Raw genomic sequence first — 71877 nt, forward strand, 5'->3', positions numbered from 1 at the left:
CGAACTTGGCAGTTGATGAGAGCGTGGCCGGGCCGTCTTCTCTGAGCGTTGCGCGGGAGGCTTTGAGCCGTCATCTCCAAGCGGCGTCTGATTACCCTGCGGATATCGCCCGGCGAGCAGCTCCACTGGAGAGGGTCCGGAATGCAACAGGCGTCGCACCGTCGACATTAGTGTAGCGACCGCGTTCGCACCCTGTCCGTTTGTGTGTCAACGCTGCGCATGTTCGCGGCGTCTCTTTGCATGTCTAGCACTTGCGCTTTACCTGTGGCACAACAGGCGTCGCACCATCGAACGATACGTGTCTACCGAAGCCTAATCACAGTCATGGCTAGCCACCGACCCAGGCACAGCCGTCATGCCTGGCTTAACGATGATTGTATACCTAAGGATAATAACTACAACTAAATCAAAGGTTAACCAAGTGAAACCAACTTAATCAGGCTAAACCAAGCTTTCGCTTTGCATATCCAGGGTTAGCTGAGCTAAACCGCCACCAGTGTGTTAATTTTTTGGTGTGATCTTTCTTTAGCGTCTTTCTTTAACCACTGTTCCAAAGTTATCGCTTGGCTCAAGACGCGCCTGCGTGCATTTCAAATATTCTGAATGTTGTTATCGATTCAATAGCGAAAGAGCGTTATCTAATCAGATTGCGCACGCGAATCGAATAATGGCGTGTACATTCTGGATCACATTTGAGCACCCGAGCTTGAGATGCAATGTAGTACGACCATTCAATTCTGATGAACCGATGCCTTGATCCGTAGATCACATTCAGAGGAAGCACTACATTGCGCGCAGCCATCGTTGTGCTTAGAGCGGTTTTCTTTTTTTTTCTTTTAAGCGAGTCAGATTCGTGACTCACTCTTTTGGAACTGCCTTGTTCTTCACATCACTACAACGTGACAGTATAGAGGTTGTGGGGATGCGCGACTCTCACGCGTCCCCTGATATGTTGTTTTCCCCGCACGGCTCGTGTGGCCTGGCGCCCGCGGCGGTCGGAGTGGTTGAGGCGCAATACGAGAGATGGCGCGAGTGTTGCGCTGCTAACGCCGCCGTCAGGCGGGGTTACTTGGGCGCCGACAGACAAGGCGCTTCCTCTTTGGTTCGAGATCGTCGAGCGGCGCGGACGTCCCGCGCGGGCGCCGATCCATGCTTCGGCAAGACTGTCTCGCGTGGCCGCCTTCGAACGCGCCACCGTTCGCGTGACCGTACGCGCGAACGACCAGGCGTTGGGATCCAGCATGGGGCGAACATATTCGCTCGCTATCCGGTCGCGGTGAGTCGGACTTCTAGATTTGTCGCGCGCCCATCGGCATGTTTTGTGGATAGCAACTCGGCTAGCAGGCATTGATCTATGAAAGGTGCAATAAATGCCCTTGTGATGGTTTGCTCTACTGTGTTGTCGTTCCTTTGTCCCAAGAATGGGTGTGAGAACACCACAAGGTGCTACATTTTTATTGAGTGAATACTGAGAAAGACTAGGACTTCTGTTACGTGTGCGTTTACACCTTTAACGCAATAATTTGTTACTCACTTTTTAATTTGGGAGGATGTAAAAGACAGCAACCTTATATTAACAGGTCTGAACAATAAAGAAAATTTAAATGCTTATTAGCCAGCTTTCACAACATGGCAGGGAAGGAAATTTCAATAAAGATGTCCTTATGATAATTGAAAGCCTAACCACTTCAAAACGTTTCATCTGAGTTCCCCCTTTCCAAGCTGATACCGGCTTGAAGGTGGTTCGTATCGTGGGCCCTAGACGTATATCCAACCGTTGAACAAAGCGTTATTCCAAATGTTTCATTTCGGGAAGGCATGTTACCCTCCTGCCCTTCACTCCGGTTCACAACCATGCATAAGATAAATGTGCTGCTTAAAGAGTGTCGTTAGCATGAAGTCGCAGGATCGAATCCCGGCCAAGGCGGCCGCATTCCGTTGGGGGCGAAGTGCGAAAACACCCGTGTACTTAGATTTAGATGCACATTAAAGAACCCCAGGTGGTCCAAATTTCCGGAGTCCGCCCCAACGGTGTGCCTAATAATCCGATTGTGGTCTGGCACGTACAGCCCCATCATTCCGCAAACACTTCTGCCGCGATGCGATGTGCCATGTTAGGCAATGACAATGCTGGAACTTCCCATAGGTTATAAACAATGGCGCACAACGCCTCAAGAAAATACATTTCCCTCATGTTCTATGTACTACGCAGACAAACAGCAGTGGTACACTCAAGGTAACATTTACCTATCAACTCCCTACTCTCGTATTGCACCAAACGCTGAAGAAATGAAACATTTGCAGTCCCCATCACGGCTAAATATCGTCAAAGTAAACAGTACAGAGAGCTTCATTTACATCATTTCCACAGTGCGTGGGATCCGCATAATTTTTTAGACTGTGAAGTTATATGCTCAAGGATCGCGCTTATTGATAGAATAGTTACATTCGAAGTGAGAAAAAGCGGCTGTCGTGTCCACAGTAAATTTGATGTAAGCGGCTTCAATGTAATGGCCGTTGCGTGATTGCCGACTTTCGTGGGAATCTAGTCATCCAAATGTACTACACTTGATAGTGAATTCAGGAAGTTGATGAACGGCAAGAAGGCCGAAGCTTGCAGACGGCCTCGGGAAAATAAGATGACTTTTTCAGGAGCATGGTCAGTGGATCGTGCTATGGTTTCAACGTCCATCAAAAATCTCCAAAAATATGAACAGAGGCCTACAAAAATGCGGCCACCTTAGGAAAAGTGAAATTGATGGAAATCTCAGGACAGCACTAAGTTAAATATAACGGATAACTTAAACGTAAAAAAAAAAGAAACGTAACGTTGACAGGGGGGCCAAATTTCGGGACGAATAAATTGGCCGTTGAAAGAGTTCAGCTGAAACCCGATGGTGCAAAATAAGGAGAGAATGCCGGCACGGTGTTGAAGAGAGGTCCAGTAAGTCCTGTGGCCGACACCAGCGGCCGCTGTCAGGCGAGCGCACGTATAAGCGAGATGCCTGGTTGTCAGTCGTTACAGGGCGAGTCGATCGGATCTGAAATTTGGGACGCGGACTCAATCACATTAATACAATGCACTCTCCGGCGTCATTCTTCGACGACTGGCACCGATTCTCGCGCAATGAGGACGCGAACGAATTGTCTCATGTGGCGACTGTCACCTTCCTCGAACTGGCAACATTCTTTAATGATGTCCTTGACAGTCACAAAACTCTTATAAGTGTGAAGAATTGTGAGCGAGGCCTTCGAGTACGTGGGCAGCCTTTTTGGCATTGGATACCTGCTAGTCTGCATTGCGGCTATATTTTAAGGCAGAACGGCAACATGGTAGACAATATGGAGGACAAATCCTGCATGTATTTCTGCACAATAATCTTAAATCGTGGTCACGTTTCACGCACGTGAATAACAGTCACAAGGCAGTGCTTTGACAACTAAATGCAAGTCCTGTATGTCATACCCAAGGGCGTACCTGGCCCGGTGACCAGTAAATGTGACGTGATATTGTAAGCAGCTTCGGCCATAGCATGCTAATGGACGACCACAAAGAAACAGTTCGCACAATTATTGTGTCATACCTTTTGCCCCAAGGTGGAAAACAACCTTGTTCATGCGTCCATCTTAATACCTAAGCACATCTTTTCTCGATTTGCAGCTACTACTAGCACATCAGTGCGGAAAGCAAAATTGCTAAGGAAATATCTGGGTGTACCTTAACGAAACTGATAGGTGAAAATCAAAAGCAGTCCACGACGGCGTCTCTCGTAGAAGCTGCGGGACGTTGAGAAAGCTTTAGCTCGGGCCTCCCATCTAAATGCATGGCAATTGATAAATCATTTTTCTCGGCAACCACAGCACCAAATTTGATGTTTGTTAATTTAAAAGAAACATTTAAAATATAGTTGCCCTTGGTTGCGAATTGATTTAGGTCATCAAGTTTTTTAAACAAAAACTTGCGAAAATCCCATATTTTCAGAAAACGAAACTATAACTCAGCAATCAAAAAGGATATCACAATTTCGTCAATTGCACCTAAAAGTACATCTAAAGCGGACGAAATTGACATTATAATGACTGAAAGATATTACTCATTTGTGAGAACTTTTGCAAAGCCCTTGTACACAATGTAACAAATTCACGCAAGATATAAATCGACGTATCAAATTTGTCCGCTTTGGATGCTCTCATGGATGCGGTTTGCATAACGGCGATATCTATTACAGGTGCAGAGCTGCGAATTTGTAAGTTTCGTGCTTCAATTTCTTTCAAGCTAACCAATTTTTGAAACTTTCTTTTGAAACATCCAGATAATTCAAAATTCCGCTTCCAACATTCCCTAGAATTTAAAAATTTTCAAATGCAACAAATTTCCTCTGAACCTCTGCACCCGGAATCAATCACCGCTGGGTTTGCCTCGTCGCGACTAAACGTTCTCAGGATGACAATTTCCAGTCGACGGGCAGCCAATCCTTATCAAAAACACCGATAGCGCCGGCGGGACAAGCTTTGTGGTGAAGTTCAATGCGCAAGGATAGCTTTTTTTTTCTCTCGTTTACGTCATCCCTACGTCACCGCGGGAAGTTTGAAAATGTTAAGGGTAATACGCCACGTGGTGGCACTCCCGTGAACTAAACCCAGATGTCCAGAAACGCTGGATACGTTCGTGTGGCGCTCCTTAAGAATATTTTTTATATTCCGCCGAATTAGTTAAACAAAATGAATTAAGCAAAACTTAATATGCACTTTAGGGCCAAGTGCGTTTCGTTGCGTAGTAGAAGGGATTCAGAAAAGGCCTATACATTTTTGTGGCAACGCACATGCTGCGTTATCTTTTTCAGTATTTAAAGGAAGCCCGCGAAATATGGAATGAAACCACGCGACTACAAGATGCTCCAGTTGCCGGTAGTGCCTGTAGCAGCCACCCAATGGCGGCACCATAAGCGGCCGCTGTGACCTGCAGGCGGCATTTCACGCGCTCGCATATCTATTTCATGCGTGTTAATTTTTCTGCTAGTTTCCGAATTATAAAAACCGCAAGCACTCCAATATGACCCAGACACACAATTTTAGGCGCTTCAGATGGAACTACATTTGTCAGAACTCAATTCTGGCTCTGCCACAAGTGCCACACCGAGCAAGAAAATCGACTGTGACCACCAAATGACAGCGGTGCAGCTAGTTCATTCACTCGTCGTAACCCATTGCTTGATTGGCCACGGTGCCTACAGCACCGATAATGTATACAGTACTCCCATCTAGGTGTGCTACACAGCATCTGCACTATGATGTAGCCAATGGGCCCTATGCAGCAAAGCAAAGCAAAGCAACAAGCCACATAGTCTCCAAGAGGGAAGTTGCAGCAGCTACACAAGTATTTGCACTCCTACAGATGATCATACCAAAAGTAGAACAGACTTTAAAGGAATACATTTTTAGTGAGCAAAGAGGCTTTCACGAGTTGTAAGCATGCAACAGTTTATTCAAGAGGTTAGTGTAATTGTATAAACCCAACAACCTTTAACGAGTGTATTGAATTAGCAATTCCTGAAAACAGCAGATACTTTAAGACAGTACAAACTGTTGTAAAAAGGAAAATGGACAATTGTTCTCTTCTGAATGTTCCTCTATCTTGATCTTGCTGCACCTGTCTCAAACGAGCAAGCTGAAAAAGAAACTTCAACCAAGCACAATACAGCTGAAACGCTGAACTAGTCCAGTCAGTTTCACAGAAATCGGTCCAGAATATGGCTTTGTAGCAAGACAAGTGAATAAAAACTAGCATAGAATGAAAGCCCTGCACCACCACTGTGACCCATTAATGCTTGCCATTAATTACATACAATTGTCCTGGCTGTAAAGGTAGCTTAGGCATATGCTTGTCTACACTTTGCAAATATTCAAATACATTGTACATTGTAGCTCTAAGTTTGCAAAGCCCTATGCGAAGTTGGGAGGTTAGGAGTTACACTGCAGGAGTTCCATTGCAATGTGAGCAGCCAAGTGCTTACAAGCAAGCTAAAAATGCTAAAGCAGCACCACATAATTGGAGTCATGCTTTATGTGATAAATAAAAAGCTAATCAAAATAAACTCATTATAAATGAAGAGAATTGACCAAAGACTAAAATGCTATGGCCAAACAAAAAGATTGTAACACAAAGTAGAAAGCACTGTGCTTTAGGGATCCTCTAAAGAAAGAAACAATTATCATTAGTGGTAGCTTGACAACCATTTCAGCGGCAACGTCCTGTAGACATGTTTGTCCACCCTTCCATCAAAAACAGCATATAGCTGTTTGTGTTAGCGTACTACCCAAGTTAGTGCAGCGTGCAATTACCACGAGTGACCTTATAATAGAACTGCTATTCGAACTTTTACGCGCATCACTTTCGCGAGTTCGAATATCACCTGCTATGTCAAGATTACACGTACAGAGCCTACATGCAAGCCGCCAGACAATCTGGTGCCTGTAGCAAACACAGACCTGCAATTAAAAGCAAAGTGCTAAAGCCTGAAGTAAGTGGTAAGTAGGGCTGTTCAGGCTGTATGTGCCATGTTCTTAAGCTGTGTAAATGTGCTGTGCAGGATTGCGAAATGTTTTTCGAGGCACCAGACAGCTGGTAGCAAATGGAATAAAAAGTCTACCAAACAAACAGGTTCCCAAAAGGAGTGAAGAAACAAGAACAGCAATAGAGCAGGTTACAGACTACAAGAATGCGAGAAAATAAATATATTACGGTCACTGACAGCATGCAAAACAGGAAAACATTAAGCACAACACAATGGAGCGCATGTACATCACTAAATGTTTTTAAGTACTATGCTAAAATAGAATTTTGCTATTACACAAAACACTCATGCCTTGCTTCAGTATCATGCTTTACTCACCACATTATGAAAGCAGCTAGGAGAACCTATCACCTTTCACTTTTTACAAAAATAATATGCCGCTGGTGTTTTGTTCATTGAAAAGTTTTGTTGAAAATTTTTATACAGGCTTTTTTGTAAAGGGCAGTGTAGGCAATAAACAGCCACAACAGCTTCTTCCTCACTGGTAAGTTCACAATGTGTAATTGACTTTGAAGGGAGCATACTGCAGTTTTTTATATATATATACATACATATATTTGCACAGCTCTAGTCAAAACTTCAACAATGGATAGTCATTAGCAAAAAAAAAAAACTAAAAGAAACTCTAAAAGTGCAAAGACAGGGTTAAGCTTAGATAATGCTCATGCATCGAAGAACTAGAGCAGCCACAAGCGTTTCACAAAACCTCTTGTGACAAAAGACAAACGTTCACCGGGGTTTCACATCATGCACCGGATGCTGAAGCTTGGCCACAGCACAACATGCCATTTGCGACATGAATTAAACTATAAAAGAGTAAACTCTGAATGCTCAACAGCAGAATAAAGGCTATTCCATAATAACAAAAAGACTACTGTATGCATAAAAAAGGGGGTAAAACAACAAGACTATTCACTTGAAGCTTCCTGTCAGATGGGATAACACATCTCAGACGTGTCAGACTGCCCGTGCCACTACAATCATGCGCCTCAGGCCCGGCATGCTTTGCGGATCTTGGGCCATGGTCCCATATGGCAGTATGCTAGCAGACTTCTTAAAACGTGCCACAAAACAATCTTGCACCAAGTTTGGCTGTCAACAGAGAGGCGCACAACTTTGGCTTTTTTTTTTCTTCTTTTTTTGCACTAACATTTTACAAAATATCTTGATATACTCTCATAAAATGAGCTTCGAGCCTGTAATTGCAGAGACCCTTAGGACTTCTTTCTTTTAGTGGTGTGTGTCATCTCCAAACCCAAACTAAGCACCACTGCAACACACTAACAATGAATAATGATGGCTCTCCACATACTTTTTGTTTAAAACATGTAACACATGGACACTCAGATCTCGTTATATACGATACAAGAGTGAATCATGATACAAAGAAAAACAATTTTGCAGCAATAAAATGCAGCATAAGCAGCACACTTTTACAACACTGAGAGTGATATAGGCTAGAGTTCCAACACCAATTGAGAATGCAAGCAGTGTGGAAAGACTGAAGACAGCCGAAGAGGAAAGGAAGTTGCTACATGGCGTTGTCGAGATGTCATAAGCGCACTCTCTCGAGAGGAGTGGCAGGACCCTTCGATGTCTAGTTCCCAGAGACAAGCGCAATCAGGACCTTTCGATAATCGCCAGAAGTGTCGCCCTGCATAAACACATACATGGAGAAGTGAGGGTGCGTACTTGGACATCTTCAAAGGCTGCTTGCCTGTGCACTATAAATGCATCACTAAGCTGACTTTTACCCAATGCCAAATGCGGTTTGCAAACAGTCATAAAGCTGAGTTGAAGACAGTGATGACGGGGTTTTGAGTTGCCACAACTAAAGGCTAACATGGTAATTTAAGTTTAGCTCCATTACAGCTCACGGTAATTCCACTAATGAAAAACAGAGGCCATAAAATGCAATGTCGCACGCTTATTGCACCAAATGGAGCACTTTAATACAGGCTTTTCGAATAGTCAAGCCTCTAAACAACACAGAAACGTGCATTCGGACAAAACAACGTGATCATGCACACCGAGTGTGCACATAAGCGAGATAACAAGACCCACAAATGGACTGAAGCCGAGTGTGACTCCGGGCCAGTTCGTATTCCATTGCTGAAGTGGCTAGAGCAAAAGTAGACACAGGGCACGAAAGGGCGACAAGGACAAGCTCAACCTTTCAACTGGTACTTATCACAAAAAGGTTATGAATATATACTCTCACGCACTTGATCGCGATCAGTTGCACACATGCAAGACAACATGGCTATCACAAGCAGACGAGTGAACCATGGAGGGGGGGGGGGGAGGGGGAGGCTTAAGGTGGTCTCCCACAGACAGTCCCCAGGAATGCGAATTGTTTAGCGATTAATGCTATGGATGGTTTGCTGTTGCAGTTGCCTTCTGCGATAGCTACTGACTCAATGATGAGTCTGGTGTTTTCCTGCCCCTGCCTTGCTACTATTTCTGTTTTTCCAAAGAGTGGCTGACATTTACATTGGGAGCAATGGATCCCAAGGAAACCTCTCCCTTTTTTGAACTTTCTGATTGTGCTCCTGTAGTCTCACATTTAAGCACCTTCCCATATGTCCCACGTAACGCTGTCCGCAGGAAAGAGGTATGCTGTACGCTACTCCTCTTGAGCATTTTACGAAACCCCCCTCTATGTACAATGTTGCATGATTTTGATTGTCTTCTGACAGGGCTGGTTTTTGCGCATAACTGGCATAACATGTGGGGCGTGGAATAAACGACCGAAATTCCCACCCCTTCGCTAATTTTCTTTAGTTAATGAGAGATGGCGTGGATGTATAGGATGACTGCCAGATTCCTGTGAACAGCATCACGTGGGCCGGGAGGAGCATCACAACATTGCAACTTCCCACGCAGCATATCTGAAACAGAAACAATGAGGCTGCTGGGATAGCCAACAGCCTTCAAATGAGCTACCTGCGAGTTGAAACTCTCTTGTACTGAGTACTTTCCGAGTGATCTGTTTCTGGGGCACTTAGAAAGATTGAAGCTCTTTTATCTGGTACACATATAGTAAAATGTTTTTGGTTTGCCGATGGTTACCCCATCCTGTTAGACTGCAATGACGCTGGTTTTGATTCATCCCTCCAACAGACACTGAAATTGTTCAGTGAATGCATATAACCTCTCACTCTCACGCACAAATGTCCTGAGAATGGTGCTTTAAGGTTTCTCTATTTGAAGCTGTCCTTTTTAGATGAGCATATCTGTTGGAAGTATGAGCCATGTGCTAAAAAACCCTTGCTGCCTTTTGCATCAGCCCATAGTAAATTGGTTAAATGCGGCATTGCTCAGACATGCTTGAAAAACGCCTTGTTAAAATCATGTTACCACTCAGTACAAGAGAGTTTCAACTCGCAGATAGCTCATTTGAAGGCTGTTGGCTATCCCAGCAGCCTCATTGTTTCTGTTTCAGACACGCTGTGTGGGAAGTTGCAATCTTGTGATGCCCCTTCTGGCCCACGTGATGCTGTTCACAGGAATCTAGCAGTCATCCCATACATCCACGCCATCTCTCATAAACTAAAGAAAATTGGCCAAGGGGTGGGAATTTCGGTCGTTTATTCCACGCCCCACATGTTATGCCAGTTATGCGCAAAAACCAGCCCTGTGAGAAGACAAAATCATGCAACATTGTACATAGAAAGGGTTTCGTAGAATGCTCAAGAGGAGTAGCGTACAGCATACTTCTTTCCTGCGGACAGCGTTACGTGGGACAAATAGGAAGGTGCTTAAACGTGAGACTACAGGAGCACAATCAGAAAGTTCCAAAAAGGGAGAGAAGGTTTCCTTGGGATCCATTGCTCCCAATGTGAATGTCAGCCACTCTTTGGAAAAACAGAAATAGTAGCAAGGCAAGGGCAGGAAAACACCAGACTCATCACTGAGTAAGCAGCTATCACAGAAGGCAACTGCGTCAGCAAACCATCATAGCATTAACCGCTAAAGAATTTGCATTCCTGGGGACTGTGTGGGAGACCACCTTAAGCCCTCCCCCCCACCATGGTGCGCTCATCTGCTTGTATTGTATTGTATTGGGTTTTATGGCGCATAAGCAACTCAGGCTATCATGCGCCAAACACATGGTATAATTTATTTTAAAATTGGGTATCCTCAGCGAAAGTCCTTGTCCGGACAAGGACAAATCAAATGGAGACCTCAGCCTTCTTCTCAGGACTGAGAAAATGGGTGAGGTGCATCATAAGATGCGTGAAAAAACTGGGTAAGAATTTTTAGAATTAGCAGTTCTGTGATATATTATATTTCGTTTAGGATGGCTGCATCTTTCAAAAAACTAAAAACAGATGAAGTTCCTACAAGTGGGTTATCTCCTAAAAGTAGACTGGGATGGAAGGGAATGCGTTCATTGTAAGATATAGTAAAATATTTTTTTCTTAGCAGAGTTTTTCTTGCTCTTTATATATATTTTTCTTGCTCGAGTTGTGTGCACGAGAAAATGTGATTTACAGTGAGTTCATCTCCACATTTCTCACATAAGGGTTTGTCTTGTTTTGTCAGTAGAAAGTTGTGTTAGGTGTGTGTGTCCGATGCACAGGCGGCATAAAATTACTTCTATAAAACGTTCCTGATGCCTGCATGATCTCCATTCTCCCAGAATAGGTTTTACTAAATGTAGTTCGTTATTTTCTTCGCTATTCCATGTACACTGCCATTTTTCTTTAAGCTTATTTTTCACTAACTTCATGCAATCTGCATAGGGTATATTTACAGTACTGACATCCTTATGGCAGGCTTGAGCAGTGCACACCCCTCTCGTTGCCTCTAATTCCATGATGGCTTGGTATCCAACAGAGCTTAATTTCGTGTCCTTGTGTTTGAGCAGTTATGTTATGGATTATATTTCCTATTAAAGGTTCCCTTAAGTTTCTGGCTTTCAATGCTGTGATTGCACTCAGCGAGTCCGTGTAGATAATGCTGTTTTGAATGTTCATCTCGACTATTTTTGATACAGCCACCAAAATGGCATAACATTCGGCTGAGAAAATTGACGTGCACTGAGGCAACCTGACTACCTTTTCCCATTTATCTTGCACTACAGCACTTCCGACGTGAAGTGATGTTTTAGAACCGTCAGTATAAAATGCTGTGTATTCTTTGTACTTTTCGTTTAGCGCTGAAAATTCTTGTATTATATGTTCACGTGGGGTTTGCTTTTTATGAAATTGTGTCAGTGTGTAGTCACCTACACTGGGAAAGGTGTGCCAAGGTGGCAGTGGTTCGGGTCTCTGGGCAACATCAGGCAGTGTGTCTAGAATACCTAATTCCTGGCAAATTTCTTCAAATCGGAGAATAAGGGGTCTCGTCGCATTCGGTTTGTTGTTAAAAAGCTGCTTAGATGGGCACTTCGTAACTATGGTGTAGCAGAGATGTTTTGGTAGTGAACGGGTTTTTAGGACATATGCACATGTGAGCATGGCTCTTCTATCTGCAAGGGCTGGTTCGTTACATTCGACATATGGACTGTTTATGGGTGATGTCCTGTATGCCCCACTTGCAAGGCGCAGACCTGAGTTATGTACTGGATCTAATTGCTTCAGGTAGGACGGTCGAGCTGAGTTGTATACTATGCACCCATAATCGAGGCAAGAGCGAACTATACTGCGGTAGATGTGTAAAAGGCAGGTCCTATCAGCCCCCCAGCGTTTATGTGAAAGCACCTTTAATATGTTTAATGATTGGGAAGTTTTCTTCTTCAGGTTCTTTATGTGTGGCAAGAAGGTCAGTTTTCTGTGAAAAGTTATGCCCAGAAATTTGTGTTCACTTTTTACCGGCAATTCCGCTTTGTTCAGGTGTAGTCTAGGATCTGTCTGTAGGCCACGTTTGAGTGAGAAAAGGATCGCCACTGTTTTCTGTGGGGAGAACCGGAAACCATTTCGGTCAGCCCACGTTGAAAGTTTATTTATTGTTAACTGCACTTGTCTGCTTGTGATGGCCATGTTGTCTTGCATGTGTGCAACTGATCATGATCAAGTGCTGGAGAGTATGTATTCATAAACTTTTTGGTAATAAACACCAGTTGAAAGTTCGCACTTGTCCTTGTCGCCCTTTTGTGCCCCGTGTCTACTTTTGCTCTAGCCAATTCAGTCCCACAAATGGTCTAGCCTTGAAGGATGTCGTCCTACCTGCTCAAAGGAGACTGCATTGGTTACCATGTGACTACAACCACAGACAAAAATGATGAAGTGTAACAAAGAGTGATATCAACCAATCAGCACTAGACAATTTTCTTGAAGAAACAAGAACAAAACGAAACATCACTTAATTGCTAACAGAATGACAAATACATATTTAAAACGCCATTTATTTAGTCTAATTATGTTGGTCGTCCTTATACATTAAATCTATGGGGCTAATGGAGGTGCCGTGGGCATGGAGTAAAATAAACAGGAGCGCTGACTCGCCTGATAAGGCATTCCAACTTGGGTCCCAGCGAGCCAACTGTTTTGCAGCACAAATTATAGATGTCACGGAAACTTATTACTAGCACCCAAAGCTGCGTCACCTGCAGTAGCCCAAATGCAGCGCGGCATATAGCAAGGCATAGTGCAAGTTTTGTTTGTTGATCAACTCGTTTGTTGTAAAGATATTCAGGCATTTCCACTGTTGCCAGTGCAGCATTGTGTATGCGCGTGCTACCGCTTGTCCCCTGCCGAAGTTCGCGGGATATTTCATTGCTTTTAAATGCACAAAAATTTTCTACTGTAAGAGCCAGTGCCATGGAAGTGACTGTTTGTCGTGAAGATTTTTTTTACGCTGGTATGCTTCCACTATTCCATTTTTTTAATAACAAATTAAAAGCTGCAAACTGCCTCATGTCTGTGTGCATTCAGTACATCAGTGAGACAAAATATGGTGTATAGCTTTGCTTACTTGAGCATACTTTATGTTATCTGCATTCATGGACTTCCAATTCCAGCATGTAACAGCGATGGGTAACTTTGGCAACAATACCTTTCCACTCTTGAAAATTGGCTGATCGTATCTTTACACATTGCAGTCGCAATAAAAAAAAAAAAAACATGCCAAAATAATACAGCGCAAGTGTGCCATCCAGCCACTTATTTGATAGCTGAAAGGGTTTCAACACATTCATTTGTCAACTTCACCGCCACATGGTGCAAATATTTGGCGCTGACAGCTCGGGAAGGAAGAAAGGAGGAGAGGACCTTCGAAAGACACAAAGAAGAAAGGAGGCGAGCGGAGGCAGAGAGTACGATGGAACACTGGGCATCTTATCGCTGGGACATTAGTTGGCCACTCCAAATGCATTGAACGATTGGTGAGCCAGCACTCCTGTATATTTTACTTCATAGCCACGGGCCTCTCCCAAAAATCAAGCATGCCAGAATTATTCGTATCCGAATAATCGGTCGCTGAATGTAGTCTACAAAAAAACAACACCTGGTATATTATCACACTGCAGTGGGAGAACAAGCAAAATGTGCACTAACAAGCTTGTCAGCTGCTGTTTTGCAATACAAATTTTCTTCTCTTAATAACAAAGAAATGATTTTTTTATTATTATTTGTACCAAAGGTTTGAAAATTGAACCAATTAGAGAATTCTCCAAACAGATTTTGAATATGCCATTAATTCTTGTCTAGCTGCTACATTTCATGAGTTAGGTTCTACACAACGGCAAAATACAGTGATCTTTGGCAGGCACTTTCTTGTGCATAAAATTTTAACAAAAAGCATTGTGCTATAGCCTTAGACCACGAAGTGCCCATATCTATCCAAACAGCATGTACAATTAGTAGAACTATGCAAAACAATATTAGTACACTTTAAATTTCTTTTTTCATAATTCAATGAGAATAACTATATGCACTTATAATTGTCCTATACTAACGAAATTTGGCACACATACATACTCAAGATATGTAGAGTGCCGATATCTACTTGAAATTGCTAAAAAATTTGCCAAGGCATCCTAATTTTTCTTGCATAGTTCCAGTATTTGTACATGCTGTTTGGATAGATATTGGCACTTTGCGGTCAACAAGCTAAATAAGCTACAGCACAACACTTTTTTGTGAAAATGTTATGCACAAAAAAGTGCCCACCAAGATCACTATACTTTGCCGTTGTGTAGGATATAACTAAAGAATGTAGCAACTACACAATAACTAATGACATATTTGAAATCTACATAAAAAGCTCTATGAATGGCAGGATTTTCAAATCTAGTACGAATAATAAAAAAGAAAGGAAGATACTCCTCGAAAAACAATTTTTTCTCCTTCAGATTCATATCAGTGTGAAATTATAGTAGGTATGACACGGTAAAGGCATAAGAAAAATTTTAAATTACGGAGTTTTATATGCCAGAACCACGATCCAATTATAAGGCACCCTATAGTGGGGACTCCAGAAATTTGGACCACCTGGGGTTCTCCACTGTGTACCTAAATCTAAGCACACAGGTATTTTCACATTTCGCCCCCATCGAAATGAGGCCGCTTGTGGCCGGGATTTGATCCCGTGACCTCATGCTTAGCAGCCGAACACCATAGCCACTGAGCAACCATGGCGGGTAAGGCATAACAAGTTAGCCCATTCTCCATTACCTCCTTTGAATGGACCACTCACTTTTACCACTGGCCAATGAAAAAAAAGAAAGATGGGAGAAATCACTACAAAACAAATAGGGGCCATATTATGCAAGGATTCTCCTCATTTTCCATTCTTTTTGTTCTCTGTCAGTGGGTGGCATGACGCCAGGTCTCTCTTATCAGTATCGGCCACTCACTGCAACAGGTCATGAAAAAATAAATAGAATCAAAGGAAAACAATACTTTCGTAATATGGCCCCAGGAGTAGCATGCCACTCCTATGGCCTTAAGAGCATGAAAAGCAAGAAGCAGGTGACAAAAGCAACCCCCATTCTTCAAAGCCCAAGAAAATATCTTTCTCCCATTTGAAGGTAATCAATCAGTTGAGACACATCTGCCCAAGCTGTATACTTCTGTTTTCAATCCTTGATGAGTTTTCTGCACTTATGACAATGTCAAGCACAAGCAGTGCTAAAATGCATTAGCACGGGTGAAAACCGCCTTAGCTCCACCGTCTCCTTTCCAGACAATCCAATTTGAAATCAGCTGCAGCACCTTACCTTGATAGCATCTTCAAGGCTCTTGCCATAAGCTCTCTGGTATTCCTGCTTGATGATAGCCAAGTCAGACTCACAGCGGCTTACAACAATGCGAATCAAGGTCTTGTCATCAGTTCCAGCTCCCTGCACGATTCGGTGAGAATTACAAATAAGAGTGAAGGAACTGTGAAGCTAACTTTAGCACAAAAGGCAAATGAAAAGCATACAAACCTTCATGGCTTCGTGGAGTTTCTCAGCAAAGTACAGCTCTGTGTTGTAGACGGATTTCACTAAAAAGAAAAAGTATTTATGAAGGCAAGACATAAGCAAGTCACAAGAAAAACACAAAGCACATCACTTTTCGCACTAAAGAGAAGTGCGACTGTGGCAATAAACTACAGATATAGGCGCCACTTATTATATATCTGTCTGCTTAGCGCCTTAAAGGGCGCCCTGAACCACTTTTTTATCGAAGTGGAGAAAGACATTTGAAATTAAGATAGGCTATTTCAGAACCACTTCGCCGCAAAAAGTACTTCGATGCGTTCACTAGAAGCGGAGTTATCAGCAATCAAACACGGCCTCAGCTGTACTCCCCTTCCTCCTCCAATGCCTTGCACTGCGAAGGCTACCGCGGAGACATCACCATGGCGCGCAGTTCAAATTTCCAATTTGGTGCCTATGCCACGCTAAACGTAAGCCAAACGTGGCTGTCCTCAGAGAGCCGCAGTGTGCTTAGCTACTGGACTAGTGGCGGCACCTCGCGGCGGCCGCGGTGTAGCCGAGCGCAGTGACCAATAGCAGCCGCGTATTGGAGTGTGCTTTATGACGAAATAGAGCACACAGACAAGAGCGAGGAGCATGGGGCTTCTGAAATGAGAGCGTCTGAGAAAAAGGTGACTTCGCACTCCGCTTGCGAGCTTCATGGACCGCGTACGACAGCAGAACTTGGCTGAGATGTTCCCAACAGTGTATGCTACCCGCGGACTAGGTTATTTCACCAAGCCCGAGGGGTACTTCAGGGCCCCTTTAACCCTTTTGCAAATACAGGGTGATCCTTTTTAAGTTTTATGGAATTTTTAAAAATATGCTGCTCTAGATAACATTATTCTAGTCCTTGAGCTGGATTATTCAGAGAGGCGGACATTACTTGCACAAGACATCAAAACACATACTTCACCAATTTTAAAAAATCCACTAATTATCTTTTTGATTAATTCACGGCACATATTGCAATTTACAAATTGTAGCCAGCGAGTTTGCAAGGTGTAACCACTTGGAATGAATTTAGAGAATGCCAGTTTGGAGATATGCGCCACCAAACTTGCTCTAAAAATTCACTGCTGTTCCATTTACTTTTTCAACAAAATGCTCTTTTATGCATTGAAGCACAAAAGTAACAGGAACACCCATGTATTCCATTCCACACTTCGGGAAATATTTTGAAACTGGTGCCCTTCTGTAAATTCATTTCAAGTGGACACGTCTTGCAAGCTCACCAGCTACATTTCACAAATTGTAATATGTGCTGTGAAGTAATCAAGAAGTTAATTAGTGAATATTTGTTCATTATTTGAACATGTGAATTTCTCGTGCTAGCAATGTCCGCCTCTTCGAATAATCCAGCTCAAGAACAAGAATTATGCTACTGCTACAAGCAATTTTTAAAAATTCAGAGGTAATATTTAAACATTTCATAAAACTTAAGAATGATCACCTTGATCACCTTGTAGCCCACGACAGGTTGCGGGGACGCTTCAGACCCCTTTCTCCAGTTCATGAGTGGACTTGGCTATTTCCTATTAGCTGCTGGTGGGGAGGTGCCATTTTGGTGCCCTATTTGGGCTATGCATGTACCCTGCAGATGCTGCACCTTGAGACATGTACTGCCCCTATGCATGGCTTACATTACACTGTGTGCCACATCTACAAATATACGGCTGAAAAAGTTGGTCCTGCCCACCATCTCCTCGCCGTCTCTCTCACTCACAATGTCAGACAAGATGAGGAGACTTACCTATAGCACTCCTGGCTAGCTAACACAAGGACCTTGTCCTGCACACCCACTCAGCAAAGTGAGCACCTTTACGGTAAGCCCAGACCACACGTGACTCAACAACTTTCTGGGACCTTGTCACCAGTGCATCACGACTTACACACTACTGATAAACATTCATTCTTAAAACTTAAATCTTAAATCTTAAAACAGAACACCCAACTTAGGATTCAAGAGACCATAGTGGTTCAATTACAGTCGAACCTCAATATAATGAACATGGATATAACAAATAGGATATGATGAATAAAATTTTGCTCAATAACAGTATCAGCATGTAACAAATATATGCTTATAATGAATATTGGATATAAGAAAGGCATCTAACAGGTATTTTCGTGCTGTATGTAACTTCGTTATAAAGAAGCTTGGCTGTATGTCTAACATTACTGTATTTACTTGCATAATGATCGCACTTGCGTAATGATCGCACCCCTGAATTTTGTCGTCATAATTTGATTTTTTTTCTTTCCCATGTAATGATCGCACCCTGAACTTGTTGCAGCGATATGTCGCGTGCCAAGTCTAGCTAATGATCGTGCTTACCATCCGTCGAATGCTATGCGAACGACTCTTGAAGACATACCAAGCGGTCTGCACGCACCCAACATTAATAAGCAGATGCCCCATTTCATTCCTTTTATCACTTTCCGCACTTCCATGAAAAAAAAAAGCTAGAACCAAACTTGCCTCGGCTTTATTATTTGTAGGCTTCATAATGGTTTTGGTCAACAACAACAACATTAAGGGTGCCTTTTGATTCTTCTCGTCTGCACTCGTGGGCACGCAACAAATCGAGAGCGGCAACAGTAGTGGCCACGTTTACACTGATACGTTAGAAGTGTACCCTATTCATACGCCGATGCTTGCAACGCAGCTAAGATATTCACCCACCCTTAGCGAAAACGTGCCGTATTAGGATAGCAGTGAAGACAAATGCCACAGTTTCCACAGCATGCCTGCCATGTGTTTCTATATCACTGGCAACTAAGCGCGCCCATCTCTGTTTCTCTCCCCTCAAAGTGGACATGGCTATGTTATTGTCGCAAACTTGCCAATATGAACGATATTATTCATTACCGATACGGAAGAAACTGCTTCAATGTGCATAACGTACTCACGAGAAGAAAAATAATCGCGTTCAGCGTGTTCGGCTTGCTCCGCCGGCCGCCATTTTTGTTTTGGTGTCCCGCACTGACAGCGGCAGCCACCTGCTTGTTATTCCGCAGCAAATGCGGGATGAAAAAAGAAAATGTTTATTTTCGTGGGAAATTTAACCCACGTAAAGATCGCACCCCTGAATTAGCCTCAATTTTTTTGACAAAAAAGTGCGATCATTATGTGAGTAAATACGGTAAGTGCACCGAGACTAAAATCTAAATAAAAAAAAGCTTCTTGCCTTTTTGGCAAGAAGTGAGCCTTTTAACCTTTTATACGTCAAACAACTATGAGCCCAAGTCTGGGGAGACCAAGCTACCTGCACTAATGGGAGATTAAGGGCATGGAGTTGTGCTTATGCTCATGCTATGATGAACAGTGAAACCATCCCTGATCCCTTCTCTGTAACTGGCAGACAAAAGAAAAAAAAAGAAAGCTTTGCTGGAAGGCCCCTTCCACCATCTTGAATGCCATTCTAGATGCAGATGCAATAAAGTGCCTGCCAGAAACAATATGTGAAAGAAAAAGACTCACCTATCGTAAGCAGGGCTTGCCTGAAGTTGCCAGACATCTCCTTCTTGATGGCCTCCATGACGTCATGGTTGGCAAAACGCACATACTCGCGGAACACCTGGCGTAGTTGGTCGTAGCTCTGGGAGGCCAGGATGGCATTGAAGGTTGACTCATCTGTGCCCCACTTGGCCACACCAGCCTGGTAGAGTTTCTGTCAGGGTGAAAGTCACTAAATGTAAGGGCTCCATTCTTGGACAGTCTAGTTTCAGTAATTATGCTGATACAATTCGTTTAACAATGTCTCCACATAATAAAATCTTTACAATGACTACATTTTCTACTGCGGTATAAGTTGCACATAGTACAGGTTTTCGAAGAAAAAGTACACTCGAACCTCGTTATATCCGTTACTTTGTTATATCCATTGTTGCCATTTACTGCAATATATGCCCAATGGGGTGCACAATTGTAAACATGTAAATAAGAAGACTGCCTTGTGGCCTACGCAGCCGCTAGTTACATGGCCACGCATACAATGAAATTCGAATAAAACAACAAAATAATCTTCGGCGTATCACGGGACTTCTTAGCACCTGACGCAACAGCCTTTAGATAGCTGCCTTCTGCTCTATTATGATGGTCTTTTGCATCTGCATTCCACTTGGCTTGTCATGGTCGAGCAGCACGTGGTACGCCGCACAGTGCTCCTCTGTGTGACCGAAGAGATAAGCGAATTTCACCGCGCCAACTTGTCTCGTGGCCTCCGAGATAGAACAGCCCAGCTGTCAAGCAGTACCGCGATGCAGGGAGAGAGGGAGAAGTGAACGCATGGCCTGGGTGTGACCCCTGAGATTCCACCGAGGCGGTCTCTGAGGCCAGCCCAGCAGCAGCTCCCTGAATGGCGCACCATAGTGAAATAGAGTAGTGAATGCACTAATAGAGAATTTTAGCACGTGCAGGCTGACTGGGAATTTTACCGGTGGGGTGCAGGCGTAAACCAGAGCGGCTGGAGTGATGCAGCCACCTGGTGGCGTATAGCTCAACTAGATAAGCACAGAGCTAATACTGCAGTAACCAAGTGAATTCTTTTTTCGCTGCTGGTCTAAATTTTCGCATATGCATAACTGTCGCGATTCGCCGCAGCTGAAAATTTACATAAGCAACGAAGGAGAATACACTTGCTTGATGCAATGTTAGCTCTGTTTTTGTCTCGTTGAGCTCTGCCCCATAAGGTGACGCCAACCTTCAAGCCGCTCACATTTACACCTCCCACCCATCCGATAAAATGCCCAGTTCACCTGCGTTTACTGGAACGTCGGACAAGCTAAAACTCTCTAATGTTTCGCACCACCGCGTGTAGCTGCACAGCATGGTGCGACTCGCGCAGGCTTGTACATGATCTGCGAAATTACACCGGGGAGATCTAGAAGGCCATGCCCAGCTACACGCTGGACGGAAGTGCATGCACTAATCTTTCGCACCGCCTCGCGCAGCCGCATAGCCAGGCACACACAAGAAAGAAAGGTCAGTGGAGAAGTACGATAGTGAGCTGCTGCTTGTGCGGAAGTGCACAGCGACGCGTGGCGGTGAGAAAGACCAGCGTGACTCGACAACGTATTCAATGCGGGGACGCGGGAGCTATGAACTGCCGTGATGAATGAGTGCCGAAACCCGCAGAAAGCGATGTACTTGGCGCACTACAGTCTGGTATTTTTTGGTTTCAAAGATGAATCTATTTCGTTACATCCATTGGTTGGACAATTTCGCTTTATTAAAATGAGGCTTTACCCTTTCAGGGTCAATGACGTAAATATACGGCGCCGCGAACAAGTCCAAAATGGTCAATGCCATATATTTACGTCACCGTCTGTATGTTTAAAGCACGCGCCAATTTGCTAATTTTTTTATTCTTGGCATGTGCTGCCACTATGTGGGAATACAGGGAATCTTTTTTATTGCATCTCTCTCTCTCTGTTTTCGTTCTATGGTTTGTTTTCGAGCTGTAGTAGTTTGCTCCGGCGCGTCTATATACTACCGCTTGAGCATTGGTGCGTGCGCGGGTGGGCGGAGGTTTGGGTTTTGTTCCGCGGACGCTTTCAGCTTCTTGCGCTCACAAAACTGATGGCTATCTCGTTACTAATCGCTCAAAAGGTGGCCACCTGTTTCTCGCGGGTTTAGTGCTCCCAGGGGTGAGCATAGGAAGGATGCCGCCGTGCATGCGTTTCCTTTTCTTTTTTTTGGGGGGGGGGGGTAGGGGGGGGGGGTAGACTCTCTATATCCAATTGCCTCTGGTTGGCGATAAGATGAAGATTAGCAGAAGTTTGTCACACGTTTTGCTTTTTTGACGGGCACACAGCCACACAGTTTTCTTGGATGCGCTCACCTACACAGTTTGATTAGGCTATTGATGTAAATATTAGTGTAAGAGCAGGAACATGTGAGACTTGCGAAATATTTGCCGAGTACAGTGAACGGTGGACGAATCTTATGGTACACTGTAAACTTCACCGCTTCTGGAGTTGCACCTGACATGGCTCAGCGCTACCCGGTATGAAGACTTTCCTGTGCTTGTTAGAAGCCATCCCTCGCCGTTGCCAAGTGTGAAAGTACTTCACAAAGTAAAGGAAAATAAAGCATAGTTTCCTGTTCCTTTGCTTGTATGTTTTCTGGCATTCCTATGTGCTTACATACATGGTTAGGCTGCGGCAAAGCACTTCTGCGCTTGCCGAGACTCACTTTAAGCACGAGCAGCGAGCGATCTGTTAAAAGCCCAGTGCGAAAAACAGGCGCATACCAATCTGTGCTCAGAAATGCAAGTGCAAGCACATAGCGTGCCGCGCCAATACCATGCAGGAGACAGAGAAAGAGGGGGAGTGCGGCACTGCCAACTTGTGACGCTAAGCTCAGCATTACCAGCAGGCAATCTAATGCTATTTTGGTTAAGCAGCACTACTGTTTAGTACGTACTTTTTCCAAGCTCTGGCCAACTATGGTTTAACGAGGTTTCACTGTAACTGAATTTGAGAAATTATAAATTAATGGAAATGAAACCGGATGAAAAAACAACTGGCCGCAGGTGGGAAACGATTCCATGGCTTCACATCACGCGTGCTATACTCTTGCCAATTGAGCTACTGCAGCGCCGTTCTCCCATCCAGTTTCTGGGGTATGTATGTTTTACTACCAGAACTAACCCTGAGAGCGTTAGCCAGCCCACCACTCTAAAACCTTGGCAGCGGGTGTGGAACATCCTTTCTGCTGCAGATGTTACAAGAACGTGGTCTTTTTGGGTGAGGGCAACTGGTCAATAAACCCACACACTACCTGAAGGCATCAATGTTACCATATTCGAGACCCTCATTATGTAATAAATGAGAATAAAGAACTGAGGGGCCATGCAAGAGAGCGGGCACATGCAATGCCAAATTTATAACCTTTGTTCAATTAGAAATATAAAAACCAAGCTAAAATGAAACCAACTTTACAAACCATGCATAGAGAGAGTACATGATGTCCATGCCCACTATCTTCCAGACCTGGTGTTAACCATGGCCATGATTCCAAATGCTATGTATACCTCAGTTTGCCTACTGTACAATGGTTCACAACTGCCACAAACACAATGCTTGCGGCTTTGTTATAACACACCCTGAGAAGGCATGCAAAACACAGTGGGGATATCCAAATAGTGAGATCTTTGTTCAAAACGAATTGCGATTCAATGATGTCACATGATCAAACACTAATTCTGTTCTACAGCAAAGCTGTACATGGCTAGCCAATTTGTCAGTCCGTCCGTCCGTCGCCTGTATCCCGAAAACTCCTGCGGTGCGACTCCATGCACGTGCGGGGGAAGAAAAAGAGAAAGAGGCACACAATTAGCCAACACTACCTAGATAGCACAAAGCCTGTTTACTCAGATCCATTACATCACACTACCTGACCTGAAATTTCCATTGACAAGGCTGGCGTGATGAAAGCATTGACATCGAAATCCCCGCTGCCTACTCTGGAGCATCCCCATTAGATTCTATGGCAGTCGGGCCAGGTAACATGGCGTCATAGATCGAAGTGAAAAGGCCTTGTGCAATCTAGGTGGCGCTGGATTAACCATGCCAGTAGTGACATCGTTGCTCTCCATAGCAGCCAAACACACGCGCAGCAGTTTCTTGCCGGCTCCGAAATGGGTAGGCCACGCATCATACATACTGCTTAGGAGCAGGCAGCTTTCGATCAGCAACGCCGCGAGCAGAACCGGGAACGAGCTTGTCTATGCCCTGCCGATGCTGCAGCCTAGGCACAAGAACAGGCTCATGCAGACGAGCGCAAGCAGCAACTGCGTACCGAGGATCTGACAGCCTACCAAGCTGTCGTTTAACGAACTGTCGGGATTAACCTAGTGATAAGCACCGGGGCCACACGTTTCACTTTCGCTCGTTAACCATCTGTACACAGGGCTTGGGAGGTTGGTTTTTTTTTCCCTATTTCTTTATTTGGCTCAATACTGCCAGATAAATCAGCGTTTTTGCTGCCTTAAGTTTAATTCAATCTGCTGCATGATGAAATTAATTTTGTCAGGGTCAAATTAACACCAGGTGAGAAAAAATATTTGTATTTGACAAAAGTGGTGTAACCTTTTGAAACATAGGCACTTCAAAGGACTTTCACAAAAAGTCCTTCGATTACCGCAATGTTTCCAACGGTGTTAACAAAATGTATAATGTAAATGCAATGAACACTCACCTGTGCGTCGTCTGCAGCTCTATTGGCATCTACGGGCACTCCCTCTTGACGTGAGCCCTACAAGACAAAGAAAGCTTTCAGAAAACACAACTTAAGAAGTACTAGAGTGCTGACAACATCACATTGTTCAAGTACGTGCTGCACAATATTTAACAGTAATGAATAAAGGCACTTGCACATGCAGTGTAAGAGATTAGACTGCCAGTCAAGCTTCAGTCGAAGGTCGGTCTAAAATCGACTGCATGCTCTAATGCAAGTAAAAGTCTTACAAACGGGAAGGATTGCTTGTAATAATTTGTACTTAGGCTATCGAAATGCTGATGAATAAAAGCAGCCCATGGTACAAAAAGTAAAGTTGCATTTCATATTAGTCTAACTTAAATTATTAAAATAACATGCCCTCATGAGCATCTACTGTTTGAGACATTGTTAAAACAGCCTAGACGTCGGATAAGAAAATTAGACAACCCGACAGAAGATTCTGTCTCTTTACTGCTGCTGTACTTTAAAACGTTGCAGAGTCGACCAAAGCACAAATCTTGCGTCGTTTTGGTAAGGAAGAACTAGGAGCACAGTCGGAGTTTCATTTTTCCAGAATCCAATTTACCAAAACTTGTGACATCTGACCAATACAGTCGCTCACCGATAAATCAGACACCGATAATCCGGACATGTTTGGTAATTCCGACAGTTTCGCGACACCACCAATGGTGCCATAGACTTATAATGTGTAAAGACGACCGATATTTCGGACAGCCACCAGCTCTACATTTGGTTATCCGGACTCCATCCGTGGCTGTAGCGTACACCGACTCTGCTGCAATTATCTCCGCTGGCAACCTCAACGAGACATCAAGTATGGCCTCAGGGTTTACCATCTAGCATATAATCTCAGAGACCCTGTCCTTGTCACAGCACTGCACCTTAGCGATATAAAGGGAGACGTGGCTTTGAAAATCAACTTCCTCATTTCTTCATGGATGTTGATGAAAATTGGCACAAATGTTCAGAATGTTGCCCTGGAGCTTCCATAAATGTTTCAGAGATACCCTGAGAACATTTCATTGAATTTTATTGAGCAGAATTTTTCTCCCTCGAACTTTCTGGAGAACCTGGGGAACTTAGAAAACATGACAGAAGGCTTGTTAAGTATTGACTGCATAGCTAAATGTGTACTGAAGGTAGTGACATTCTTGCTTCTTTTTTTTTCGTAGGTAACACAAATTTTATGGAGTCACTTTTTATGTTACCTTCGCATCAAGCACACTTTCAGGTAGATGAATAGCCATATCGTAAACTAAACTTACAAAGGGTCAAGATAAGAAAACGAGAATGTCACGACCTGCACTGTAGCCCAAGGAACGTGACAAAAAAAAAATGAGTCAAGATATGATAAACGGTAACAAAGAAATCAGCTCCAGAAACTGAGCAGAAAGGAAAAAAGTTTTGAGAAAACGGCTTTCAAAGATTCACCTTCTCTTTAGTTCTCTAAAAGGCACCAAATTTGTAGTCTTTGGGTTGTTTTGTGATGTGGGGCTTCTTGTACATGTGGCCTCTGGTCTGGTGTGTTTTCGTTTTTTGCAACCTTGGCTGATAAAACAAATTCTTTAGAGCACTTCTACGTGGTTTAAAGTTATGATATTTTGCAATCAGATAGAAAAAGAGTTATTGAAACCCAAAATATGACTTTCAAAAAATCTATTTTTAGCCCATTTCTCGCAATGCGAAAGCCGCGTCCCCCCTTAACCACAATTGCCGATCTTGGAGGCTTTGCCTGAATTGTAAGGTCACATCAACATCGCAATCATCACATCCATTCTGGAACCACCAAGCATCGCCCCGTGATGGCCTGCTCTTGTTTGTTGAATTTGCCTTCCAGAGAGCGTTCAGCCATTATGTGCTTGCTTGTTTGTTTAGTATGCATTCCATAGAGTGCTCTGCTGGCTCCAAGAAGTCTTTCTCGTGAAGTTATTGACAGTCCACGTCAAATGGCACCAACTTTGTCCTTGCAGTCCGACTCCAAATGAATCTTGAGTCGCAGTCCAAATGAGCCCGGCTCACAACTGAAGGGCCTGAAATGCCGCCTACCACAATGAGCTCAAATGTGCATATTATGAATGACCTGCTAGGCTGTGGTGAGCGGATTCCTGTCGCAGTTACATCTGAAGACTTTGCAGACGTCAACAGCATGGTGTCATTGCGTGCCGAACTGAATGATGACGAAACAATTGAGCAAGTTCTCCCGACGTCAAACTGCGACTCCAACTCGGATTATGATAATGTGTTATGTGCTCTGGAGCCTTCACATGCAAATCTGACTCGAGGCTTTGCAGTCATTGCATCAGCTTACCAAGACAACACAAAACTGGCAGAAATACAGATGGACTTCATTGCACATAAGCGAAAGTGCTTGCAGCAATGAATCGACCACTTCTTTGCACAGGGGCCTTAAAACGTAAATATAACAATTTTTTATATACATTCATTTTTTGGACATCCGATAGTTAGGACTTATTTACATTCCCTGTGGAGTCTGAATTATCGGTCGTCGACTATAGTTAAATTTCACGCGTCATTTCAGTCAGTGCATGACGTTGCAACTAGAATTCCAATGGAAATTTTTAACAAAGTACACAAAACTGTCTATCAAATTGATTGAGTTTTACAGGTCCAGTAAGGAACAAGTTAATCAACAAATATTGACTTGGGAAAAAAAAGGCAGTGCACAAGTTGCACAGAAATCCCCAAACCCAAAAGTGAAAGGATTAAGAAAGAAAAGGTTGAGAAGAGTTGCAATCTGGGTCAGTTAGTACATATTTTTGAGATTTAAACTAGTCAAAAGATGAAGAACAGGAGAGATGTAGCACACACGACGACTGGACTAAGAACTGTGATTTATTGAAAAAAACCCATCTCCCAGGAAAACTAGGCGAGCATGCGCAGCTAGGAGCTAAACCACACACAAAACACTGTTGATTGCAAGATAGACCAAACAGTTAGCACCAGTATGATAGGACGCTTAGTTCCTTCTGCCTCAGTGAGACAAAAGTTGCACTGATGCAATAATCCCCTTGCATGTGATACGATTCAAGAAGTATAGCTCACCGTCAACATGGAGACAAGAATACGCTGGAAGTGGCCAGACGTCTCGCTGATCACAGCCTTCTCAAGGTCCTTGCCAAACTCTGCCCAGAGCAAAAAATAAAGAAGGATTATGCTAAGCTGTACAACTAAAGACCGCATGTAGATATACATACTGCCATCGTTCACCTGCAAGGCAGTGAAGTCATAAGAACACTGCAATATACAACCAAATTATGCACATGCCTACCCCTCCCCCCCCCCCTATATAATGAGTCACGAAAACCAAACCCAAACAATACAAAAACAATTGCATATATACTACAATGTTTTTCACCCTTTGTGTGCACTGTGGGGAGCACCCGCTCCCATTTCCTCCCGCGTACTCGCGTCGTCCCGTTCGCACGTGGTGGATGCATCGAGTCAGCATAGACATGGGAGAGAGGCACTATATGCCCTCCCGTTCTCTGTCACTCTCGTGACCCGCATACCCCTTCCCCCCACCTGGCTCGCGGAAAAAGGAGACGTATCTGGCGGCCGAGGAGGACCTCCCCTCAAAAAAGGTAAAAAGGCATGAAAGCGTGTCACCAGGGGAGACCCTCTCTCTCTCTCTCTCTCTGATGCCCGACTTCTAAGCTGCCGGACTGGATCACCCGCTGCAACCCATGAGTGACCTCGTTTGCCTGACTACCCCAGGAAACGAGGCAAGCCTATTTATTACTTATTACAGAGAGGACTTCCCTCTGCCAGTGTTCTTTATTGCTTGTAGCAATAAACCTTATTACAGTTGATGCCACTGGTTGCCTTATTAATTCGAACCCGACGTAGCCCCGATTCCCGCGCTACGGGTTGGGAATACCATAGAGCGACTGTGTGGGGCTAGATCCAGAGCTCGTCTTCAGCCCTAGCCGCATGCGGAGTGGAGCCCCCACAGCACATATTTCGGCCTAACTTCACTTGCCATACAACTTGGACATCGCAGAGCACTTGCCTCTGTCTGTAAAACATCCCAGCTAACTTTAACCAAGGTTGAAATATATTCAGGTGCACTACAGAAAGACACGACTAAAAGCACGTTGTTAGCCACTCTAAGGAAAAAATACAATTTTTTGCATTCTTTCAGTTGCACAATTAGTCGAGAGTAAATCAACTCTGTAAGTTAAATTTAGATAAATACTTCTAAAGAGGGAGTTGCAGAGCGTTCAAGGAAACACACGATTCGCAGTATTTAAAGTCCTACATACTATATAAATGTTGTAAAGAAAGCCCACAAGATATGAACGGAACCTGTGTGACAGCCCGCTTGCATGTCACAATCGCACTGCTCTCACTCAAGCCGCATGTGAATAAACAGTGCACTAATTACGCTAGCGCGCTGCTAGCAAGAAAATAACATGGTGGTGATGACTTAAGGTTCTTTATTCCACTTATTGCTATCACAAACAGCTGCACCTGTTGCTTTTGGCAGTACAACCGAGACCAATCTCCATCGTAAATTTCGAAGCCTATGCCTGCATCAACTGCCCTGTCACTTTCTCAGTGGTGGTGCTTTTTGTTCATATGTTGTATGTTTCGGAACACTTAAGGATGTTCACTTTATCCTTGGCCTTTGGTTGAGCAACAACAGCCAAGTCAGCTGCGGGTGTCTGCTAGGGCAGGGATTCCCAAACTGGTTTCCCCCAAGGCTTCTTCAAAAAGTTTGGGAACCCCTGTGTGCTAGGGGCATGCCAGTTACGCTTTTAAGCAGTTCAGTTTCAGTTTTATGGGTGAAGTTGGCCTGAATTCATTACACTGCAGAAATTAACAGCCTTTTGCATGTATGGAACCTGTTATTAACACCTCAGATAACAGGTTTCCAAGTCTTGCATTAGAATCAATTGTCTAACTTTTTCAGTTAAAAAGATTCATTTTCATAAATACTAGCCTAATTTACTATATTGAGTTCTTTGAATGTGTATGACCTTGTGGTAGAAGCAATCGCAAAGAAATCGCTAAATTAATACATCTTTCTCACTTTTAAGGAATTTCAAAAGTATTTACTTAACGCCCTGTAAAATGCCAAGCAAGTCAGACTATGTCTGTGCCTCATCCTAAACATCAAGCCCACATTCACAAAACTACTCTTACACAAGCACAGCCTGCGATTGGGAACTGCCGTGGCAACTGTTTTGTCACCACAGTGATCACTATCATGCACTTGAGACAAAACTTCTTTTCTGTAAGCAAAGTTTTATCAAAACAGTCCCGAATCTTTAACGCAGCTTGAAAAGAAAGTGGCAACAGAGGCAAACAGTGCATTCACATATGGAGTTGCAAGTTAGTGTGCGCCATCTCTGAGATGAAGTCAGATGATGCCAATACTTCATGCAACAGCGAAAAAAAAAAAAAAAAAAATAGAGTACATATCGCTGTCAACCTAGCCCCCTAACTGTGGATAATGAACACGGTGCATATGAACAACAGTGCGCTATACTGTTATACTGTGATTGGTGCTAGTCCTACTACATACAGTCGAACCCATTTATAATGATACACAAGGCATAATGTTTTACATATTTATCTTGCTCTGATTATGGTATGTTCACTCGTTGCAGAGATGTTTGTCAAGAGATGTCTGTTGTCGTCATTCTGCCCTTGAATTGTATAATTTCTAGTGTTCGAGTTTCTAGCGTTTGTTTCTTGTACCTGTGCATGAATCACATTCTCCCTAGTACCTGCACTGGACTTGCTTTGGCAACTTTTACTGTTGCGCTTGTAGAATTGTTTCTCTTTGTTTCCATATCTGTTTTTGTGTTATAACCCACTCCTGCCTAAGGCTCTATATGAGAGGTCGGCAGTACTCCAGAAATAAATAAATAAACAAATAAATAAATAACAATTATTGGTTATAACAATGGAATTTTCGTGGCACTTGAATATTGTTATAAGTGGGTTCGACTGTACAGTAAAACCTCGTTAAACCGTACCCGCTTAAACAGTAGTTTCGGTTTAAAAGTAGTAAAGTCAATTCCCCGACTCAGCGGCCATTGAACATAATGTATTTTGTATCCGCATAAACCGTACCAGCTTATTGCGCACGCATCGGTTAAAACGTAGCGTTTCCACTTTTCGTCGCGCAAACACGGCGGTGCGTCGTCTCCATCGGGCGGCCCAGCAGAACAACGAGCCTCGGAGATCGGTACAACGGCCTCCAAGCGCCCTGTGCGTTTGCACGTGAAGCCGCATCAACATCAACATCATTTCGACGCCGTGCCAGAGAGCGTTGTGGCGTCGTGCAAGCGAGGACTCGCTTCATGCCGAAGCTCGGATAAAGAAGACGCCGGGTGCTCAGCATAGAAGAAAAATTAGACATCGTCCGTGCTATCGAACGTGACGCGAAGAAGTCGGCGCTGGCCCGCCACATGGATCTGCTGCTGACTACAGTGTGTGGCATTTAGAATGCGAAGTTGCTCGGCAGCGCTGCTGCGACCGCGAAGAGATGTCGGCTACGAGGTTCGACTTTTCGCCATCGTTGCCTCTGTTGTTGCCGAAGTGTCGACTAGCGACAGTGATGAGGACGACACGGAAAGCGACAGCACGGGCGATTCAGGCCCGACAGTGGCATAAGCTACGCGCTACGTCAGCCTCATGAATGCAATCGTTGCAACGAGAACAGGGGCGCGATAACGTAACTATTCCAAACCAAAAGTTTTCTGAACTCCCGCACCCGGCAATGAAAAAGGCGCCCCGGGACTTATGCAGCACTACTGCGCGCGTGCACGTAGAATATGTAACGCCAACGAGGAATCTGCCGTGCGAGTGTTTGTCGAGAGGAGGGGGCTGGCTGAGAAGCTGGCACGCAGCTTCAGTAAGTTTGAGGCCGCTGTCATCGTGCTAGGCCGCCGCGGCATCAAACGAAAATAACATTTTTGTCGCGCGAAGTGAATAAATACTGCATGTTTTTTTTACCCTTTCATCACACTCTCTCTGAGCTCCGTTTTCAACAGGTAAGTGGGTGATCTCATGCTATTTCGGTTAAACAGTACTACCGTTTAGTACGTAGTTTTTCCGAGCTCCGGCCGACTACGGTTTAACGAGGTTTCACTGTATACAGTATTTGTGGGGGTGGAGGATACATTATCATGGCCTGTCAAGAAGTTCATGACACAGAAAATATAATTTGCCACCACTTCACACTAGTCAAGCTATTTTCAATCAGTCAATGATGGGCGTACCCAGTTATCTGCATGCTTCTCAAATGGCAGAAGTGTGTCACAAGCAGCGTGCCGCCCCTCATATCCCCTTTTTGATTATGTTAAATGTTTGTTTGGGTGCTTTGATGTTGCTCCACCAAAAACGACACTTGACACCTGGGGTCATATTATGGGAAGATTGCTTTCCATCAATTCTATTCTTTTTGTACCACCAATTGCAGAAAGTGGCTGATATATTAGTGACAGCGTAGACATGGCATTCTACCTGTCAATGAAAAAAGGCAAGAAGAGGGCAAAATGTAAAGAATTGTTACATAATACAGTCCCTGCTCTTTCAGTTTTTCTGCAGACCATTCAGCAGCTACCCCCTCAGATCAGGAATTCCCGACACACTTATAGCTATTGCAGTTTCACAAGCAAAGACACTAAAGACACTGTCAGGCAACAGGCCAAAAAATTAGTTGAGTTTGAAAACCGTGGGCGGCGTAACAACCTTTTAGTGTTAGGTGTCCCGGAAAAGGCGAACGAAACAGAGTCAGATCTCAGGGCAGCTGTTGCAGATAACATTTTTAAAAGAGAACTAGGTGTCAATGTCACCACAATAGAAAGAATTCACCGTATTGGAAGGAAGAAGCCAGAAAAACATAGACCTATTATAATGAAATTCTATGACAGCAGGGAAAAGGACAGCATTCTAAAGAATTGCAAGAAACTTAAGGGAAAATCTGTTCAAGTCAGCAATGATTATGCAAAAGAAACTGCAGCCGTTAGAAAGAAACTATGGGAATCTGCCATTGTAGAAAGGGACAACAAGCAAAAGGTGTCTCTGGTTCATGATAAGCTTAAGATTGATGACCATCTATATGCCTGGGATCACAGTCGCAACGAGCGTATTCTTTGCCAAGAACGCCGTGATAAGGGCCGCCATAGCAATCGCAAAGTGTCAGGGGAAGCTTGCAATGACAAGGAGGGCATGCCTTCCTGCAGTTCAAATACAGCATAGCTCAGAATCATTTCGTTCAATGCCCGCAGTATTCTTAACAAGGTTACTGAATTAGAATGTCTGTTGCTATCTGAGCGACCGCACGTCGTTTGCATTACAGAAACATGGCTCAACAGTGCTATTTCTTGCGACTGCATTATCCCACCTGGCTACACAATGTTCAGGTGGGATCAGGACTCTCGTGGTGGTGGTGTGGCCATTATTGTTAAATCATCGCTGACAGCCTGTACGGTTATGTGTGACATGTCAGAATTGGTGTGGTGTAAAATCATGTTTTCTGGCATGTCGTACCTCATAGGAGTCGTTTATAGGCTGCCAACTACTTCACCCGATTTTCTAGATATGTTAAATACGTTTCTTTGCTCACATGTAAACAGGAACACCAGGCTAATAATGACTGGTGATTTTAACTTGCCACATATCGATTGGGAACTTATTTCGCCTGGAAATACAGAAATTTCTAGTGCCGAAAAATTATTGGATATCACATTTTTTCATAACTTAAGGCAAATAGTGAAGCAAAAAAAAAGTATAACGTCCCAAACTCAGTCATTGCTTGACTTGGTGTTCCTTTCCTATAAAGTAGGCGATTATGAAATGGCAGTCACCGATGGTATATCCGATCACAAAATCATTTTGCTGAATGTGCTTACTTGTACACCACCACCTACAAAACCTACTGTACGTGTTGAAATCAAAGACTATGCTAAGGCCGATGATACGTCTATTCTAGATTATTTCGAAAAGTGTTTCAACGAATTTGAAAATGTCTCCGAGGTCAAAACAGTTGAAGATTTGTGGCAGCACTTTCAAGCTATTATTTAAGTCTGCATAGATCAGTTTGTTCCGACCCGACTCAAGAAAACGAAGCGGAGTAACCCATGGATAACTAGGGATATTGTTCACGCGAAACGGAAATTAAAAAGGCCGCACAAGGGAAAAGCAGATCCTAGGGAAATACACGCAGTACGTCAGAGAATAAAGGCTTTGTTACTCAGTTCGAAGCAAACATTTTTTAATCGCACTCTAAGTGATTTTCTTAAGACTTCCCCAGGAAAATTTTGGCGTTATTTAGACCGCAGAAAGGAAAAAATAAAGCAAATGACGGTAGGAAATGTTCTAGTAGAAGAAAAAGGTGTTATCGCTGATGGATTAAATAAATATTTCCAATCAGTATTCACGCGCAGTGATCAACCATTTCCAGTAGATGATGGGGCATCTTTCAGCGAAAGTTCCATGGATGCTATCAACTTTACTCAGAGGGGCGTATTCCAGCAGTTACTACAGTTAGATGACAAGAAGGCTTCTGGGCCAGACGGAATACCTACTGGCTTTTTGAAAAGGTATGATGAGTGGATATCATTTTATTTGGTAATTATTTTTCAGAAATCACTAAGCCCCCATTCCGTGCCACAGGACTGGCGTTGTGCTGTAGTTATCCCCATATTTAAAAGTGGCAATCGTACTCTAATGAATAACTACCGTCCTGTATCCCTTACGTCAGTTTGCTGCAAGGTTATGGAACACGTCATAGCAAAACATATAATTATCTTCCTAGAATCAAATGGCCTCCTTTGCGCATGCCAGCATGGGTTCCGACGGGGACTTTCCACAGTGACACAGCTCACTGAGACATTACACGGTTTTTCCAAAGCTATGGACAACCGTGAACAAATGGATGTTATATGCGTTGATTTTCCCAAAGCCTTTGATAAGGTTCCCCATCGTAAATTACTTTTTAAACTGTACAAAGCAGGTATAAATGGCGACATTCTAAAATGGATTGAAGATTATTTAACTAACCGCAAGCAGGCAGTTCGCGTTGATAGTTCCAAGTCTGGTTTTGTAGATGTATACTCAGGAGTACCACAGGGGTCCGTGTTAGGGCCAACACTTTTTCTGCTTTACATCAATGATGTAGCAACCGCTTTAGATAGTTCTGCTAAAATAAAACTCTTTGCAGATGACTGCTTGATTTTTGCGCCGGTATCTTGTTTAGAGGATCAAATTAAGCTCAACCGAAACCTTCAGGCGTTTGGGAGTTGGTGTGACAAGTGGGAAATGCGAATTAATTTTGATAAGACCACATACACGCATATCACTGCAAAAAAGAATATTTTTACTTTTCAGTACGATATTCAAGGCTACAATCTAGTTAATGTTCCTTGTTTCAAATATCTTGGTGTCTATTTCGCATGATTTAAAATGGCACAATCAAGCAGAAAGAGTGTGCTCTGCGGCACAGAAGAAATTGGGTTTTTTAAGAGCAACACTGGGGAGGGCAACAAAAGATCTTAAACTGCTGGCTTACAGATCTCTTATTCGACCATCCCTAGAATATGCGTTAGTAGCATGGGCGCCCCATCAAAAGGTAATGTGGGCCAAAATAGAGAAGGTGCAACGCCGGGCAGCGCGCTTTATTTGTTCAAAATATAGAAGGACAGACTCAGTTTCGGCGATGTTAAAGTCTTGCGGTCTTGAATTATTGAAAGTTCGGTGCAAGAAGCAGAGAGTAAAAACGTTATTTCAAATAATTCACGGCAAACTAAAAATTAATAAAGATTTGTATTTAAAACCTCCAGGCAGACTGAGCTCCCGCTTAAATCATAGTGAAGCTATTCAACCGTACTTGTCCCGAACCAATGCCTTTCGTTGTTCGTTCTTCCCAGAGTCAACAGAGCTGTGAAACAAGCTGCCTGCAGAAATTGTTCACAGTTCTGATACTGCATTGTTTACAAATGCAATCAAGGTTCTTTACTAAAACTGTACCATGTGGATATTGTAAAGTGTTTTTCTTTTTTTTTTTTTATCTTTTTCCTTTCTTCTGTTTGTGTGCGTGCGGCAGCTGGTTGAACATTTGAATACATGTATGTCTTACAGTCTGTATATCGTATCTTGTATTGTATCCGTAGGACACAATACTTCTTTCTTTTGTATCTTTCTTTGTATCTTTTGTATCTTTCTTTTATATAATATTTCTTTTGTATCTGGCTGTCTTGTATGAACGTATATGTAACATCCCTCCCTGTTATGACCCTCAACTGAGGGTTGACAGTATTTCTAAATAAAATAAATAAACTAAGAAACAAGGAGGAGGGTGTGCACTCACTCTGCTTGTAGATCTGCTTGATCGCAGCAATTTCAGCATTGGTGCGGGTGCAGAGGATTTCAATCAGGCAGTCCTCGTCAGTGCCAAGACCCTTCATGGCAGCCTTCAGCTCAGATGCCAGGAATTCGAAAAGTGGAGTCATCAGCCCAACAATGACATCCTCGAATTTCCCAGACAGCTCCGACTTGAGATCCTTTACAAGGTCCTGAAAACGTAAAGCAGGCAGCAAGCAACTCTGTCAACCACAGCTGAAAGTAAAAGCACTTCTTAACAAACAGAAGACAAACATAAAAGTAGTCATATCACATGCAACAAAAGGCCAGCAAACCAGTTATTTATGAAGCTGTCTCTGCATCCCTTACAGAAATTATAGAAAATAAACTTAATGGTGGCAAAGTGTACCATGAAGACCTTACAGCAAAAACATGGTCCAGCATAAGCAGCATGGTGTACAATATCTTGCAATGCTGCAATCAGCAAATGCTTAACACATGCACGGAGCATGAACATTGGTAAGTAAAATCAGGGTGTCTACCAAGTTGACATTTCCAAATTCCCCGAGTTTTCCAGGTTTTCCCTGGGTGCAATTGCAAATTTCCCTGAGTGATGCAGAACTATGTTTTATGTCAAGACGGGCTGAAACCATATCGCCTGATGCTGTCACTCTCTAGTAATCATATGAAAAAAATAAAGAAGCGCCTTAATCCAATTTGAATACTAAGGAGTAGTGTTTGTGTTATTCAAAAAGAGAATAGAAGGCCGGGGGGTTAGTAAAATGCACAGCAAATATAAAGTGTCCTCGAAAAAAATTGCAAATGGAGTCGGACATTCTCAAATACGAATAAAAAGGAGATGCATATAGACGCAAATATTTTCGAATATGAGCTATTTCTATCAACTCATAGCAAGCTCAGTGGTATGAGGTCCTAACTCTGTCACAATCGAGATTCTCTCTCAACAGCTCGTAAGTCAACCTCAACTGTGCTGACATACTCTAAGCACGCGCACGACTCCTGAGTGTTGTGTTTCACTGCTTCAAAGAGTTTATTTTGGTTTGGATGAGGGACACATGCATCTCGCCATTAGCCAAAACTTTATTTTTTGAGCTCAAGCTCCTTCAAAACGGCGGCAGCGAGCTTCCTTTCCCGTTTATTCCTCAATGCGTAGGACATTTCTTTTCTTGTCCGCCTTCCGCCACTCGTTCGCCCCAAGGACCATTTGAAGCATCTTGGTCAGTTGCACAGTCTATAACAGATTTTTAGAACTCCCTAGGGGCCGCGAAAACGTACGAAAAATCGGCCAGGTGAAAAAAAAAAATGCGTGTCATTTAGTGCCTTTAGGGGCTCAAACCATACAGGCACGTTCGAAAACGCTCTGAAGGCCTGTCGGTACACATATTAGGCATATCGGTGCTCGTACTGTGACAGGAAATACCGGGTGCACGCGTGTATAATTAAGGAATACACACTGTGTTCCGTGGCAATAACCCCTTCCCACGCTTGTTATGCTTCACTGCAATACTTTTGCGTATGCTTCACCAAGTAACATTTCTGTACAGAGGCGAAGCTGACTTTCAGAAATCGGCGTTATGCAACGCACCGTGTTTTCCAAGTTTCTAGGCCAATCGCGAGGACCACAAAGGCGGAGTCCGTGCCATTGCTGACAGCAGCTAATTCTTTCAATAAAAAACTCGGCATCCAACGGGAAGAAGCTTCATAGCGAACGTGGAAGCAGCTAGGCCTAGCGTTGCCGCAATGGCAGCAACGGCTGCCAGCGGATCTGCGTGCGAGAATGCCGGTTCGAGGTGCCGAAGTAATCAAAACGGTAGCGGTGGTGCCTTTGATTATTGCCGTTTCGGACCTGCGGTCACGGCAAAACGTCCGGAAAATCGGACGGCGAAGAGTTCTTGCGTCGGAAATGTCACACGTTCTGATACGTTGACTCTATGGGGTACGTGGCGGTGCCGCGAAGCCGTCCAAATTATCGGGAATCCGGAAAGTCGGTCATTGACTGTACACTCGCAACTCCTCCAGCCGACGACAAGGCGTCAAAGACGATTCATTACGATTCCTGTCTGTTACTCGAGCCAGCATTACAGCGACTTTCGACCCTTTCAATAAAATTGCCGCTAATTTTCCCTGATAGAGGCCCAAATTCCCTGAGTTTTCCCTGACTTTTTCCAGACTACTCAAAATCCCTGAGAATTCCCGGTTTTCCCGGTTGGTAGACACCCTGAAAATATAACGAACAAAAAGGTATTGGAGGCTGAACAAAAACTTTTTTTAAGTTTTCAGACCTGTACATAAAGCATTTTGCCAAGTGTAAAGGCAAGGAAATCAATTTAAATCATTGCAAGTTTAACACCAATACTGTTTGTACCTTTTTTTTCACTGTTTACCACTTGCACTGAGCAATCTGCTACTATGAACCAACTAGCCTACAACCTACAGCAGCCTACAGATGTGCATATCCATCCAAGCAAATGTGCTTTTCACTACAATGCATTTGCCCCCATTTTTGCACCACCAGTGCGATACAGCTGACAACTAATTGTTGGTGTCTATGAAGCCAGCAAGCTTGACAGCACACGAGCTGCAGTGAAACTGTACTGCACTGTATTTACTGATGGCTTCCACTACATTCACTACCTACAATGCCTCACACCGATTCAAAATGAAAATATTGCTTGCCACAACCACAGTTGCAACGATAGAGGCACATGCTATGTCCTGCACATCACAAAATGTGCAAAAGAATAAAATAACTCGAACCATTCCTGCATGATAACTGGTGTGAAATAGATGTGCAAGAACCACAGAAGGAAGACGAGAAAGGAAAGGGCAGCATGCTTCCTGCTGTTCCTTTCTGAATAACTTAGGCAATTGTAGCAAAGACAAAGAAGCAACAAGTACAAACAAAATAACAAAAGTTATTAGAATTAAACGCAGTTCACGTAAAATATTAGTGGCTAATATCAGCAAAAAATAACCTCAAGGCAAATACTACACTGATGTTATCAGTGTACGAGTTTCACAACACACTCAACATAACTTCAATATAATACAGCAACAATGCTCCTCTGTGCAGTAGCGAATAGATGAGTGTCCTGATGCAAGACAACTCATGGCAAGTGTCCTTTGAAACAAGTGGAGATAGCAAATGTTTACTTCAGATATCTTGTGAGAGCAGCTGCTTACAAAAATATACTCGCACCTAGGATGCAAGAGTACATGCACTGCACACATGGCCCTCATTTAGGAGCTGGCTGCATTGAATAGCGCAACTTGCCCTGCTGAATAGGAATGCTGCTGAAAGGTAGTGAAACTAATGCACACATTACTTCTGCTTAAAAGTACATGAGAACGAAGCCTCCACAAGTGCAACTCTAAACAACCACCTACAGTCCATAGTACAGTAAAATCTTGTTAAACCGTACCCGCTTAAACAGTGGTTTCGTTTTAGAAGTAGCTAAGTCAAATCCCCGACTCAGCGGCCAATGAACATAATGTGTTTTGTATCCACATAAACTGTACCAGTTTTTTGCGTACGTGTTGGTTAACACATAGTGTTTCCACTTTTCACCACACAACACGGGAATGTGTAGTCTCCATCAGGTGGCCCGGCAGAACAAAAAGCCTCAGAGATCGGAACAATGGCCTCCAAGTGCCCTGTGTGTTTGCGCGTGAAGCCACATCAACATCAACATCATTTCGGCGTCGTGCCAGAGAGCATTGTGGCGTCGTGCAGGCGGGGACTCGCGTCATGCCGAAGCTCGGATAAAAAAGACGCCGGGTGCTCAGCATAGAGAGAGAGAGAAACTTTAGTTCCTTCAAGGATTTAGCGTCTCGAGGTCTCCGTCGTCTTCTTGGGCGCCGGCGACTTAGCATAGAAGAAAAATTGAACATAGTTTGTGCTATCGAACGTGACGCGAAGAAGTCGGCACTGGCACGCGACAGGGATCTGCCGTTGACTACGGTGCGTGGCATTTGGAATGCAAAGAAGTTGCTCAGCAGCACTGCTGCGACCGCGAAGAGATGTCAGCTACGAGGTTCGACTTTTCGTCATCGTTGCCGAAGTGTCGACTAGCGACAGTGATGAGGACAACATGGAAAGCGACAGCACGGGCGATTCAGGCCCAACGATAGCACAAGCTGCGCGTTACGTCAGCCTCATGAATGCAATTTTCACGACTCAGCTCACTTCACATGCTTGGTCATACTGCCCTAGGTCACCCTCGAAGGCTATCGAGCTGAAGGAATATTACTTTGGTAGTGCAGTTGCTGGAAGCCATCCTCCTATATTGCGGCGTGTTACACCGCTTTCTAATACTAATGTGCCACCCTTTGATTGCAGGAGCTTTGGCTCATGCACCCTGAACAGTCTCATTGCCAAGGTAGTCGTCAAATAAACGCCTTCCATGTACAGAGGTCAACACTTCTCTAGAATGTGCGAACCACCTGCTCAGGCCTGCGCTGGCTTTATCTGAAGATGACGTGTCAAAATCGGCTGAATGTGAGCTTGCGTGACTACATTTACAGTTTCCATAGATTTCTCTCGACCTGATGATCGACTATAGCTTTAGTAGCTCCTTTGGCCCTCAGGAGCATGTTCTAGACAAGAGTGTATACCTCTGTACTCTGGACCTTCTCAGTGCAGTGCTCTGTCTCACTCCCAGTGGAGACTAAACTAATATACACTTCAGGCACATGCAACACATGCAACTGAGCTGAATGTCCCCTTTGAAGCTCAGATACTGAAACCTGTGCTGTGGTCTAGATGACCCCATTGGAACACCATGTGAGAAAGACCACAGGGTTTACTATTCTAAACCCAAGAAAGGCAGAACAGTGGTCATGCATTTACCTCCCATATTATCTTTCATTGCTTTTTAATATGCACAAGGAATATTACTATCCTTTTTACATAACCCAATGAAAACCAAGAATGAGCACACTACTTTTTTACCCTCAAGCTTAGCAGCACAATGCCATAGCCACTACACCGCCATGGCAGGTATGCTCAATTAAAACAGCACCTTACAGGTGCCTTTTATAAAATTAAGCTGTTGAATCATGTGCTTTATTTACATTACAGCAATAATTCCCCAATTACACAACATGGCTTGTGTTCAAATTCCAAGCAGAACAACCGGCCCCAACCAGGCAAGCAAGCAACAAATCAACCAAGTTAACACTCCGCTGCATACCCCAGACAATAGAGATGATTGAAGCAAAGCTAGACACACCAGACAATCCTACCCCAGCTAGACATACATGTACACATCCTCCTCCATTGCAATATGGAGAGGAATGCAGCAGGCACACTTTCCCCAAGATGACACCCTAACAGAAAAGCAAAACAATAAGCAAGCCGCAAGGCATCTCTACAGCATACCAGCATCCATCAACCACAACTCGGACAATGGGGCCACAACTCACCCGTCCAAACATCTGCTTGTACGTTGTCGTGATCGCCTGTCGCTGATCACTTGTCCTTTTGGCAAGAATAGCAATGATGGCAGCCTCATCGGTGCCTGCAGGCACAAACACATAATGAGAAAATGCATTGAAGCCAGAGAGGAACAATGCACCATCTATTAAAGTATCTCAAGAAAAGAAACTTTGTACATGCAGGCACTGTTACAGTAGAGCCACTTGCAACTCAACACTTCCGAGTTGCCCCAAGACTTATTCCCCTGCTAAAGGGAAAGAGTAAATCTTGAGTCTACAAGAGAAAGGGCAGTTCTTTTCCCTCAGGGGGCACCTTGCAGAGTGCCAAATGGAGTTAACTGGCATTCTCCCTTCAGTGAATGGCAGCAGACAGGCTCCTCATTTGCTCTACATTAACTCTATGCCTCTACAATGTCACACATCTATGGGCAGGTTTATGCATTCTTCAGTCTGGCTGACATGAGATGAATAAAAGCGAATAAATAAGCTATTTCAACCTTCATCAACAGCTGAACTGCAGGTCATCACTACAGTCTGTTTTTAAAAAATTAAAAGCACTTCTGCCTCAGTCTTTGATCCATAAGATTCATGCGTTCAGCCACACCCCAAAAAGAAACCCTACCGAAACCACGTGCTTCTACCTCTTCACTTTTAGTACTGACCCACACGTGCCAATTCATATCTGGGGGTGTTGCCAGCAAAATTAAGAAGGCACAAAAAAAAAAAAAATAAGTGTGCACTACTTGTACCAATGCTGACCAAACTAGCACTTGAAGTGCTACTATGTAACACAGAATACAAGCATTACCTACTGGTGTGCAAGGGCATTGAAAGTCTTTCATGGATGGGAAGGGGTAGGGCAACAATAACCCAGCACTGGTAAATGCTCGAGAGAGGCAACAATTCCACAGGCTAAATTGGTGACCTCTCCCTATTCCCCAATTACACTGGTTATCAGCCTTGAACTATAATAAGTACCCTTATTGCAATTATGTCTTCAACCAGTATGGCCGTTCATAACCCTTTCAGACACTATGTACGCACTTGAGTGCACTGCGAACTCACACCTCTTCCTCCAAGTATGTTACAGATGTTGCCAATTTCATGGTTCCAGCCGAATTCTCCACTTTTCATCTTACACCTGTGGAGTTTACTGCGCCATATAGTGAATGCAGATAAAGCTAATGTGGAAAATATTCATCATGGCTGCCTGCAATTTGGCGTCGCCAGATAAGCTATCTTTCTCAAAAACAAAGGTTACAGCACTAAGCAGACGACGAGGAAGTGAGGCACAAACTGACAGATACAGGTATCCATATGTCTCACTTTATCCTCGTCTGCTGTTATATCTTTCTCACTTTCTCAGCATTTCTGGCATTGTCTACATAGTCTGTTTCAAAAAATTACCTGACAATTATAACGATCTTGTGACAGTCTCAATATCAAATTAACACAACACACTCGCAGGGTGTCCTCTCAGTGTCAACAGAATTTGTGTATGATCACAAACATGTACAAAGAGTGATGGTGGACACATTCGGAACACTACGAGCAGCAGAGCGAAGCAATGCTCGACTCGGCTAGCTAGTGAACTGCTCGTATATCTCTGCAGAGTCTGTTGCGCTACCTTCTTCGTCATTTTATGAGAAGAATATGGTCAATGCAAACAAGACAATTTTGAAAATGCACTGCAAAATGTCTTGGACATGGACTCAAGTGGAGAGGAGGAGGAGGATGTTGCTGGAATTGAGTTTGTCCGTTCCACTTGCATAGGAGACGTGGATGAAAAGAATGTGCAAGATGTAGGATTTACAAGTATCCCCTGGTACTGTGGAGAATTGCGAAATAAATTTTGAAATAAAAAAGAACTGCCTTCTCTCTTCTGTGAGCACACTGTTCATTGAACTACCTGCTCACAACCTTTCCCATAACAGTGACAGTGCATAATTCTTTAAAATGTTAGCTACTCCAGCTATGCAGCCCAGGAGCCATTGATGCAACAGTTCTTGCATGTCACTGGAGGCGCAGTTCAGTACTGCACCACATTCTTGAAACCTTTGGACCTCTTGAATTAAACTATGTCAAGCAACAATAATTAACACTGTGGGAACCTTTGCACTTCTGTGCACTCTTGTGAATACTTTAACGGCCAGGAACATCATGTGCACATAACCTGTGTGAAACTATTTGTGTGAACATAATCTGTGTGAAAAGTATTGAAAAAAGAATGCTCATAGGAATGATGACACCTGCTGTTCCGTGACAAAATTTCACCCAATAAAATGTGTAATCTTATGTGTGCATGGCCTGTGTTCTTAACCTAGCTGTTACAGAAAATTGACATGCAACATGTTCTCAAGCAGGCAGAGAATGGTTTGAAGCTGGCATTTAAACATGAAGACAAATTACCAAAACCCTTCATCGCCTTCCTGAGCGCCTGGGCATCATCCTGGGGATTGAATCCTGGGTAGGGTTTGATGGTGGCCTGTGTAAAGCAGAGGGGATTATCTCAACTGCAAGCAGTCACAATTTTTTGTTAAGAAATCCATGACGACGAAACTCACCATGTTTCTTGCGTTGCCTGGACTCTGTAAGCAGAGAGAGAGAGACAAGGAAAAGTAAGGAATGGTATATAAGTTCCCAGCACAGCGCACGGTTGTTTTCAAAGTGGGACAGAGCTAGGGGCGGGGCGACGACGGGCGGAGTGGCGCGCCGCCGACACAGGAAACGAAACACAGCAACAGCAAAGAGGAGGAAGGTGAACATGTGCAGTGACGTTATGGCCATGTGACATTAGTCCTGCACCCTAATGCAACGCTTGTATTTTGCTTTTGGCGCAGCGCGAAATACACACACGTGCCTAGCGCTGGTCCAGGCGATAAAGGCGAGAGGAGCCCGTCCAGAAACATCACAGACCTCTTGCGGACTTACACGAGGTAGCGAGCTTTCCTAATGGCGGCCTGGAAAGCCATGCCAACACGCACGTTACGAGCCGCCGTCCCATGGGGCGGCTACAGTGCGACGGAGCAAGAAGCAAACGGATCGTTGATCATAACCGCAAAACAGCATTCGGTCAACCATAACGCCCCCGTATCTACGACGCACGTTCGCCTCTCTGCGCGACTTTAGGTATACCCCCGTTCAGCTCGAACGGCAGCCGACGATCGCCCCGATCAAACTTCGGTACGTCGGGCGGAGGCGCAGAAGTTGCAAAAGAACAACCTTTATGAGATACCCGACAATTTAAAAGGAATAAACGCGGAATGGCTCACCCTAAAGTCGCTGTCGATGCGAATATAGTGACAGAAAATGGCCCCCGCTGCGGTCAAACTGGAGCAGTCAACGCAAAAAACCTGGCCACACCTACTCCGGCATCCACGCTAGCGACCGCTGATCGTCGTCGAGCCGGACAAGCCGCGAGACCGAGACTAGCGAAGCAACGCCCGCCGCCGGCGCCGCGCGCTAAAGGCGAGATCGAGATGGCGCTGCACTCGCCAGAGATAAACTGTTGAACAAAGGAAGTCGCAGCAACCTGACGACGTGAGCCGTTAAACGAAGCGATTGCTCACGCGGCCTGATTGAGTCAACAAGATTCGACATTGTTCGCGATCAGGCAAAAGACTGAGTGTGCTTGCAAGTCTATCACCTGCCTGTTGAAATAACAAGCAACGCCCCTGCAAAAGTGGGCCGTAGCACATCGCGGAAATGTCCGCTACTACTGTCACGCCGGAACTTTCCGACCTGACGAAAACTCATTCTGCGCCCATACATACAGACGCACACATCCAAAAATGCGAGTCTTTATCGTACACTGCTGGGCGAAACAAGAGTTTGATTGGGCGAAAAGTTTCTGTAGGCGCGTGACAGCTTGACTGTAGCGCATTCCTCTTCACCACTAACATACACAAGAAGCACACGTATGTGCGGGCCGCGCAAGTATGTACGTGTACGTGTGTGTTGCTAGTAATGAGTCACAAAATTCTAAGCCGGAACCAAAACGGCGGAGTGCCTCCTCTACCAACAGAGATACGTGCGCGGATCCTACCCTCACTTAAAATGGGGAAACAACGGACTGCGCGCCTTGAGCGCGCCAGCTTCCTGGAAAGAGGCGCGCAATGTGTGAACAAAAACAAAGAAGAAAAGAATTACTTCAAAAACGTCGGAAAGGTCCCGTTGACGAAATGACCTCGAGTGTAGGGTGGGTGGGCACCACCACGCTCTCACGGAGACAACTTGGCAAGCCTACCGCGCGACTCTCTTCCCCTACAAAAACGATGCCATAAAAATGCACGCGCGTTTTTTTTTTTTTTTTTTTTCGTCTATTACCCGCGCTGCCTGGCGTGCTCTGGCGCCAGGATATCGACTGGGGCCGTCCGAGAAGTTGGCCCGTTCCCAAGGCAGAAGTTTCTCGCTCTGGGGGCGCTAAAAATACGTGCATCAGACGAATACGCGAGTGTAAAGAAATAATAACAAAAATAAATAAATAAAGAGCGCGCGCTCGGCGGCGTTTTTAGGACTGTTCATCTGGGACTTTTTTAGGTCTGGTCATCACCACGCAGCTGCAGGACGGCCAAGAACGTTACACGGGTTACACAACACGCCCCCCACGCCCCAAACCGTTCTCTTTATTCTCACTCTTATCTCCTTCTCTGCACTTGCAAAAGCTGGAGCGCTGGCACGCGAGCGGAGTAGCGAGCGCTGCGGGCTATATTTTTGCAATTCTTCTTTTCTTGCATTACGCAGGAATTCTCGCTTTATCTGCGTACAGGACACAAGCTACACAATAAGACCCCGAAAGTTCTGGTACAAAGTTTAGCGCTGCTAGTTCGTGCTGCATTATCACCAAAGTTTCCCCGCGCATCAACAAGAAAGGGACCTCACAGCGCTGAGTGTCCATTTCTTGTTGTCCCGCGTCTGATGCGCTGGGAAGCTGCAAATCTCGTCCAAAAGGTTACCGCAATTCTTTTACCACTTCTTACATGCCTTCTATTGTTACACTTGTGCTTAAGAAAGCCGCACTATAGATGCAGTGAAATACCTACCAAGTACTGCACCCTCACCTCAGTCAATGAGACGAACGCGGTGCCTAAAAAGGAAACAATATCGCGCCGTCGAACACCACTTCGAGGCGACAAATACACTATTCTAGTCAGCTGGCGGATACAAGCGTATAACGCTATGTTGCTTTGTTTGCGTGAACATCGTGAGCGTCGGATTCGTGAACCAATTCGTCAATAATGCTTATCAGTTACGAACGCGCGTTAGTGGACTCACATACATTGGACATATACATTTTAATTTTAAAAAACGCCCTCTGCAACACCCAGATAGCGAAATTGATTATAATTCATTTCCTTATCTCAAATTGCAACATATATGTTGCAATTTGAGAATCAGGCAAACTGTTCGTTTAGACGAAATCCCGATACTGGCACTGATTTCGAGATATTCGTTCCTAAATTGTGCTGCGAAATACATGGGTTTTCCGGAAAAGTGTCCAAGACGCTTACCATTTCTGCTTATTTAATGTGACTTCACCAGTACCTGGGCTCGATTTCGTCATTGTCACATGTGCCCAACTAAAGTGAATAAAGGAATTAAATAGTGTAACAGTTTATTAGCTGACCGCAAAAATTGCCATTTATCATCCATGCAACGAGCGCCCTGCTGTTAAGTAATTCACCTGAAGAGGCGAAATTCGACTATCTGCTATTTTTTTTTTTTTTTATCGAAAGATGCGTTTCAAGTAAGAAGAAGAGAAAAGAGGTGGTGTATTGTAACATATCACGACAGAATAACAGCGGTTTTCTTATTTTTACTACTGGTGACCCCCCAAACAGAAGCCCTACCCTCCCTAAAAGAAGAATGTAAAAAATCGCAGTTTCGCACACAGGCGAAGCCCTGAACGGCCGTGAGGAGTAAAGCCCCTCCATACACGATTGGCGCGTGGATGCAGGGGCTTTAGTGAGGAGGAGCGCTGCACCTCTATTGGTTCCCGAGATGAGACCGAAGGGAAACCGTCAGAGTTCATCAGCGTCCATAGGATGGATTACAAAGATTTAGCTTGACGTTTACTGTCCGTTCCGCTCAGACCAATGTAGGCACCAGAGTGTGTAATGCACACCGCTGCTCAGCAGGAACGCTATACCTGTGGGCGCGCAACGCTCATGCCAGCAGCGGAAGCCAGACAAAGCCGACTGAGCGGAGCGCGATGGTGCGTTCACTTAGCTTCGTTGCTTTTTGCAGTCAAACGCACTGCGCGACTCTGGACGGCTTCTAGCCCTCCACGCGCGGACCGCGCATGCGTCGTCGACAGCAGTACAGCACGGCGGCGGCGCGAGTGCGATCGCAATAAGGAATTTCACAGTTTCGCCATAATGGCGAAGCAATGAATGCGTTAGCGACATGTTGGAATATTACACGAAGTGTAAGAATCGTAGCTGCAGTGGCAGTACGAACTGAAGTAAATGTAAGCTGACTATACTCCGTTCCATACATAGCAGTCAACGCTGTGGAAGCTACGCTAGAAGTGCTTCGCTGCGCGCCAACAGCGTTCGCTCCCGCGAGCATGCACATGTGGCTCCTCGCGACGGGCTGCAATAAAAAAAAAAAGAAAGAAACCGAAAAGAACAACAAAAATGAAAATAGCTTAAAACAGCGCATTAGCACCCGCATACACAAGTGTGTTTGTTTCTAAGGATTAAAACTTGTTCAATTTGCTACTGAGCCCACATAAACAACAGTTGCGCACAAGTGCGGTCAAAAAACATCGAACTATATGCGAGTGCGAACGAAGCCACTGCACGAAGTCTGCTATGTATGGAACGGAGTATAAGTAAACACGAGCTGTTGTGCTGGGGTCCTCTGTTTGAATCCTGCCATCGGACAATTTCATCTTGCATGGCGTATCGGATGTTTCAAACCTCTTGCCTGTGCCGATCCCGGAGGTAGTGCGCAGCCGCAGCAATAAAATTGCATCATTTTCAGGCTTGAGCTGTGTTACTGTTTCGCACTTTTAATATTTCAGGCTGAGAATATTTAAGGTGAAATGCATGCGCTGTCGGTGTTTTGCTTCATGACATTTATTTGTGGGCTGTCATTCTCAAAATCCTGAGGAATAATATTGTCAAGAATGTAAGACCTGACCTGAGCAACTTTAGTGATAGAATGGTGAGGCAATATAACCCGCATATACCGCATGTCATATAGCATGCATGCACCTAAATATAAACTGAACCTCACGGCGACACCGACGGCAAAAATGGGCTTGGAGTGTCCATATAACTGCTACCGCAATAAAAACTCTGGTCGGCTGTATCACGGAGGCAGCCGCAATGGTATACGTGAAACACCTTGCGCGCGCTGCAGAAGGTGTATGGGGTCTAGGGAGCAGAAATTACGTAACCAAATACACAAGTGACATTTATTTACGCATTATAAAAGCATACATGCTTAACTTATGATACAGCTGTAATGGGGGTCCCACGGTGCATGTAATCTTGCAATCGTGCAGAGCTGAGCATCGACATGAAATGTTTGCAACATACTGCCACATTTGTAGGCCTTACAACTCCTGATATACACCAGTTTGAGCTGCATAAATCATACCTACTATGGCATAGTGAGCTTTCTCAAAGGCGACCATTCCTATCCACACGGACAAACGTACTGTCGAGCTACGTACGCCTATCTGAACGCCACACGCGAGGGTAAATTTAGCTCCGATTGCGTCATACGTAGTGCGACAACGGCGTTATCTGCGCACAGGACACATACTTGGTCGGGTAATGGCTTATTTCTTCTACACAACGATATCACAGTAACGTGCGTGGATAGTACTGTTCCAAAGATATAATGCTGTAACATACATGTTTTCGTAACGTATGGTTTCAGCAAGCGACCCCTTGGCGCTTTTTAATCGTACCACGTCATGGGAGGGGGGGGGGGTGAAGAAAAAAAAAAGAAAGGAAAAGTCGAACGTCCAGCTAGAAGAGAATTTTCGATTTGACAAAATTCTTTTTTCTTGTATATTATACCGGCCTTCAACAACCCCTTCCCTCTCACCCCGCCCCATTTTCCCACACACAAAGAACCATACATTCGAACCTCGATCTAACGAATTTTTGTCCTTCGCCTGGATTGCTTCCGTTAAAGACCTGGGGTATTGTGGCGCGAGGACCCACTGCCAAGTGTACACGACGTAACGCAAGCGTCAACCATGCAGTTTCCCGATTCAGCGAAACAACGCTTCACTGCCGTCTCAATTTAAACACGTCATCCCAGAACGCACACTCGCTACTGCAAGCTCCTTAAGAAACCACGCGGAAACGGAGGACAAAGAATCGCAACTCGTCGGAGCGCGTCGCGGTGAGCGCGTTCCGTTCGTGCCTGCAGCGGAGAACAACACGTGAGCCTATTTGCATTGACTGAACTAATCAAAAAATGGCAATAAACTGACGCTCCTGAAGACGACAATTCTAGTGGGTAACAGGCCGAAATTCTCTCACAACAACATAATAGTCCGGGACGCACGCGGCTCTCCGTATCCTGCAAATCGGGAACTGCTGCCAGTCTACGCGGGCCTTTTCGGGTAACGAGTGAAATCGAATACCGAGTCTAACTGCGCCGTGAACGACTGATAGACGCGAAATTTACGAGCATTCAATTACCTTCATGCATACGGCACTCAGTCAAGGCAAGGGCGGAGAATGCGACCAGTCAAAAGGAGAAAACTGGGCGCTTTTGTGCCCGACTTTTAAAAGTTTCAAGGCCACTGTAAGCGCGCAACGGCATCTCCTGTTGTGCCACACAAGCAGTCCGATTTCTGCAACATGTGCTGTCAAGGTTGTACTGCCGAACGGACAAGGCAAGTTTTCCTAGCTCTCTCGAGATTTCGACCGCCATCAGTGCTACAGAAGATAGCCCACACGGCCCAGGAACAGCTGCGTTAACGCGCGGTTCCTGACGCGCGGTGTGGCCTTTCATCTGACAGAGCATAACTGCCATAGCCACGCCACAAACACCGGAAGCCCGCGCCGCGGCGGCGCTGCTTTAGTTACGCTTCTCTGGCTACGTTCTCATTCTCGGCAGGGGCGGCTAGGAAGGTAATGGTGAGCGATACGCTACGCCGAATCTTTATAATGAGGGCTCGAGCCTTTCGATCGAATCGCTGTACGTCTTCCCAATGTTTCTAATGAAATGGCACGTTCCAAGACACCCGTCCACAAAGGCCCAGCCAGCAATAGAACAAGCGAAATTCGCAGCCCAAGCGCAACAATCTCGATGTAACCAAGTCTTCAGTTTTAACGAATTCTGTGCAACTTCATTAAACTGGGGTCCCACTCTACAGTTTTGAACACCAGCTATAGCCGGCGATGTTAATGCACTCTAGAAACGCACGGCCGCAGTGTATAACCATGCAAACGTCCAAGCTAGCTTCATGTATTATAGCTACCAAGTTTCAACGATAAGCAGGCGTGTTTTCTGAGGAATATTCCGTTCTACTCACTGCCTTTCTCTGGAATACCATTTCTGCCCACCAGGTAGGCGGTTGTGGCCCTTCCAGAGGCACTTTTCCGGAACGTTTGTCTTCCAACCTATTTCAGCAATGATGACCCGCCGCGATGGCTATGGCGTCTTCAGGAATGGAAGCGGCCAAGGAAGCTTTGGAGCAGCAAATTTGAAACATTGGAGTACTATAGGTTTGGAGCATGAATTGTCCGTTTTGGAGCAGTAAATACGCGTCTTGGCGTAGCTTGGTAAAAGTCAATATAAGTGAAATACAGGCAGATAAAGAAAAGGTGTGCTTTATTTGACTTTGCAGAACACTATTAGGCTACGGTAAATCAGTTCTTCGGAAGCCCGCTGGGCGAAAAACATTTATGACAAGGAAAAATTGTCTTGGTTAAAACACGTTGGCGGGCTAGTTGGTTAGAATCCGTAAAGTGAACACCGTTCGCGTAGTACCCTCTGGTAGTTTTTATAGATTTAGGTGCACGTTACAGAACCCCAGGTGGTCAAAATTTCCGGAGTCCTCCACTACGACGTGCCTCATAATCAGAAAGTGGTTTTGGCACGTAAAGCCCAATAATTTTTTTTAATTTTTAATTCTTGGAGACGTTCAGTTAAGATAGCGAAATATCGCAGTATAAATGTGAAGCGGCATACTGGTCGTTGCATGTTGGCCAGTATTTCACATCGCTTGCGGAGAAAAATAGAGTACTCTAAGATAATTTTTGAAAACAATAAAGGGATAAAAATATTCACTGCATTTCCGATCTGCTTCATCAACCAATACTTTGAATACGCTCGATTATTCTGGCTTATTCGCGGTTCCGTCACAGGCGTCATAAAGCGAACGTAAAACGGCAGCCGATATGTTGTGCGCCGTACGATGGTTGATTAAAATTTTCGGACTCAATCTGCGCAAGTCACGTCGTAAACAACGTTGCCGTGAACACAACATCGGAGGTTCGCGCTTTCGCCGAACATTTAATTACGACCACCACTTGGCCGATGAGGTTGACTAATTAGAAAACTTTACATCCTTGGCTTAAGTGCTTTTTGCGTCGGCAAAAGACCAACTTTGTGTGGTGCGGCCGTGCAGAATGTAGTGTAGACTGATCGAGTGACGATTGTGGTACGTTGCCATTGGATATTTGTGACCAAGACGTTTCATGAAAGCAAGCTGGTCGTTTGCCAGCACGCCGCACTATCATCCCGGTGAGCGGAGACGCGGTGCACGTGCGAAATAGATGTAGAACGTCAGACGCACGGCGTCCGCCCATTAATCGACGCAGATGTACTTACCGATAGTGCACGTAAAGTGAGTGCTAAAATGTAAAACGAAACTGATGAACTACACGCTCAGCAGACTGTACGACCTTATTCATTCAGCGCGGCTTTCCTTCCGCAACTGCCCCACGATATGAGCGCCAGTTCAAATCATCTTTAGCTGGTTCGGGTATGCGCAAACGCATAACACTTATATAAAACATATCGTGATGCACTGTATGGTACAAAACGGTTTTCATTTTCTTGCCACCTAGTTACAATTACGCCAACAAACACACCCGCACTCCAAAGACGCCGACGCTGAAACGCATTACCTAGGCTTGGATTGCAGGGCTAAGCGCTAACCAACAGACGTGTGGTCGCCACTGAACATGCATACCGTGCTAAATTTGGTATCTTCATTCGAAATTAGTGTTTTGTGCAAGATGGCGCAACTGGCGCAGCACTTCCATCCCTGCGTTTTGCTGCTAGGCACGAGGTCGCGGGTTCGACTCCCGGCCGCATTTCGATCGGGGATAAATGCAAAAACGCTCGTGTGCTTACATTTAGGCGCGCGTTGAACAACCATACGCAGTCGAAATTAATCCGGGGTCCCCCAAGCAGACCCAGAGTTGCTCTGGGACGTTTAACAGGTTAAACTCCATGTTTAAGCAATCAGTCAATCAACAATCACGATGATTATATTCCGTTCTAGATACCACCGGCTACTGTTCCTGGTCTACACGCTCGACTCCCGTGCCAATAAACTCGTATTGATTAACAGTCCAGGCAGCACGTAATGTTGACCTATATAATAACTGACAGACTGTTGACCTGTTCATTAAGTTTTGAAGAACGCCTGTTTTTTGCCATAGTCAGGTTGGAGCAATTCCACTTGTAAAATTCCTGCTTGGTATAGAAAATATTCAGCTCAATTTCAAGTAGTTTGATATAACGAGGTTTCAGTGCACTAAAAAGTACATGTGTACGATGTTGTCTAAGGCTATATGACAATGTTCCCAGTCCAGGGCGGTACCCGGTAATATTTTATCGGGGGAGGGGGAGTTGCAGAAACAATGGTGGCCATTTTGAAATATTTATAGTGACTCATTTTCATGTGCGAATCAAGCACATCACTGACGTCTGATAATTGGAGGGGTACTTTGAAATTAGTTTGACAAAACTGTTTTGGGTGTGCTGCAGTAAGCATTGTCCATAAATATAGGAGGAGCCTAGCTGTAACACTACTCCCAGCTCACAAATGGCAGTAGCTACATTTAACAGATATTCATGGAAATTAGCATGGTCACAAATTAAGCTTTTGACCAAGCTGAGGGCGAAATCACAAAAAAACTTTTTTCATACGTCTTTATATTCTGCCTGTCTACATTGCCTCTGCAGGGTTACGTGAACCATTCCAAAATATAGTAAGACTTCGGCCTTGCATTTTCTACGATAGGTCTGTTAGTTCCATATTGATGTCTACTTGATTTGAGTCACTTAATGGCGCCTATATGTTTTTAACCAACTAATGCTTTAAAAGTCAGCTCAATGATACCATCGCTGTGAGCCAATGCACTTACATTTTGTGCCTGGAAGTTCACATTCTAAGAAATATGAAACTGACAAGCCAGTGAGTATTATGTTAAGACAGATATCCAATACTGTATCACCCACAAACAGGGCTAAAGTTCTTTGTGCAGTGGAATACAAAGAAAAGAAATGTCGTGACTCTCTCAAAGGCTCAAGCTTCTTGAAAGAACAGATTACAGAGTGTTGGCCTCCCATTAGGTGAATAATTTAGCAAAACTACCAACCCATCTACCTATCAACCTCCTGTCACTACTTAAGCAGTGGGTGAAATAGCGTGTTAGGAAATTTCTGAAGGGAAATAATTATCATGAAACTATGCACAGCCTGTGGCTACAAAGGAAAGCAACACAAGTTGCTCCAAATATTTGATCTGAAAATAATTTGTCACAGTTCAAAGCAGCACAACCATTTTATAACTTAAAGCAGCAGACCAGCAAGTGCAGCAATAAAATAAACACAGAGGAAGACTGTTAGCCTCGCATGGAGCATAGTCCCATGAGATAAAGTATGCTTCTACCAGGGCATTGGTAGCCTCATATTATGCAAACTTCACTTAGCTGCAGTTATTCAGGGTTGTACAAATTTCCTTTAAAATGTTCAGCTACACTCAAAATGGCAGCAATTGCTGTCACATAGAAATGTACAGTTCATATAAACTATTTTGAGACAGCCATGCTTTTTCTTCCCATCTATTATAGGAAAGCCATTTGCTGAGAGAAGCTGCCAAATCCATAAACATTCTGCAATTACCTCTCAAAAAGCACTCCAGCCACATGGATCTTAAATGTCACAAATGTATGTGCCAGCAAACTACAGTGCAACCAACAATTTCTGTATTGCTCAGTTTTCAACAAGGAAATGTTACAGCCCAGCAAGCACCAAGCAAAACTGGTGCATCAAAGCAGGCCATGCATAAAGCCAAATATAGTCACAACTAAGACATATCTCACTGCATGATGCACACTTACATCTTTACAGAAGCCTTATCACTTACATCTCGTAAACGCTGTCCTGTATAGGATGCTGAGTGAGTAACTTGGGCAGCACTGGAGTAAACAGATCCTGCTGCTCCATAGGCTGACTGCGTATAGGGTGCACTGTAACCACCAGGGCCAGTTGTTGTGCCTGCACTAGGATAGCCTGCAGATGGATATGGGCTTGGAGCTGCTTGTGTAGAAGGATAGCTAGCAGCAGACACAGGTGCAGAATAGCTACTATGGCTTGTTGGGCAGCCAGGGTATCCTTGAGTGGAACTTTGTTGGCCAGTGGCTGTGGGCATGGCGCAACCAGGTTGACTTGGGTAACTGGGCTGGCTTGGATAGCCGGGCTGGGTTGGGTAGCTGGGTTGACTCGGGTAGCCTGGTTGATTTGGGTAGCCGGGTTGATTCGGGTAGCCGGGTTGATTCGGGTAGCTGGGTTGATTCGGATAGCCGGGTTGACTCGGATATCCGGGTTGGCTCGGATAGCTGGGTTGGCTCGGATAGCCAGGTTGGCTCGGATAACCAGGCTGAGAAGCAAAACCTGGCTGGGTTGTTGGGAAACCTGCTGAGGACGGCTGGGGGTATGTCTGATTTGGCACTTGGGGTGGGTAGCCAGGAGCCTGCTGGCCGGCTGGTGGTGCTCCATAGACAGCCCCCATCGGGTAACTTGCTCCGTCTTGAGGCGGGTAGCCTGGATAACCCTGCTGAGGAGGGTAAGAGTTCCCACTTCCGCCCGGGTAACTCATTGTATCTTGCTATAATTGGCACTGCAAAGTAGTAGTAACATCCCATGACAATGACATATATGCAATATTTATTCAAAATGGTGCGGTTCGTCTAAATATACTTTAGGTGTGGCAGCCCCTTTAACACTGATTGCGAGGCATTCTATAAAGCTTCAAACAGAATTATTGCAAATTCTTGCTCGTCACAAAACGTCTGTCACAAGAAACATAAAAGCACTTAGCTCTCCAGGATCAGGGACCGAGACAATCGGTCTTTCCAATCAATAGGTGAAGCTTTATTAATGACGTAAGATGTTGATGATGAGATGATGTTTTCCTGAATTTTTAAACATTGTCTGTGACAGATAGCATAATTCTTGTCCCGAAGTTGAATTATTCAAATTTAGAAGCAGACATTACTAGCACGAGAAATTGAAACACATAGGAATAGTTGACGAAAATCCCCTAATTACCTTATTTAATTATGTTATGGCACATACTGCAATTTAAGAATTGTTGCCAGTGAGTTTACAATACGTACCCAATTGAAATGAATACCCAGGATGACACCAGTTTTGAGGTATTATTTTCGAAAGTGTGGGACAAAATACATGGGCGTTCCATTTACTTTTGCACTTCATTACATAAAAGAACACTTTGTTAAAAAGTAAGTGGAACAGTGCACTTTTAAGGCGCATTTGATGGCGCATATCTCCAAACTGGTGTCATTCTGGAAATTCATTTCAAGTGGATACGTCTTGCAAGCTCATCGTCTACAATTCGTAAATAGCAATATGTGCGGAAAAGTAATTAAGAAGTAGCGAATTTTTCAATTAGTTAAATACGTGTTACGATTTCTCGTGGAAGTAATGCCTGTCTCTCTTAATAATCCAGCTCAAGCACTAGAATTAGGGTAACACGTATAGAGGAGGAGGTCCCAAGGTCAAAGGCCGACCAGAGGACCTTCGGTGCATGAAGTTTTGCAAAAACTGGTCCCAAAAGTTCTCAGCTTCATCTGCGAAAGTTTTGTTCCGCCATTCTATTTTTATACCCCAGTCCCATGGGGCACTTCCGAACGCAATCGAGCCCTATCCGGATCGGATCTTGCGATCGCAATTCGTGCCCATCCTCAGCCTGCGCAAAGGAGCCAATCGCGGTCGAGAAATTCGATCCCGATCGGGCTCGACCGCGATTGAAAGTACCTTATGTGCCACCGGCTACATTTTCCTGTTGGCATCGCGACACGTTTTCATCTGCAAACAGCAGCCGTGGCTGTCAGTCAATGCAACAGGTAAAGTTTGCAAATTATTTTCTCCGCAATGCGCACATTGTCAGAAATTATGTACACAAATTGAAGAACTTGAACAAGCGAGAAGAAACTACGTACCAAATGTGTACTCAGCGTGGAACTTGAGCCAAGCTTACGTCACGAGGAAATGCGGGAACCAGCGGGAACGCTCTCACAGCCGGCAGCCGGATTGGGCGTGTGCGTACGGTTTGTTTACAGACACGCAAAGTAGTCTACGCCGTAACTACACAAAAGCAACCACTACGCAATAAAGCCAGTATACATGAGCTAGGTTGGAAATTAATGCAGTGTCAATTTTCCAACGAACACAGCTTTCTCAAAACGCACCAAAAGAGGCCGATAGCGACGACCGGCAAACGCTGGGAGTGTCATTTGCTGCCAGTCGAGAATAGAGCGCCAATCATCAGCTACCACAAGTCCGCTTAAAACGTAAATATTTAAGGCACATTGGTAATGATTAATTACCACTCACCTGAGTTATCAATGCTTCTAGTACAAACCACAGTCACAACGTCAGCCTTGGCACCGCTTTGACCGCGTTATCAGCCGTGGTCTCTGAGCGTAACGTCTACCCGCACTCTCGGAGTCCGTCCAAGTTCGCAGGTTGCTGCTACGGCCGCAGAGGCACAGCGGCAGCACCTAACGCTGAAAAATTTGATGCGATGGCGCTTGGATTGCACTGTTTTCACAGTGTTCTTTCAACGTATCCTTCAACGGCTTCAACGTCATATTTACACTCACCCAACACATTTGCATGTTTAGTTCATGGTTTAGGTGCTCTAAATACAGAGCACCTAGCGCACCATTCGGCAGTGCTACTCACGTGCCCATAATTCATTAATATGCCAAAACCCAAATTCCTAAATATACAAGTCCAGTCCACCATGATTTAAAAAGCAAATGAAAATGCAGTGCGTGACGATATCAGCGCGAGGAATACTGCACGAGTGCACTATTTATTGTCGTTAAAAAGCCACCGCAATGCAGCTGGTTTCGGCGGATGACGCCGGGCACTGGATCAATGAGCAGTTTCCAAAATGAAGCCATATGTCCCGAGTCATAGCAGCACCCAGCCAGAGGGTTTCTGCCGATCAGATTCACCGTTTTTCTAGGACTTTGAACTTTGCCTCTGAAAGAAAGCAAAGAATGTGATGCCGCATAATTGTGAACATTACCGCATAATTGTGAACATTACCGCATAATTGTGAACATTACTCATACTATTCCAAGAATCGGGTCTCTTAACAGCCAAGGTACTTTACCAAGACGTTTGGAATAAGCGTCCAGCTTGTATGCTGCTTGTTCCAATTTGGTAACGCTGTCCTCAACTTGGTCGATTTGGTCCAAGTACGGTTTTAGGCACCGATCTACAGATAGGGAAAAGTTCCCGAGGTTTCGCTTATTGATACACACGTTGGACTAAGTTTCCTGCAACTCACATTTTTCGTTGAGGTCCATGAGGGCTTTCGAGACGTTGCCGGCAATTTGCTTCATGTCACTGTACTTCGTTATGGTTAATTTGTTCATTTCTTCTGTCAACCTGTAATCGTCCAATGTGGCTGCAAAACGCGTAATTGAGGACTGTTTACGTTAGGCTGATTGTTACACACACCACAGCAAATCTCTAGCCGCATTCAGCATTACATCGCACACATAATGGGCACACTCTGGTATATGGGAACATGCACCACATTTGACAAACGTCAGCAACGTAAACAACCACCCCAAATCAGCTGTTTAGCACTCACATGAAAGCTCGGCTTGAACGTATTCTCCTGTTTTTTCAAACATTGTGGCCGCTAGTTCATTTAGCTTCGGCGATTCGGTGGCTGTATCCCCAAACTCCATAATAAAATCTGCCGTACGTAAATTCGATCACTTGCAAATTAAAGGAAAGAAAATATCCGAAGAAACCTCAAGCAGACGCACGCACTAGCGCCGCCGCGGCTGTCAACATTGGCACAGTGTTGCCGATTCTGCACTGCACCGATTCTTAGGCAAAGTTGACCGAGCATTTCTGAAAAAAAAAAATTAATCAAACTATACCGTGTTATTCAAGCAATATATGTTTGCATGTGTGCTATAGATGCGTATTTTGATAACTACGACTTTTATTGTAACGGCTGCATTGAAATTTTTTGGCGCCAAATTTAATTTTTTTCTATGATCATAATGAAAACCGTGACCACATTAATCTATAGACAATCCTTTCCTGAGCTCCTGGTCCATATATAAGTCGCCAGTAGGCAACAGGAAACGTGCAAGTTCGCTCAAAGATTGCTTGTGCATGAGAAGCTTTAAAAAAAAAAGGGAACTGAATTGAATTCTAGGGTTTTACGTACCAAAACCCCGATTTGATTACGAGGCACGCCGTATGGGGGGAGTCCGGGTTAATTTTGACCACCAGGGGATCTTTGCCGTTAAAAAAGATAGTGGGAAAGTGCTTTACAGTAAGAGTAAAGCTACAGTCGGCGGTGCACTACCATCCGTGGCGGCGCACCATAGAATGATAAGGGGCGCTTTGGAGGTATCAGTAGAGTAGGAAAAAAGAAGAAAAACAACTACCGTATATGAAAAGGAAATTCGTTTACGCATGAGTCACCACAGTGTCTCAGTGTCTATGGCATCCTTCTGCTGACCACGAGGTCGCGGGTTCGATTTCCAGCCGTGACGGCAACATAAGGTGGGGGCAGAATGCAAAGACGTTCGTGTGCTTAATACGTGCGCGATACAGAAGCCCTAATGGTCAAACTTATTCAGGAGGCTTTACCCCAATAGCCTAGGTATCACTTTAGGAGTTAAAATTATTCAATCAACGTATACTAAATGGCTTTGAAAAATTATCGCAAGTATATATTCTTCAAGCGATTCCACGGTCGACCAGTGGACCCCCCCCCCCCCCTTTTTTTTTTTGAGAAATGGCAAACAAACATAAGAAACAAACACGAACAGCACACGAGCTATAGTAATGATAAAAGTGTAGAATTAGTATACTGCGGTTAGTATATGCATAGAAATAGCGCAAGAAATGATGATTCTTTTATGGCTGCTATGGCTTATTCCTTCCATGTCGAAATAGTCAAACCTAACGCAGCCGCTGCTTGATGTCATAGATTGTCACTCAACGGAGATTAATGTGACCGGCCCCGGAAATGGCGTCGTCTCAATAATAGCGGTGAACATTAAGTGTTTACTACCTCAAGCGACCTCTTTTCTGAATTAGTGTGACACGTACTGTCTAGTCAAATAGCACAAAAAGAAATAAAAATGTTCTGATGTTCTCGTAAGTACAGAAAGCAATTCGATATTCATAACCGTTAGTCGGTGGGCCTGCTGATTATAAATACTTCAACAGAAGAAAACGAGTCAAAGCAAGCAAGTGTCCTTCAGCACGTGCAGCACTGATTCAAGGACAGTTCGCTGCAATTAAATTTTTAGACATAGAGAACGAATTTTTGTGCACACCATCGATTTTGAAAAAATAAATACTTATAAAGAGAGGGTATCGAGGTAAATGGTGACCATTCATTAATTCATTCGAATGACTGATTGATTGATTGTCCAAAACACCTTTGGTGTTGCATATTATTGGATCACATTTCTCAGCAGGCGATAACCGCTGAACGTATAAACTTTATCGATTACCGTCCATAATCCACAGGATAAACCTCATAAGCTAAGTTGAGCTTGACGACAATAATAATAATAATAATAATAATAATAATAATAATAACAATAATAATAATAATCAGCCTACTTTATGTCCACTGCAGGGCGAAGGCCTCTCCCCGCGATCTCCAATTACTCCTGTCCTGCGCCAACCAATTCCAACTAGCACCCGCAAACTTCCTAATTTCGTCGCACCACCTAGTCTTCTGTCGTCCTCTACTGCGCTTCCCTGCTCTTGGTACTCATTCTGTCACCCCTAATGGTCCTACTTATCTACTCTACGCATTACATGACCTGCGCCATTTTTTCTCTTCATGTCAATTAGAATGTCGTCTATACCCGTTTGCTCTCTGATCCAAACCGCTCTCTTTCTGTCTCTTAAAGTTATACCTAGCATTCTTCGTTCCATCGCTCTTTGCGCACTCCTTAACTTGTTCTGAAGCTTCTTTGTCAGTTTCCAAGTCTGACAAAGAAGGCGACGATAATACAGGGTGTCCCAACAGAGTGTCCAAGGCGACGATAATACAGGGTGTCCCAACTATCATGCACCAAGATTTAAAAATATGAAAATGCAACGTAGCTGGACAGAACCAAGGCAATGTTGTTTGCAGTAGCTTGGAGATACTCAGATTATTTTTTGCATTCCGCCCAATTACATAATTAGTCTTAATGAAAGGAGTATTGCCACAAAAAATCTCGATCTGGTTTTTTTCTGCTTTATTAAGTAGCTAATGACCCAGAATTTTTTTGGCTTCTAGCGCGAAGTGAAACACGGACACAGAAAGGAGCAGACAGGACGGCGCTCGTCCTGTCTGCTCCTTTCTGTGTCCGTGTTTCACTTCGCGCTAGAAGCCAAAATCATGTTACCGTACCAACTCGCCCAACTGTCTATCCTTTTGAATGACCCTGAAATCACGGCATGAAACTTAATTTACTTCAGAGCGCGATGGGTAATTATTTGGAGTCTTGTTTGTAACGACCAGTCCAACTTTCAGTTTCAGAGAGCAACGAGATGGGGCCAAAGAAGGAATGGAAACACAGCTGGGCACGTGATCGCAAATACCTCTGACGTATGCTCTAACGCGCACGTTGCGCGCGAGCACGCGCGAGCATCGTGTTGCTATTAGCGGCTGGCTGGCTGGCTGGATGGATGGATGGATGGATGGATGTTATGAGCGTCCCCTTTGGAACGGGGCGGTGGGTTGCGCCACCAAGCTCTTGCTATTATACTGCCTAATCTCCTACCTAGGTTAAACAATAAAAAAGAAAAAAAAAACACTAGGAACTCCCACAACCAAATTTTCTGATCCCCTATTGTGAACTGTGCTTTTGTACGTCTCCGTTTTTTGTCTTTTCCCTACTTTTATTCCACCAATCCTCCAATCGCCTCTTACTAATCCCTACTGCGGACATATTTCCACTGTTCTCGCTGAACCCAAGGGATTCAAGGAGGCCAGTGGTGCTTAAATCGACCGCTGGGTAGACGTGTTCACATTCTAATAAAACATGCTCCATAGTTTCCCTAGCTTTACCGCAGCAAGCACATGCTTCTTTTTCCTTCTTATATCTCGCTTTATAGGTGCGTGTTCTAAGGCATCCCGATGTCGCTTCGAAAAGTAATGAGCTTCCCTTTGAGTTATCAAAAATTGTTTCTTTCCTGATTTCGTTTTTTCCTCTCAAGTAGTTACTCATGCCAGGTTTCTTTACCATTGCCGCCACCCATGAGATTATTTCGGCCTCTCTGACTTTCCGCTTGACGTTCTTTGTTGCTGTGTTGCCCACCATACAGGCCGCATACTTGCTGGTAAACTTCCTAGTCCTTTTCATCCACTGTGAATCAATGTTTTTCCTGTACAGATACCTCAACACTCTCCCAGCCCATTCACTTTCTTCCATATTCCTCAGTCGTTCTTCATACTCAATTTTACTGCGAGCTTCCCTCACTTCAAAACTAGTCCAGCCCACATCACCCTGCACAGCTGCATTTGTAGTCTTCCCGTGAGCGCCCAATGCGAGCCGACCCACTGACCTTTCGTTCACATCGAGTCCTGATTGTACCCCTGATTTAAAGCAAACAACCGCATTTCCAAAAGTAAGCCCTGGAACCATTACACCTTTCCACGTACCTCGGAGCACCTCGTACCTATTGTATCCCCACAGCGCTCTGTGCTCCATTATGGCTGCCCATTTATCTTCCCTTTCACTGTTATTGGTCTTTCCTGTGTTTTCATATATCTATTGCTTTCGTTTATCCATATACCAAGGTATTTATATTCTGTTACCCGAGGTATTTCTTGGCCCTGTATCTCCACTGTCTGTTCACTGTTTTCATTGAATACCATAACAGCTGATTTTCTAACACTAAATTTCAAACCTAAATTATTGCCTTCCTGTCCACAGATATTAGCCAGACGTTGCAAATCACTTTGCTTGTTAGCTAGCAACACAATGTCGTCCGCATAAAATAAACCTGGAAGCTGCTGCCCTACTGTACCCGCTTGTTGGTATGAGAGATTAAAACCGATATTACTTCCTTCTAGCGCCCTCTCCATCCTCACCATGTACATCATAAACAGCAGTGGGGATAAAGGGCTCCCCTGCCTCAGTCCCTTGTTGATATTAACTTTCTCCTCGCTCCTCATCCCTTCCCATTCAACGCAAACAATATTTTCTAGGTAAATCTCTCTCAAAATCTGTAGACAATCGTCACCTAAGCCTTCCCCTTCCAGAATATCCCACAAAATGTTCCGATCTACGTTGTCATAGGCTCCTGTCATGTCTAAAAAGGCCACATTTAACGGTCTGCTTTCTACTCTTGATATTTCAATACACTGAGTAAGAACAAATAAGTTACCATCTAAACGCTTACCTATTCTGAAGCCATTCTGAAGTTCTCCCAACATGACATTATTCTCTACCCATGCTTTAATATTTAATTTGATTGCCTGCATTGCTAGCCTGTATATTACCGATGTAATGGTCAACGATCTATACGAGTGAATTCTATCTTTCTCCCCCTACCTTTATAAATTAAATTCATTCTACTTTGTCGTCAACTGTCTGGTATTCGTCTATCTGTTAAAGTTTTTTTTTCCACTGCTTTCGCCAGAGCTTCCTTGCTTTTTGGTCCTAGTTCATTAATCAGCCTAACGGGAACCTCGTCTAGCCCTGTGGCTGTGCACTTAGAAATTTTCTCTTCGGCTTTCTTCCAGTTGAAATTTGTCAGCGCCAGCTCCTTTTCCACTGGGTCACCTTCATGCTCTTTTTTTCTTCAAATGCAACCTCGTCATTGCCTTGGAAAGATCGGCTGCTATTTTTCGGATGTAATTTATTGCCGCTTCTCCTTCCAGTCTGTTTTCATCTTCGTCTAGGATATGTTGTTGTATTGTTGGTGACTTCCTGCCTAATAATTTTATGTGGTTCCAAAATATTCTAAATGCGGCCTTCTTTTTCTCACGTATTTCTGACAACCAACTTTCACTTTCACCTATTAATTTTGCTTGCACCAGTATTTGAACCATAGACTTTTTCTCCCGGTATATTTCCCATTTATACTGGCATCCTGCGGCAGCTGCGCCTCCTTTGCCTGCCTGTGCTCTTGGGATGCTTTCTGTCGTTCGGCGATCGCTTCTCGTATCTCCCTGTTCCACCAGCTTTTCGGTTTCTTTTCTTCCTTTCCAACGAACATGTGGCGAGAATCTGGAGTGGCGCCCTCTCGCGAGTGACGTCACGGCTAGGCCGCCGCTCCCTCCGGCTCGCTCGGCTGCCGCGCGCACTCGTTCCCTTCATGTATGCTTCGGGTATAGGTCGCTCGAGCCGCACTTGCAGAATAATATTTGGGATTATTTCTGCTGCCATGCCTGAACCGCCGTTTCTTCTTCAAAACCGCGTGAGTCATGAAAATTTGCGACTTCAATATCGCAGGCTATGTAGCTCTGAAGAGGTGTACTGGTCTTGCAGGGCATATATGCCTTGGACCTCCGTAGAATTCAAATAGGGGTCTATACAAATGTATTTCGATTGCACACAATTTTTTTCAAATTTGTATGGGCACGATTGTCCGTGGTGTCGCGACTCCTCACCGGCCCTCTACCACATCTCATGGGGATGAAGTAAAAGATCAGATACACTAAATTCCTTGCAGGATAGGTATATAATAAAAAAACTATCTGGAGCAATGGGAGGGACTCCTCGCTAGCTCGGACCCGGAAGTGCAACTAGCGCTTCTGGGCCACGTCCGGCTGGCGGCAGAAGCCAGAGGAGCCCTGGAGTTGGGTCCCCACCCATCTAGCTCATAAACCTCTTCCCTTTTACCTCAATAACAGCTAGTCTTCTTCTTCTTCTATGTTCATCAATGAAGGGAAACAAACCTTCAGGTCGCAATAACTACTGCGAGGCTAATGTCCGAGAGCACTTTTTTTTTTTTTTTGCGAATCGCCTACCAGTCGCGAACGCACAATCACGCTTACAAATATCTGAACCATTTTTTAATTCATTCGCATTCCCTCGCATCCCTATAAGCTCGACAGTTCCGTAGAGTTAAGTGTCGGAAATTCTGGAACACCGGCGGCGAATGGCTTCAAAAAAAAAAAAAAAGATTGCACATAAGAATGGTTTCTTGTAAAACCAAATAATGTTAAGTTCTTATGCATTAATTGTAGAATGTGGCCTGATTTTCCAAACGCATGCTGTAGGTGCCCATCCTTCAGTTTGTGACGTTAAGAATGAAAAAAAAAATCACATAATCGCTGCTAAAAGTTATGTCGGCATCCGCTGTATACATTAACAGCCAGCAACACGAAAGAAAATCACGTAACTGACGGGCTTTATTCGCGGCTTGTCCCAGAATACGAGCTACGCGCGTTGCATTTGGCCCCTTAGTTCTGGTAAAATGTGCATGTTGCATGCTGTAGCTTTATTGTGGAGCAACGTAAGCGAAATTCAAGTGCGTGCATTGTTTCCTTTATTGACTTCACGCAAGCCCAGAATACGTCGAGCGTAGTGGCATTGGCTCAAGTGCTTTCGGAGCCCTCAATAAAGGTGGATTTACTGTAAAAATAAACATCCTATATATTCTTGCTTATATTTCTTAAGTGTTTTTAAAGCCACGCATATGAAGGGAACGCATGCATTGTTTGCACTGTTTAAGTTTTCCGCACACCGTACTACGCCAAGCCATGGATGGTCAAAGCGGCGCGGTCATGGAAAGCAAGCCGCTGAACGATAGCCAATTTTTCGAGTGTTTCTGCTAGTTTATCTCGGAGTCTATTTTCGAAAATATTCGTCAATACGACCTATCGGAAGTTCACCATAGTCATATCAGTGTTATGTGATGAATTCCACAATAACGCTTCACATTAAGGAAACGACAAACGCGTGCATTCATTCTCCCGCAGCGCCCGGCGGCGCTGGCCCGAATAGCGTGCCGTGCGCAGCGCACCGGCCCGTGAGCGAATGAAAGCGTGCGCGAGGAGAAGAGTGTCGCTACTTTCCGGAATAGAGATGTTTTAAGCTGCGCAACACCAGGGAAGGGCAGAAGTAGTGCTAGGGTGGCTAGCCACCCTAGTGGCTAGCCACCCTTCTAGCCACCCTAGTAGTGCCACGCTTTGAAGAATGCCTCCTCCTCCTCGCACGCTCTGGCCGAGGCCGACGCCGCGTCGCTATTGGCCTAATAGCATCACGTGGGCCCTCGCGCCGTGCATCAGATCCACTTTTGCTCGAGAAGCGTCGACGGAGTGGCGAGGAGCGCATGTTGGCGCCGTTGCTACGCCCGAGCAGTGTAGGCGGCGCCGCGGTCGAGGAGAGAGCGTGAGAGAGGAGAAACGAGGAGGAGTGAAGGCGGAAGAGGAGAGTGTCGCTACTTTACGACGTTGAAGGGGATTTAGCTGAGCTGTTGTTGCTGTTGTCTCGAACGGATCAAATCCATGCATGCGCGCGCCGTGTCTGGAATGTGTTTGAAAGTTCCGCCGCAATCGTATACAAACTGCACCGGCCAGTTCACACACGAGGGCATGGGCGTCCAACGATCATGCTTGCTTACAAACTGCACATGCAGTTCATGAACACCAGCAAAAAAAAAAAAAAAAAAAAAATCAACGCCCCTTTCTTAAAGAAAGACGGTTGAATGCGAAGCTTTCCCCCTATGCAAACTGAATCAAAGTTCAAAGCCAGCGACCACGCAAAGAACCCAAGACATGCTGAGCGACCCGATGCTATGCATATGCGATTTCATTGGTTGTTTAGGATTTATTTTTTGAACGTTGATGTATAATGAAGACACATTTCGTTAAGTTGCATAGCCCTTATTTTAGATCATGTAGCCGTTGATTACACGCACACCCTCACACTTTCATGGACGACTCTACACTTGCACAGTATTGCCTTGTTGTGATCGCTGTGGTAGACGGTCAGATCTAAGCTCAGCTAACGTAACGTGACATAGCCTATTTGCAAACGTGAGATCAATGCAGGAACCCTGTGGCGTCGTGGGGTCTCTGTAGTGTCTTCAGTTTCAACGAGTAGCGATCTAGCATGAAACTCTCGATCCATTTGCCGTGCTTCTTCGCCACATCGATGTTAAAGTCACCGCACACAAGGATCGGCGTACTATGCGGCTATAAGGTCTTCGTTTCTGCCAGGGACTATTCCGCGTCACAACGAGACGTGTTCGGCCTGATGTACATGTACACGTTGCCGATACACGGGATCGGCCGTGCACGGGCACGATCGCGCTCACATTCGCGTATCCGGCAGCCTCTTCTGCCGTGCGTTGCACCGGCAGACGCGCGTAATGCAACACAGATATATACAGTTCGCCTGGGTAACAGCGTTCAACGAGCTTGAAGGGGCGTTTTTTTTTTTTTTTTGCAGATCCTGAGAAGAGCCCGGGTTCACGCGCACTTTGTCTCCAATAAGCAGGGAAGCCCAGTTAATCGCGAACATGGGTGGTGTCATGCGTTGCAGACGCAACTTGCGTTTCCAGGGAACTATGTGCGCATGCGCTACTCTCGCCGAGCTCGTCGCTTCGCGCCGCCGTTATCAAGCACTGACCGGCCGGCCAGTCGGCGCTGGCGCGGTACTGCGAATGTGAACTGTAGTTGCTGTAGTGTTCTACGCAAATGTGTATAAGGTGGCCTTCCTGCAGCGAGTTACCGGCGCTCACGGACTAATCTGAGACAGAAAGCCTTGCTTTAAAAAAAGATCGGAAACGAAGGAACGCAAGACAGACGAGACCGCAGTCCGCGCAGCACCGCACTTTGACCCATCACGCAGCTCGCGAACCGGCAACGAGAGCGAAGCCTGGGAAAGCGACTGGGACGCAAGTTTGACGGCGCCTATCTCGTAAATGGTGGCATCCACGCGCTGGAATTTGTGAATTGTAGTATGTGCCATATGGTAATCGCTTAACTTAACCAGTGAATTTTGTTTATTAGGCGATTATACACTTTTCGTGGCAGTAATGTCCGCTTCTTCGAGAAGTGTAATATCTGGTGCACGTAATTGAGGAAATTACGAGTGTTCGTTGAGACATCCTGTATGTGAAAAGATGCATATGTGTACGTACACTACATGTCAGCGACGTGCGATGAAAGGGAATATCTCAAAAGTGATGCAGCTGCGACCCTGCAGAACCGCTCCTAAATATACTCGTGCACGGGTACGGCCCTGGCTGGACGTGTCTACCCTGACGAGATGCATCATTTTGTTAACTCGAAGAAATGAATAAGGTGTAATAGAATTATGTAGCGATCATTGAGACTGCATGTAGCGCCTGAAAATGAGGAAGGCCAAGGCAAAAAATAAAAAGTATAGGAATATTTATTAATATGTATAACAAGCAAAGATTAAAACACAACACAGGTTATACTACGCTATGTACACGACGCGAAGCCAGCGCCAGGCGCTCTTATGCGACCAGTTTAGGACTACCGAGCAGCGGTTTTCTTTCGGCTGCGTCTATTTCATCATCGGCGCGCCAGTGGTTGTCGACAGCGAGTTTGTAGATCCAGACGCCGATGACGGCACCAAGATGCGGGCCGACCACCGGTACCCAAAACCAGTTGTAGGCACGGAAGGAGAACACCGCAGAGCCCCAGCCGCCCATGGCTGTGAAGATCCTTGGGGCAAGGTCGCGAGCCGGGTTGAGGGGGTTTCCGCAGTTGTATGAGAAGGCGTACATGCAGGCGGAGACGGTAAGGCCGACGAGGAGGGGCTGCTGGCCGCGAGAAACATCCATGTTCCGGGTATCTGTGATAGCACAGATACCAACCAGCAGCACTGCAGTGCTGACAATTTGATCCACAAGGCACGTAAAAGTGGACACACCGGGAGCAGGGAAGCAGGAGAACACCGGAGCTGTGGCGTTGATGCCGTATACAGTCGTGAGGTTGGCGTCAATCTGCGAAGTGTGAAGTAGCCCCCGAACAATTATGACGCCGCGACGCGCCCGACTAAGAGACAGGAAAGGCAACGAAAGGGGTGAACGCAAGTGATGTAATTATGTGGGACTCCTAATAGGTCAGACAGGAGAGAAGAGGTAATTGCATACGTGCACAAGAAAAAAAAAGTAAAGCGACGTAGTAACAGATCAGACTGCTTACGTGAGGAAATGTTCAACGCTTACGTTCCCGAAGAGCAAGTGACGCGCGGGAGGCAGCGATGCGGCGTGTGCGATGACGAAGGCACGCCACAAACAAAATTAGACCCTTTCGGTCGTATATTGCCACACAACAAGAATCGTTATCAGGCTCATCTGCATTTCTTGTCTTGAACGATGCGAGCCCGATACTTCCAAGTCCCGAACGGATATGCACGTCATCAGCATGCCAGAGCATTCTGGACAGTAAAGTAGCGAGCGCATCGATTTCAAGAAAGGCAACGCAAGGAAGACATGACAATCATTCTGTGGTAAATATACACCCCAAAGGGTGTACGTTTCTACAAGAGTGTAGGCCGAAGTTTAGTCGGCCAGAACCACGGAGCCTCCATGGCGTCGCGTAAGCGCGCAAGTCTTGCAACTCTAAGGCGCGGGTTCGATTACGACCCTGATCGAAATGTACCAAATTTGATTTTCAATTTCATTAACCGACTTTCCAGAATCCTGCCCGAGAAATCTGAAGGCAATCCGAGCGTTTGCGACGCGTTTTGCACTCGTCGCGCCGTCGGCCACTTTTGGTACCATCTTTCCGTCACGTTGCCGCCGACGACGCCGGATTTTCACGTAATGGGGCATGGAATGCTGGCGCATTTAAAAAAAAAAAGGGGGGGGGGGGAACTGCTAAATCTCCGCCACTTGGAGAGGCGGGGATGAAGAAACAGGTGCGGGAGTTGTGGTTGGATCGTGAAGCACAGATACCAAGTCGAATGACGGACGTGAACGCCTGCGTGCTGAAGCATGACGAACTGAAAGGTAGGTTCGTAAATGCTCGTGAACTAAAGAGGACAACAGTCATAATCAACTAACGTTAACGCTCGTTATGGTGATAAGTCAAATGGATTCCTGCAGCAGTAAATTACTCTGCGAAAACACGGAAAATACTACTGTTACCACGAGTAGCCGATGGTAAGCGAGAAAAAAAAAAAAAACCGCAACTGAAGACTCGTAGCGAAGCCTTCGTGAAGTAACCGTACCATCTCGGCATGGCGTTAGGGCTCTGGAACACTCCGGCACAATCCACAACTACTGTAGCGATAAAGATTCTCCCGACTGTGCTGTAAAGAAGCATGACATTGAACATGGCAGGCTGCGGAAACGGAGCTAACGCGGCTGAAATATTAAAAAAAAAAGAAAGAGAGAAAAGTACTTTGAAATCCATGACGCCACAGTGACGTCCAGGTGTCGGTGTTTCGGCTCGAAATTTAGGAACGAGAACTGACCTTCATTATCGTTCATAATCAGCGTATTTCAAGATGAACAGCATGCAAGAGCTTTCAAATAATTTTTTTGTCAGTCTAATCTGCTTTAGCGTCCCTCAAGGCTGCGTACATGATAATGCCATCACGTCGGGTATTGAGCGGGTTCCTCACGTGACTGACAAGCTGACCGAGTACAAAGTGACGTGTGGCGTCGGCACACCTACCTGACTAAGAGCATCGGTGTACACGACGTAAACGAGGCAGGAAGCCAAGAAAGCACCCACGTACTGCGCTGCGACGTACGCGAGGACCTTACACCAGGCAAGCTTGCCGACGGTAGCCATGGCGACCGTGACGGCCGGGTTCAAGTGGGCACCGGACACACCTCCCGCGACCAGTACTCCCAGAAAGACGGCGAGACCCCAACCCAGGGGTCCCGCAGCGAGGCCTGTCGAGCCCAGCTGGAAGACCGTGAGCGAGGCGAGGACACAGTCGCCGACCAGGGTGAGCACGAGCGTGCCCACCATCTCGGCAAGCGCCTGGCGGGCCAGCGGCTTCTCGATACAGCAGCCGCACACTCGTCTCCAAGCCCGGGTCACAGCGTTGGGTTTCATGGCTGCTGCTTCCTCTGCTGCTGCTTTCCGCGTCCTTGCCACCTCTGACCTCAGCACGCCAAGTGCGCCCGGAGCATCGTTGCTCGCGTTTTATGTAGCTACGTATGATCGTCATGGTACAAGTCACGAGGGATGCTTTATCGTCGTATCTTTAATCCGACTGGACTTGCCGCGTCACTAGCTTAGATAGAAACGGGCACAGTATAGCATGTATCGAGGCTAACTTCATAACTCCCTCAGTGCTCATGCGCAGCTACCTCATCCGTTTTGTCATCACGAGAAGCATGTATTGAGGCGAAATCATGCCGTGTTTGCATGGGCCAGTGTCTTTAACTGCACTGTTTACGCGATGGAGTACGCCGCATATAGCCACTTGTGTGATGTATACGCTTTCCCACAGGCTGCCTCCAGCCTTTGTTATATAGATTAGTTTGCAAAGAGACCGTATTTCAGAGTTGATGGTTAGCTGTTCCAATATATATATATATATATATATATATATATATATATACTGTTTGCACTGACTCTTTCAATGACGGTCTGTCGCTCTGCCACTTGCAGCAGCCTGTTTGGGCGTGGTCTACACCCGCCTAAACTGTTTAATATGACTAATAAACCTGTATGTGCCCCAGGAGCTACTGGATATTTACCGCTCTTCAATGAACCTCTTTGACGCCAACTTGGGAAACTGGGTAACGTGGGCCGTTTGTGTGGGTATGTGCCCAGTGATGTCAGTGTTGGCCATTCCTGTGGGTATGGGCCACTGGATATATATGCCTCTCTTCGATGAACCTCCTTCACACCAACTTCGCGTGTGGCATCACTAGGGTGTTAATCGAGTTTGTGCAAGTTTGACGCAAATTTGGTTCACTAGGTATCACAACAACAACAAACTACACTATGCGTTGCACAACGCATCAGTTCGTAAACGTCACAACAGCAATAACCCTTCGCTGCAGAACAGTACGTCTATATTATCCATAAGAGTCCTTCTCTACCAAACCGTGAATGCTTCGCATTACGTAGATGGCAACTGGCGTTGAGTCAGCGTATTTTTTTTTTTATACTAGAAAAGCAGGTTAATGCTTTAGTCTGATTCGGTCGTAGCCATGGTAGAGCATCGGCGTACGAATGTCACGTGACAGCTAGTAGTGAAGTCCACGGACACGTGGCGTTAAGGGAAGTAGCGCACGTACGTACTGGCGCAAGTATTGTGGTTCAGCACCAGCAAACGACAAATATTAGAAAGATGCCGCACTCACGCAACACATGCACGCAAAGAAACCACGAGGTGGAAGGGTCAACGCAAAAGGCGACGGACACGAAGTTCACT

At 44.9% G+C, this 71877-nt stretch overlaps 3 protein-coding genes across 5 annotated transcripts; all 3 read right to left on the reverse strand.

Moving 5' to 3' along the window:
• Positions 1-5464: 5464 nt before the first annotated feature.
• On the reverse strand, positions 5465-57001 carry LOC126547110 (annexin-B12-like). 3 transcript variants are annotated; one of them, XM_050194974.3, is made up of 12 exons: positions 56879-57001; positions 54387-55139; positions 43591-43614; positions 43436-43511; positions 41015-41109; positions 35577-35781; positions 27296-27375; positions 24191-24247; positions 19469-19658; positions 15952-16010; positions 15742-15864; positions 5465-8229 (listed from the first exon to the last, which is right to left on the reverse strand). In XM_050194974.3, exons 2-12 carry the CDS (start codon positions 55116-55118, stop codon positions 8173-8175), a joined length of 1698 nt encoding a protein of 565 aa, XP_050050931.2. In that variant the 5' UTR covers positions 55119-55139; positions 56879-57001; the 3' UTR covers positions 5465-8172. The 3 variants fall into 3 exon arrangements, with proteins under 3 accessions (XP_050050931.2, XP_050050932.2, XP_050050933.1); XM_050194975.3 differs by lacking the exon at positions 56879-57001 and adding an exon at positions 56485-56782; XM_050194976.3 differs by lacking the exons at positions 54387-55139; positions 56879-57001 and adding an exon at positions 44299-44465.
• Positions 57002-57330: 329 nt separating this feature from the next.
• Blos2 (biogenesis of lysosome-related organelles complex 1 subunit 2) lies at positions 57331-58374 on the reverse strand. Its single transcript, XM_050194984.3, has 4 exons — positions 58155-58374; positions 57846-57965; positions 57669-57773; positions 57331-57535 (listed from the first exon to the last, which is right to left on the reverse strand). Exons 1-4 carry the CDS (start codon positions 58252-58254, stop codon positions 57504-57506), a joined length of 357 nt encoding a protein of 118 aa, XP_050050941.1. The 5' UTR covers positions 58255-58374; the 3' UTR covers positions 57331-57503.
• Positions 58375-67875: 9501 nt separating this feature from the next.
• Positions 67876-70625, reverse strand: LOC126547114 (aquaporin-10-like). The gene is made up of 2 exons (XM_050194980.3): positions 70155-70625; positions 67876-68473 (listed from the first exon to the last, which is right to left on the reverse strand). The coding sequence occupies exons 1-2, from the start codon at positions 70542-70544 to the stop codon at positions 67982-67984; spliced, it is 882 nt and encodes a 293-aa protein (XP_050050937.1). The 5' UTR covers positions 70545-70625; the 3' UTR covers positions 67876-67981.
• Positions 70626-71877: the final 1252 nt, after the last annotated feature.

Source organism: Dermacentor andersoni, chromosome 1 (genome assembly GCF_023375885.2).
Source record: "Dermacentor andersoni chromosome 1, qqDerAnde1_hic_scaffold, whole genome shotgun sequence".
NCBI lineage: Eukaryota > Metazoa > Arthropoda > Arachnida > Ixodida > Ixodidae > Dermacentor > Dermacentor andersoni.

Excerpts from the sequence above, each read along its gene's own strand:
- LOC126547110 (XM_050194974.3), bottom strand. The coding sequence starts at position 55,118 with ATGAGTTACCCGGGCGGAAGTGGGAACTCTTACCCTCCTCAGCAGGGT. Across the intron at positions 41,110-43,435 it reads GAAGGCGATGAAGGGTTTTG|GCACCGATGAGGCTGCCATC; the intron begins GTAATTTGTCTT and ends TTGTGCCTGCAG. Across the intron at positions 24,248-27,295 it reads TTCTTGTCTCCATGTTGACG|GGCTCACGTCAAGAGGGAGT; the intron begins GTGAGCTATACT and ends TTTGTCTTGTAG.
- Blos2 (XM_050194984.3), bottom strand. The coding sequence starts at position 58,254 with ATGGAGTTTGGGGATACAGCCACCGAATCGCCGAAGCTAAATGAACTA. Across the intron at positions 57,966-58,154 it reads CGTTCAAGCCGAGCTTTCAT|CCACATTGGACGATTACAGG; the intron begins GTGAGTGCTAAA and ends CGCGTTTTGCAG. Across the intron at positions 57,774-57,845 it reads CATGGACCTCAACGAAAAAT|ATCGGTGCCTAAAACCGTAC; the intron begins GTGAGTTGCAGG and ends CCCTATCTGTAG.
- LOC126547114 (XM_050194980.3), bottom strand. The coding sequence starts at position 70,544 with ATGAAACCCAACGCTGTGACCCGGGCTTGGAGACGAGTGTGCGGCTGC. Across the intron at positions 68,474-70,154 it reads ACACCGATGCTCTTAGTCAG|ATTGACGCCAACCTCACGAC; the intron begins GTAGGTGTGCCG and ends CACACTTCGCAG.